General features: G+C 37.1%; 4 protein-coding genes, 1 long non-coding RNA gene and 1 pseudogene across 8 annotated transcripts; 3 read left to right on the top strand and 3 right to left on the bottom strand.

The window, feature by feature from the left end:
• Positions 1–312: 312 nt before the first annotated feature.
• LOC147563218 (uncharacterized) lies at positions 313–2,673 on the top strand. 2 transcript variants are annotated; one of them, XM_086635661.1, is made up of 2 exons: positions 313–1,443; positions 2,331–2,673. In XM_086635661.1, exon 1 carries the CDS (start codon positions 442–444, stop codon positions 1,429–1,431), a length of 990 nt encoding a protein of 329 aa, XP_086491787.1. In that variant the 5' UTR covers positions 313–441; the 3' UTR covers positions 1,432–1,443; positions 2,331–2,673. The 2 variants fall into 2 exon arrangements, with proteins under 2 accessions (XP_086491787.1, XP_086491781.1); XM_086635655.1 differs by having other exon boundaries at positions 316–1,435.
• Positions 2,674–2,872: 199 nt separating this feature from the next.
• Positions 2,873–8,725, bottom strand: LOC147563217 (hyperosmolality-gated Ca2+ permeable channel 2.3-like). The gene is made up of 11 exons (XM_086635651.1): positions 8,391–8,725; positions 7,262–7,664; positions 6,874–7,029; positions 6,292–6,355; positions 5,998–6,207; positions 5,214–5,405; positions 4,777–5,075; positions 4,359–4,635; positions 4,007–4,279; positions 3,651–3,884; positions 2,873–3,247 (listed from the first exon to the last, which is right to left on the bottom strand). Exons 2-11 carry the CDS (start codon positions 7,540–7,542, stop codon positions 3,086–3,088), a joined length of 2,148 nt encoding a protein of 715 aa, XP_086491777.1. The 5' UTR covers positions 7,543–7,664; positions 8,391–8,725; the 3' UTR covers positions 2,873–3,085.
• A 2,589-nt stretch (positions 8,726–11,314) lies between these two features.
• On the bottom strand, positions 11,315–14,340 carry LOC147563216 (putative receptor-like protein kinase At5g61350 pseudogene; annotated as a pseudogene). Its single transcript, XR_015223546.1, has one exon. The product of XR_015223546.1 is annotated as a putative receptor-like protein kinase At5g61350 pseudogene (transcript).
• A 4,975-nt stretch (positions 14,341–19,315) lies between these two features.
• Positions 19,316–52,684, bottom strand: LOC147563214 (two-component response regulator-like PRR1). 2 transcript variants are annotated; one of them, XM_086635636.1, is made up of 7 exons: positions 51,896–52,684; positions 51,201–51,362; positions 50,971–51,104; positions 50,691–50,858; positions 50,520–50,598; positions 49,684–50,320; positions 19,316–19,711 (listed from the first exon to the last, which is right to left on the bottom strand). In XM_086635636.1, the coding sequence occupies exons 1-7, from the start codon at positions 52,089–52,091 to the stop codon at positions 19,648–19,650; spliced, it is 1,440 nt and encodes a 479-aa protein (XP_086491762.1). In that variant the 5' UTR covers positions 52,092–52,684; the 3' UTR covers positions 19,316–19,647. The 2 variants fall into 2 exon arrangements, with proteins under 2 accessions (XP_086491762.1, XP_086491758.1); XM_086635632.1 differs by lacking the exon at positions 19,316–19,711 and having other exon boundaries at positions 49,184–50,320; positions 51,896–52,366; positions 52,453–52,574.
• On the top strand, positions 45,862–48,093 carry LOC147563215 (uncharacterized). The gene is made up of 3 exons (XR_015236375.1): positions 45,862–46,248; positions 47,284–47,360; positions 47,592–48,093. It is a non-coding gene; the product is annotated as an uncharacterized LOC147563215 (long non-coding RNA).
• Positions 52,685–54,186: 1,502 nt separating the features above from the next.
• On the top strand, positions 54,187–56,715 carry LOC147563213 (plant/protein). Its single transcript, XM_086635625.1, has 5 exons — positions 54,187–54,777; positions 55,388–55,487; positions 55,564–55,696; positions 56,040–56,135; positions 56,462–56,715. Exons 1-5 carry the CDS (start codon positions 54,351–54,353, stop codon positions 56,597–56,599), a joined length of 894 nt encoding a protein of 297 aa, XP_086491751.1. The 5' UTR covers positions 54,187–54,350; the 3' UTR covers positions 56,600–56,715.
• The last annotated feature ends 1,163 nt before the right edge of the window (positions 56,716–57,878 follow it).

Here is a 57,878-nt window from a genome sequence, read left to right as displayed (position 1 = left end):
GTTGTTGTTATTGTTAACTAACTACCACTCTTTGTGACGTTCCGTTGAAACTTTTGCGGGCACTTTCGAACCCTTTGTAACAGTAGGCCCCACCAATTTACTATGAGGCAACATCATATATTGAGCTATGGATCATTGCAATTTCCATGCCACGAATTGACTCCATGACCCCCATGAGTCATGACCTATGATCCATTAACCTTTTACGTACTAAAAGGGCAACATCATATTGACACTATACCCACTATTATTTGGGACGTCACCCTTGATTGCTTAACTCTAATCCAACAAATTCTTAATCTTTTTCTTTTTGTTAACAGACAAAATCTTAATCATCATTAACGTATTTCTTAATCTTCAACAATAATAATTGTACTTTTAAATTCCTCTCTCTCTCTCTCTCTCTCTCTAGTCTTTCTCTCTCCTCTTCAATTTTCAGCCATGGCGACACAAACTCCATTATCATTCTTTGGGGTTTTATCAGAATCGACTAAAATCATGAAAGCTCATTCCCGCCATTTCTTAGCTTTATCAGTTCTATTTCTTCTCCCCATTTCTTTCTCCATCGTTGCTTTCCGAACCCTTCAATTCACAATTACTGAACCTGATTCTACCACCCCAGAAACCCTCCTTCGTTCCACTTATCACGATCAACAACAAAATCGTAATCTAGGGTTTGAATTTCTATTCCCCTCTCTTCTTTACGCTTTCTCTCTACTCTTTCTCTCTCTTTGTGCCACTGGAACCATCACTTATAGTGTTTATCATGGATTCTTTGGTCGTCCTGTTAAATTGATTTCCGCCATTAAAACTTTATCAAATTCCTTTATAAGGCTCTTAGCAACTGTTCTTTCTGCTCAAATTATCATCTTCTCTATCTCTTCTTTCATGGGTATCTTCTTGTTTGTAGTAATTAAGGGGATTGGTATTCTAGGGTTTCAAATTTCTTATAATTCCCCTTTTTTTCAAGTTGCTTCTTTGATTGGTTCTGTTGTTTTAGGGTTAGGGTTATTTTATCTACAAGTGAATTGGTCTCTAGCTTATGTGATTGTAACAGTAGAATCGAGTTGGGGGTTTGATCCATTAATGAGAAGTACATATTTGATTAAAGGAATGAGAAGTGTTTCTGCTTCTCTTATTTTGTTTTTTGGTGGGATTTTGATTTTGATACTTGGGAGTATTTGGGATTTAGAAGTTGGATTAGGGTTTTGGAAAGGGGTTTTATTTGTTACTCAAACTGTTATTGCTTCTGCTTGTTTGATGGTTTTATTGCTTCATAGTATAGCAGCAAATACAGTTTTGTATATGTACTCTAAAGCTTTGCATGGAGAACTTGCTGTGGAAATTGCAGAGGAATTTGCTAGAGATTATGTGAGCTTGCCGTTCGACGAGGAGAAGATTCCTCATGTTGTTTCTGTTCATCAACCTTAAACAAGTATGAAGGTTCATTTCTTGATTCCTTTGTTCTCTATGTTTCATCATGTACTTCTCTTTTAGGTTTACTCTATATGCATGAATTTGTCAAGAAATTAGCAATGTAAGTAGTTTGAGTTTCATTTCTATGGTGATTGGATTTGATTTCATTATTCTAGTAAAAATTTGATAAAATTCGTAAAGGTTAGTCGTCGAAAAAGTCCACAAGCCAACTCCGTCGTGATGCTGGAATGGCTATAAGAAAATATGCAAGTGATGCTTGGTTTATTTCTTCCTTTTGTACCATTCGGCTTAAAATAGTGAAATGATGTTAACTTATTGGATGGAATGTCATTTCTTTGTTAGTACCGGATAAACTCATATACGTGTGACAAGATTGCCTTGGGGATCAATGAAGTTCGGGTTTTGGGGAAGATGGACATATTTGGACCTAAATTTTGATTGTGTTTCATTATGCATACATCTTGTGGTGGAGCATTATTTCCCACTACCACATTTCTCAGTCTATAGCATCAGTTTTAATCCTCTGTGAGCTCCATTGGCCCCTAACTGTAGTTCGAAGAGAGCGAGGTCCTATCGTTGGGGCAAGGTTTAGACAAGATTATAAATGGGAGTATGGGACTTTTCCGAAGAGCAGTTGGGTTTACAACCAAATCGGAAGGGACATAAGTTAGGATTTGATTTTCTTCGAGATACGTCACTAACTTAGTTGAGGTAGAACTGCAACTTAGGTGGTGATCATGGTTTCACATTGACTGAATCTGACTCGTCTGAAATGTTCAAGCTGATGGCATATTAACGGTTTTTGTTTCGTTCGCCCGAAATGCTAGTGTTATTTATTTTGAACGTATTTCTAATTTCTAAAAAAACCTATCGCCTTCTTTTGATGGTTGCAGTGTTTATAAGTTGCTTCGTTGTCAGAGAAGATCTGACGAACACCAGCGAGCCTCAGTTTTCGCAACACCCATACATTCTCTCAACAAGAAAGAAAAACAAATGGAATAAGAAATCTGATGGTTGATATCTATTGTAATTTACCCTTAGTTAGATCAAAAGGTAGTTTTCTTTGTACTTTATGACAGACATGATCATCAAACATAAACAACATGGTTTAAGCAGGTTGCATAGCTAAACTTTTTACTGTGAAACATCTGTTGTCTTTGAGGAGACGAAAAACGCGATAAAGTGTGTTGTAAATTTTACCTTGTTAAAAGATCAATTTAAAGTTTCTTTTTGATCCATTAAGAGTTACTTTTCCCTTTATATTTACATTTGATTTTGGTGCAATGCCTAATGCCCTAATCTCTCTGCTGCTTTCAACGCTATGAACAAGAATATGACTGTAAAAGAAGAAGAAGATGGCAGACCTGAAGTGGTCCAATATACTTGTTAATGACAAAATTCATGCTTGTGCTGTGTAAGGTAGTATCTGCATCGATTTCGAAAATCAATCATGAAATTATTTGATATTTGTGGTCTATACATAAGCTCAGAGCAGAAAACACAGAAAATGAAACATATAGAGTAGCTGATAACAACAAATCAATTCATCACGACCAAACAAAACCAAAGACAAATCAAAAGTGTTCGTTGGAAAAGCATTACTTGAATCGATTCTAGCAGCATAACTAACAACAGCACTACGTGATGCTCAAACTTCAGTCGCAGAGAGAAGGGGCGTGTTATGCTGGTCGTGATTATCCGAATACCTAATTGGCATTAGAGCTGGATCCTTGTAAGCAGTGACAAGTTTATCAAGAAAGTTCTGCAGTGCTGGATCCTTTTCATCCTCTCTGTCTTTCTTTATTAAAGTCTGTAGCATATGGAAGATCAAAAGTGTCAAGACAGAAGAAGCTTCAAATGTATGAACCACGGAAATGCAACAAGTAGAGAATGCTTTTTTTTTCTTATCAAAATTCAAATATGAAATCTGACTCTTGATCTATTCTACTGGGTTGATTTTAACCTATCTGAGTTGAACATAAAAATAAGTCTGATTAAGAGCCCATTGTCTGAAATGACAATTGTTACTTCGACCAAAAGTAGACAGACTGAAACACCAGTATGATAAGGTATCTAGGTATTTGAGGCTGGTACAAGGTAGGTATCAGACATGACTTGTCTCAATTTTTATATCGTATATGTTTCAATCGATAGAGCTAAACATCAAAGATCATTACAGTACACACATAATTAAAGAAGAATGATAAGTATACCTCAGCAGAGTAGGTCCTGAACATGGGTAGGAAACGCGTCCCACAGTACTGATTGAAGAGAAGGGTAAGAACTAAAAGAGGAATAGTCAAAGTTGAAGCAAGAGAGAGCTTCTTCAACCCAAATATTCCGATTGCAATTGCTTGCATTAATATTAAAGAAAATATCGTTGAGTTATGCACAATCGGCCAAAACTTCCCAGCTGTTTCATACTTTGGCTCGTATACATTTAATAGCTGCAATATCAATTTCATATATCAGTAAAAAGACGTGCTCCAAAATCCACCATTTCAACAAAAAGTTACGAAAACTAAGTGAGAAAATGCTTCTGAAGCGAGAATTAAAAAGTTCTTCTAACCTGGTTCCGGTAGATAATGTATCCGAGTGAGTAGTAAACCAAGAGAAAAGGCAGAATGAGTGGAGCTAAGATTACATATGAAAGGCCAAGAAGTCCAAAGAAGAGAACTCTTGGAATCTCACTGTAATAAGGAAGAGATGGCACGTTCAATTCACTATCATGGCATCCTGCAACTTTTTTAATTGTACTGAGAATAAGAGGTAACATCCGGAAGACTTCTGATGATAAACTTGTCCACCCAGAAGTGACAACATAAGCTATGAAAAAAGAAGCCTGCCAAAAATAATCAAATAATATTGGTGAACCTTGAAATAATCATTTAGAAAAATTAAGATCTTGAGAAAATGTTTACCTGTCCTGGAACTGCAATAGCTAGCTGTCTAGGAATGTTCTTGAGTTCAAGGAAAGTGTTAAGTTGATATAGTACTGATCCAGATAGTACATTGGCAAAGAAGATGTTCCATACGGTGAACCAAAGTACTTTACTACAAGCGCTTTTTTCTACTTCACTATGGGAAATATATCCTTGCATGGATGAAAAGATCATCATGATCGGAGGTATAATGTTTAAAAACATCTGAAGTATGAGACTCGGAAGATATCCTGTAATCACTGAACTCACAAATGTTCTGCATATTGTATATAACGTAGGTTAGCATTTGGTAATAAACTCGGTAATTAGTATTATATTTTACCCTGAAGTTCTTTATCATTTTAATTGGACAAAAAGGAAACTAAATTCTCGTAGAATTTCAAAATTGGCCACTTACATGGTGAGTATGCCTTTTAGAAACGGGAACCAAGTCTTCAGTTGATTCAGATTGGTAAGACCTTGCACAAATACGACAGGAATGAGGAATAGAAGTGTAAGAAGAAGTGATAACCAAACAACCACCACCCACGAAAACCACATCCGTATAAAAGATGTAGAAAAGAAGGTCCAATTAACATCACGAGGTTCAGGTGCTTCATCTGTGATCCACTCTGTTGGATTGTCTGACTGTGGGATAAGGGCAGCAGTTGCGGCACCATATGTAGACTTAAACGACACAAAGGCTGCCGGTACTTCCTGGAAAATTGGAAAAACAAAATAGAATGATAGAACGCGAAGTAACAAGCACCATAAGATCTCGGACACTAACAAAAAAGTGGGAGAGCGTAATTTGAAGTTTTAGAAATAGGAAATGGAGGGTGTCATGCTTCATACCCCCTCTGCAAATGAAACATCATGTTGGCCTTTCCTCACTTTTTCTTCTAAATCTCCCAACTTTTTTTCGTGGTGGTCTACTATATCAACCTTCCTCCCGAACAGTCCCATGAATCCATCACGCTTGATTTTCTGCTTGTCGCCACCAGATTTTAAGTGCATAAGCTTTCTGTATATCTTCTTTGCTTCGGTCTGAAAGAAGGAAATTACTTGCCAAAATTAAATATAGTGAAAGTAATAACATAGAATTCAATCTTCTTGCGTGACATGTTCAAGGCAACTGATACATACAGATAGAACAAAAGCTTGCTTCATTAATGAGGAAATACATGATCAACAAAACAGAAACCCTCTATTTATCAGGTTTCCTAATAATAATATATAGCAACGCTAACGGAAAAAAAAGAGGACAGAAAATGTATCGGAAGATTATGATGTGGCACATGGGCGACCATGGCTGGTTGTGATTACATATGGTCCCATTCCCACCAGTTTACGTCAAATGGATGATAGAAGAAGTAAGGAACGTCGTTAGAAAATGAAACTTTCTTCATACTTAAGCATGCATTTATATAATTATTTGTGTGTGGAGAAAAACAGAAATTCCGGGCTGGATGAAATTTTTGTCATCGCTAAATTACCTGCGTGTCATCTATTTACTGAAAACCTGACTCATCCAAATATACGATAATTATGGTTCTTAAACTACCCAAAAAAATTTAACATGATTTTAGGTTTATCTAACATTTACATCACAGTTGAAGAATATGAAAAACATTCTTACGATGAGATTGTGTAGTTCGCTTGTTCTGTGGACCATCAAATGTGACAGATAAGTAGAAGAGTGATACTCCGTAAAAAATTTCTCAACACTGTCACTAAAACTGCCACTAGTAGATGAAGGGATTCCGCGAACTAGAATGGTGAATTGATGTGGTTGAGGTTTAGATGTGGAAAAGAAAGCAACTCGCTTTGAAGTAATGTATTTGTATTCCTGTAAATCATACAACCCTAGTTTGGTGATAATAAAATAAGAAAATCTGAATGTAAATTTGAGATATCGTGGCAAATAACTTACAACAAAAAGAAGATAGCAAACCACTGCCGTGATAAAATATACAACAGAAAAGTGAACCCACAACCTGTAACATGGGTGACAAGAAAATAATGAAAATCTCTCTATTCGGTAAGTTAAAAGACTAACAGAAAAAATGAATATGATGAGCCAGTCACACGTCAAAACATGGGAAAAAAATTCTAGTCACGGATAGTATGTGGGATATGAAATACGAAAAATGAAGAACAGCCTTTAGGTTATATAAGTAAGCATGTAAAAGTTACAATAGCACCATGAGTGCTTCCTTATTGAAAACAAAATCTCAATGGCAATAACGGGAGGCCCAATCTCTCGCTCAGAAAAAGCGCAACAAAGTGTAGATTAGTGAAACCAGTATAAGTAGCCATGGAACAAAAGAGTATTTCCAAGAACCGTCGAAGTTAGCTAAACTTGTCGAGTCAAAGGTCTCAGCAATTAGAAAACTTAAAGTAACGCTCTGGGCCAATTAACGGAAATGTACCATAACGAAATCATGTAAATGACTCGCAGTTATGACCATAAGTAAGTCAAGTTATTTATTTCGAAGATCAGAACTTTAATTACCTTTTAGAACCATCGTCTACATTTGAAATGCTGAATAAGTCTAATGACTTATGTGGAAGATCAGAGAAGTTAATACCGTTGAGCTCATTCCCGGCGTAATTTATTGGAAGAAGAATGAAGATCCCAGCAATCCCAGCAACAACAAATACTTTTATACTACATAAACAAAATAATTGGTTCAGATAACATGGAAATATATAAGAAAATAAAGAGACTACGAAAAGAAACCAAACCATCGACAAACTAGTAAGGAAAAGAACAACTCTCAAATCTATAAGCATCCATATATGTTTTACAGACAAACAAGACGACCTAGTTCCCAATCTTAGAAAACCATTAATGATACTAATATACTACAACAACAAAGCTCCTAAGAATCAATTTTCACCTGAAGGTGAAAATTCGCATAAAGACCACGGCATCCAAGCCTGACTTCGACAACAAATCTTCTTCAGAAATCTGCCATGCCCTCCTTACCCAACCGATAGTTGGCAGTAACATCTCTATATCGAAATTAGTTCTTCGCTGAGCTTTTCCTTCGGCAACCAAGCGTGGTGCATAGATATTGACATTACCTGGTTGCTTCCTCAGTATGGAATACAATGTCAAATATAAACTACAGAGACCAAGATTGATTCCGACAGAAGTCAAAAGAGCAGAAACAAGCATAATTCCAGAATGTTACAATCTTAACAAACAATAAAACTTGTAAATACCCAACTGCATCAAGAAACAACAACGGCTGAAGTGTACACTTAGTAGTGCCAGAGTTTAACTCCCATGTAGAAAACCTGCGTATAAGAACAACCCTTGATGAAGAACAACAATGAGGTCACTGTTGTGACGAAATAAAGGAATCTAAGAAAAAGAAATAGAACAGTAAACAATCACACAAGAGATTTATGTGGTTCGGCTTGTTAAACTTTCAAGTTTTATAGATCGCCCAAGTACTTAGCTTTAATTACTAAACTATCATATAATTACTTAACTATCTTACATAATTTATCGCACGAATGGCGTGAAACCCTAAAGTAACTATAGTCCATGGCTAAGCCCTAAAATGGAGATAATCATATATACATATACAGTTTTCGCCCGAGTTCTTCCTGAATATGAACAAAATAGCTCCGGCTTAGTCACTTAATTTGAAGAACTAGGTCTTTCTCAAACCAAAACTCAAACTTGAAAACTAAAATGGATTGTTCAGGTGAAATGATTTTGCATTTGAACCAAAGAAGATCAGAAACAACCCTAGATGATTGAAATTGAGAATCACAGATTCCTTATTCACATATAAAATTTAAAAATAAACAAACTTAAGCTTCGAGAAACAATTTTTTCATCAAATCAAACAAAATAGAATCACTAAACTAGTAATTTTGGATCATATTACTGAATCCTAGCTTGAGAATCAAAATAATAACAATTCAAACAAAAGTACTTCAATCAGAAAGAGATTAAAATGAACAAACCCTAGAAAGAGAAACTAGAGAGAGAGGGAGAGAGTCCGGACTTACAGGAAGAGGTAGTGATGGATGAAGAGTGAGAGAATGGGAGTTTGTAATAGTGAAGAAGGAAAAGGGGGTTTAAGCTACTCAACTAACTTTCATCTTCCACGTGGGAATTCATGTATCAGATCTCAACCGTTCGTTTTCATAAAAAAATGAAATTTGTTCGACCAAAAGAAAAATGGTAGGGAACAAGAAAAACCTGACAGACCCTGGCACAAATCTTACATGGTTTGTCGTGATTTGCACTTTTAATGGTTCTGATTCTATCTGAAGTGTACTTGATTTTTCTTGTTTGGATTTCTGGGATTTCTTTTTTTTCGAATGATATATAATAACAACAAGAATTTTTGGGCTTATAGTCCAAAAAACGGGTCCTAATAGTAGATATAATCCTCTCTAATCCTATAAAGGGTTTTAAAACCAAAAAAATAATATAAATGGATATCTAGTCCATTTGGTCTCATCTAGAGAGAAAACACAAATTTCTAGAATAAATATTATTTCATAATCCCTAATCTAACCTTTCCATATTTTATAACTGATTTATCTTCGAAATCTATGCATATCTTTTTCCATATTTATCTCTCATATTTCTCTCCAATCATGTTTCTATTCAAAGTAAGAATATCTTCATTATTATTTCCCATATTTCTCTTCAATCATGTTTCTATTCAAAGTAAGGATATCTTCATTATTTTCAGTAACGGAAACTCTTTATTTGATCTCTCTAAAATCGATTTAGTTGACAAACCTCCATTAAACTCAGAAAATCTTCTTCTTCTACATTATATTGCTGTCCAAATTCATCATTTATCAGGTTTAATACTTTCGAAATCTTTATAAATACCATTGTTAATATCTAATATTTCTTCTTATAACTAAAACCCTAATTATTTCGCTCTATTATAAAACGTATCAGATTTATGATACATATCTATAAGATCTGTTTACAAATTCATTAACTTCGAATGTATGATGTTTATTTTCTCTCTCTAAAATTTTCATTATTGTTTAAGATTTTTATGTTTATTCCTTATTCAATGATTCCTTCAAAGTTAGTTTGTTATGTTTGCATCCAGTGATAATATCATATTTCTTTAGATTTATGTTTAATCTTCTGTTGTTTCCGATATTTCGTGAGATCAGATTATCAATCATCAATCGAATGTTTGATGTTTATTTTCTTTCTCTCTCTCTTAAAATTTAATTTATGTTTTTGATCTTGATGTTTAATCCTTCAACTCGAGTTTAACATTATTGCAATCAATCATCATAGCAGATATCTTTAGATTTGTAGTTTAAGCTTAATGATATTCTCATTTTTTTTTTCAGATCTGGTTTTCAATCCGTACGGATTTATGAAACATTTGTTCTTTCGTACGGTTACTCATAACAGAATTTACAGTACATGTACTGTATCGTAAATTACCACAATTTATAGTAAATTATGGGTAATTTATAGAACATTACCCGTGCTTTAACACCAAAACAGTACTCATTTCATTAGTAGAAATACTTCGCTTTACTATCAAATCTCGTGTATTTTGCAATAAAGTATATATAATTTACGTATATCTTCATGTTATTACCATTATGTATATAATTTACGTATAAGTGCACATAAATTATGTATTATTTATTTACCATTACGTGTACTTTTCACCCAAAACAGTAGCCTTGATAAGTTTACCAAACTACTCAAAACCTTCAAATGTTGTCAAAATTTGACAAACATTATATATAATTTACGAAACTGTACATGTAGTTTATAATACAATATATGATTTTTTTTTCTTTAATGTATGTGTATTTATGTGTGTAGATTTGATATACCAGATGAAATTTCAAAGAGAATCATCAAATCAAAGTGAGTCAACGAAACTAATGGAGAGTACATGGATGGGCACCATTTTTGAACCAAAGAAGATTTTGTACTTTTTTTTTGTAACAGAATGTAAAGGATGTGTAATGTAAAAGAAATTATATGTAATGTAAAAGAAATTATGTGTAATTTATTGAACAAGACCCACATACATTTGATAAATTATGTTGTATACTTGACAAATGATGGTTTCCTCGTCATAAATAATACATAATTTACGTATTTGTTTCATAATTTGTATTATATGTGTATTTATGTATGAGTAAAAACGAAAACATATGTTGCTTTAATGTTCCTAGAAAAATATACTATTTCCAAAACAAAAAGTTAAGTGAGAGAAAGTGATAGTATATGTTTTGTATATTAACCCCCAAATCACGCTAAATTGATTCTAGAAAATATATTCCAAATTTGAAAGTTAAGTGAGAGAAAATTGATTTGAATCGAAAAAAATTTACATAGTAAGAGAGAGAAAATTGATTTGGTTTCCAAATTCTGTAAAGAGAGAGAAAATTGATTTGGTTACGATTTTGTTTTGAATTGATTTGGAAATAGATTTGCTTTCCAAAACGGTTAGAAGATAGAGAAAAATCAATTTCGGATTTATACGTTAGTTGCTTTAAATCCCCTAAATCACGCCTACATTAGAAACATTCCAAATTCACCCTGGAAAATTAAAAATCCCGTGATTTTTGTAGGAGGGACATGGACGGTAGTTCTCTCATAAAGAATGGGTTATTATGTCCATAATGTAAAAGGACTAAACATCCATGTTTTGGGAAGATTGGATTATAAACCTTTTTTTAATATTATTTTGGTCTATATACCCACGGACTCTAACAACAATGTTATTTGGTCGGACAAAAAGTGACTCCAAGGGTCTAAGAAGACAAATTTTGCACACGACACCAGTAATTTACCTTTTCCGGGTTAGGTGGCACACTTTTTGTCCGCCCAAATAACATTTTCCTATCTATAATTTGTGTTCCTTTCCCATGGAAAAGAAAATTTAGGTCTGAACAAGTAAGAGGGAGATTAATGCCAGATATAAAGAAATTTGTTAAATACAATCTTGGAATGAAAGACCATTAACAAGTAAAGTTTAATGAATGAAAGAACAAAATGAAAACAATTAGTACAAAGAAATAAAGACAATGAGAAACGAAAAAAAAAAAACTAATACACAAACATCTACACCCACTCGAATACATGATAGATTATGTTCTAATGAAGGGTACTTCAGATTCATCTGAAAAACTTCGAATTTTTTTCGTGCATATATATAACTCTTCAACAAAGAACACATCAATTATGTACATTTGTTTTCGATTTATCTTCCTTCAAACCCACCATGTCGAGGAAACAAAGGAGATTCATCAATTCTTACTTCAGAGTCATCGTTAAGGACGATTATAGGAGTCTCCTCCTTGGTGTCTGTATCGGTCAAATGGGCCACCAAGTTGGGCTTGTCATCAACTTGTTCGGGTTGTGTCGATGCCTCTTGAAGTTGAAGTGCAGACTCCAAATTCCATAACACATCTCCCATGGAAGGCCTATCAACACCGTACTCGGCCAGACACTTCTCGGCGGCTTCTGCAAACTTCTTCAAGGAAGCAGGAGTTATAGTTCCTGAAATTACTGGGTCAATGATCTTCTCTAGTAAGCCCTTCTTGTGCCATTTCATTGCCCATTCAGCTAAGTTAACTTGCTCTCTTGGTAATGCTGGATTTAGAGCAGTTCTTGCACATAATACTTCGAAAAGAACGACTCCGAATGAGTAAACATCGGATTTCTCTGTTAGTTGTTGTCGTCTAAAGTACTCTGGATCGAGATACCCAAAGCTACCTTTAACTGCAGTACTTACTGCAGTTCCCATTTGTGCTGCTTTAGATAACCCAAAATCAGAAACTTTAGAAACAAAGTTCTCATCAAGAAGGATATTTGTTGTCTTAACGTCTCGGTGTATGATTCCTTGTGCAGAGCCTGTGTGAAGGTAATGAAGTCCACGGGCTGCACCAATACAGATTTGAAGTCGTTGTTTCCATGTTAAATGGGGAAGATTAGACCCGTATAGATGATCACGAAGTGGCCCGTTAGACATGTACTCGTACACTAAAATCATCTCGGAGTTTTCATCACAATAACCTATTAGAGAGACGAGATGCCTATGTCGAAGTTTTGAGAGCATTTGAATTTCGGTTTGGAATTCATTAATTCCTTGTTCGGAACTTGCATTTCCTCGTTTTATGGCAAGTTGAGTTCCATCTTCTAGTTCACCAAGGTATACTTTACCAAATCCACCAACACCAACGACAGCTTTCTCGTCGAAATTCTTTGTGGCTTCTTGGAGTTCGGCGAATGTGAAAAGTCTGCCTAGCCCAAGTGCAGAAGAGAAGAAGGTCGATATACCGCTCTTACTCTTGTGAGAACCGAACCCACGAGACCCATTTTTGCTTGACATGAAGCTAGAATGGCCTCCATGGAGAGGAAGAAGCCATGATGAGAAGCTATTACATTTCTTCCAATCATTCGGCCTCTTTCGCCACTTAATGAAAACTGAAGCGAAAAATAAAAACGCGGAAATTGCCATGATTAGACCCACAATTGCAGCAATCTTCATCGGATTAAACCGATTACTTGGACCTGCATAAGACCCATCAGCAGAGAAAAGCCCATCCAAGCTTCCAGCTTCATTACTCATTTTCATGACTTCAAGCCCATTTAGGATGGCATTCGGGGTGCCCGAGTCAAGATTTCCCGGGCCTACTTGTACCCGAATCGTTCCGTTAGAAATAGACGATGCATTTAACAAGAAATCCTTATAATAAGCGGTACTAAGGTCCGATGTAAGCGTCGAAAGATCGAAACTCGAAACACCCATGAATCCATTGACATAAATATTGAAGTATAAATCATTTAAACTCTTACTTACTATATCACAGAAATGCATTCTAATCAAGTAAGAAAAGCTTGGATCAACACTTAGTTCCCAAGTGAGATTAAAATTAGGTTTTGAAACATTCGAATTTTCCATCTCTTTCGCTGATGCATAAACCGAATTCGGTGCAATCAATGGGGTTGCACCATCTTGTGGATAGTTAACAACACTCGGCGAAACAGAAACGTTCTTCGCAGCTTGGGGAAACTTCATAAAATCGTTATCGGGTATCCATGTTCTTCTCAAAGTATCATTATATGGCATTATAATAGGACCACCAACATTCAATCTATAAGAAACTTCAAGTGCATAATTGTTCATACCCTTAAATTCACCAGCAGGAGAAACAGCAGAAGCAGTATCAGAAATCAAGAAATCAGGAGCAGTAACAAGTTCGATTGCGTTAATAAAAGCAAACGATTTCTTCTTCGGTGAGAATTTAAGTGAAAATTTATCAGAAGAAATGTTAATCAAATACTCTTTCAACACAAGTGAATCAGTATTTGTAACAGAGAAATCATGGAGGAGAGCAATATTATCAGATGTGACAGTAAATACAGCATTTTTAAGATTATATGAAGGATGTGTAATTGGGTAAAAGTATAATCGAAGCCAATGTCGACCCGGGCGAGAGATGAAGAAACTATAAGTCGATTCATCGGGAAAAATTCTAGCTGTAAGAAACAGAGGAAGAACAGAGGAGGAAGCAAAAGAAGAACTTTTTAATTTAATGGAAGAAACTGAAGCTTGAATATCTTCATCTGTAGAGAGAAGTGAGGAAGATTGAGAATCGGATTTGAACGTCCGACCGTCATCGATTTTCGTGGGTTGGGGAGCACCACAATCAATTAGATAACTATCTGTTGGTGTGAATGATGAAGAAGAAGAATCATGTTGAGCTATGGATGGATTAGTGAAGAGAAGTAATGGGAGGAGGAGGAGGATAAGGAGGAGAGAGATGGAAGGGATGGTGGTTTGAGGTGGCGCCACCAAGTTTTTCTCTCTCCCCATTGTTGGATTATGCTATGATCTATCAAATATGTTTTGATTCCATTGGAGATGGTATAATTCTCCTTAGAGAGAGAGAGAGAGAGAGAGAGAGAGAGGAAGTGAATTGGGGTGGTAGAGTTGTGGGATAAGTTAGAGAGAGAGAGAGAGAAAGAGAGGGAAACAAGTCTGTTAAGTTGATTTGACTTTAAAAGTTAGTTGGAAGCAAGTAAGGTTGAAGACGTGCCCTAATGTAATTTGGAAAAGGTAAGGTTTATTAAGAAACAAAGTCAACCCCAAAGAATTAGTACAATAAAGCTAAAGATAATACTCCACTAAGTATGACCATTAGTTAATACCCTCATATTTTGTTGAGAAAAATAAGCTAACTCCCAATAGGTGATGCAATAAAGCCAACATAATAGGGGTTTAGGATGAAATTGTGAACAAATACGACATGACCACAAAGCAAATAAAAGAATATTGACACACATGATTTATAGAGATTCAGAACAAGTCCTACGTCCTCTTTGAATCGCATCCAGCTAATTCACTATTACCGTACATAAAGTCTAATACACTGGATGGTTACAAAATTTTGCACAACTCTCTTATCCTCACATTTACAAATTTTGTTGATCTCACATTCTCTTTTTTCTCACTTGTACAAAGGAGAACACTCACTTGAGATGGGATGATGATATTGTTAACGAAAAAATTTATTTATAGGCCTTCATTCACCAATAAGAATTGAGATAATTTCTTGCATCCATTAAGTTCCCAAGACAAGTTTGATCTTTGCCCCAAAGATTCTTCCTTCACCCGACCTTAATCTAAAAAGTAATAGACTCGTTTGACAAACTAACATTTAGGTCATACATAGTCCTTAGGCTTGTGACTTTCACCCCTTTGCTTTCATTGCAATTTGAGTAATGGTTTATTGGCCCCACTGCAAAAAAAATAAAAACTAAGAATTGCCCAGACACAAATGCAGCAACAGATAGAAGGAAAAAATCAATTTCCAAACATTGTACCATTTCCATCCTGCTATTCTCTTCCTTCATTCACCTCACCTCGTTAATGACAATAACATAATTAAACTACTATACGACCGTGTACAATGAAACAGAGAAAATTAAAAAAAGATAGCGTACCATAAGCCTGTGATGGGGTTCATCTATATCGATTGACATCATTTGGTACGGGTATACAACCTCCATTATAAGAAGCGGTTAGACATGACATCTTGAGTTTTTCCAACTTTCGTGCTCCGATTTCCTTTCAGCATATTCCTTTGGAAAGTTCTTCTTTATGATGTTATCCAGTGCCAGACTGATAACCAACACGAGAACTTGAAAATGATTAAGGTTTCAATGGAATAATAATTTTACATTTAGAAGAAGAAAAACAAAAGTAAATTTGACACATAGGGCATGAAATGCACCAAAGTTTACCTTACTGAATTTATCATTGGAGGAAACAAAGGTTATTACCCCACGCCCATTCTATATTTTCTCCCTGGTTGACGATAGTAGGCACAATGCAAATAATCTATGCACTTTTAACATCTCACGGACAACGCAATTTGAAAAAGAGAATCGCCTATTCCTCGGTATCTCATATGGGTTTTACAATTATAGGAATTGCTTCCATAACCGATACGGGACTCAATGGAGCCATTTTACAAATGATTTCTCATGGATTAATTGGTGCGGCGCTTTTTTTCTTGGCAGGAACTAGTTACGATAGAATACGTCTTGTTTATCTCGACGAAATGGGAGGAATAGCTATCCCAATGCCCAAAATATTTACAATGTTCAGTAGCTTCTCGATGGCCTCTCTTGCATTGCCGGGAATGAGTGGTTTTGTTGTCGAATTGGTAGTATTTTTTGGCATAAGGTACTCTGAAGAGGAAAACTACATAATCCAACAAGAAAAGAAACAGAATTATGAAATGCTAATTGGGTTTTTAAACCATTGATGGTTAAGTTTTATACCTTAGAGGATGAACATGAAGACCTGAAATTAGTGCTTTATGAACCGCCTCATACCGCTCTAGCTGCAATAATTAGAAGTATTAGTGGATAATGAGGTAATCGAACATACTATGCTTTGGGTTAAACCGATTAAACAAATTAGTTAACACGATATACTAAAAAGTAGCAAAATCTTACCAATATAAGAGCATTGGCCTTCATAAAATATGGTTCTTGCATATTGCTTCTGACTTCAATCACCTTTTCAACATCCTTCAATGCAAGCTGAGGTGAGGGTAATAAACGAATATTAGGTCCAAAAAGAAGTAACGAAAAACAAGCATATTCGTATACGTACTTCAGCATAAGTTATATGATCCAACTGATTCATAGGTCGGTATTCAGAATGAGATAAAGATCTACCTTTGGTTAGTCGGCTCAGCCTGCAAATCTAGGATAAGTTAGAAAGCAAATGGATTAGTTTCAGCGACAATGTCATGATATATACATACTACGAGTAGAAGAAAGAAGGTATTGGCATAGTGAAGCTCACCAGGTGAAAGCAACGCTTCGGTTGCTGAGGATAATTGGATCACCTCGCTTAAGATTGTGAGCCCTCGAGTACCACCCGACAGCCTGAAATCAAATATTTAAACACAGCCTCAAATTCTCGAAGTACTTTTTATAAAAAAATAAACGAATAACACGTCATTTAGAATTTCGGTAAAAAAAAACACTGAATTTTGAAACTTGCATCTTCAAGACGAGACTGTCGAAAACATATGTTACCATTTTGCATGAAGAATATGATCTGATTGATCTGCTTCTGCGTAGTCATAACATCTTCATTGGCCTACATTTCAACAAATTTCTCTCCTCATTTAGATACCGAAAACCCATAACAAAATCGATAAAGCAATGAAAGTTTTACATTGAGAATTTACCAATACGAATTCCTCGACATCATCCAATCCATTATTTCTATCCCCAGCCACAAAATAAACCATGTTATTAGCCATGAGAGATGATTCAAATTGCAGAGAAATCAAAGGTAGTGAGGTAAAATACAAATTAGAGAATTGGATTGATCTAAATGGGGTGAGAAATAGAGAGAGCTATATGCTCTTATATAAGTTCTGTAATTTTGTGATATTTCTATCTTATGGTAAAAATCTAAGAAATTTTCTTATCTTACTTATATGATCCCAACTAACATGTGCACTTAAAAAAAAACATAAATTGTTTCAGTTCTTAACAATTTAAAGTAAGGTGAATATAGGTTTGTTTAGGGTTTATGGGAATCATGTTTTTATGTATACATGTTCAAATGTATATATACCTGGACAATAAAATTAATTTGGAATCGAACCCATGACCTTACAATTGTGAAACACTTCATGGACTTGAATATCTCAAGATCAAACTCCATTGTAATAATATTCGGCATGTTGAGTAACTAAGTATGTTAGATAAAACATAGAAATATCAACCTAGACTTATACATTGGAACACACAAACATAAAATGAAAGAATTTCGTTTGATCTTTGTTAGAGAAAGAGTTACCTGGTGCCCCCTTATATATAATAAAATATGCCTAAGGTCGGCCACCTAACCAAAATCTCAAAGATTCGTAAGTAATTGCTACGATTTTACACAATTGTTTTATTGGGAAGGCGAGATTTATTTGTTTTTCATCGGTGGCAACATTATAATAAAATATCCAATGAAGTATCTTTTAGATTCGAAATAAAGTATCTTGGTGATCCGAAACGTTAATATGCTAGATTGAATGCATATAATCACTAAGATATTAAAGCGATATGAGATATGATCTTTTTTTCCTTTTCTCTTCTTCAGGCACAGCGATATTATTAGAGACGTAGTTAGCAAGTACGGACGTCTAACATACTCTTTGATATGATATCAAATTATTATGATACTTCCTATCCATTGAGACCTCTTCATCTCATCCCAAACTTCTCTGATCCATCAAAAAAAACACTTCCTCTCTCTCTCCCCTTCCCTCCCTCCATCCTAACTCAACTCTCTTCCTCAAAATCTCTTCAGCAACTCAGAGACACTTCTTCTGAATCTCTCCATATCTTGGCCTTCTCGAAAAGACAAACCTTCTTTCATCAAACATTCCCAAATTCATCCTGTTTCAAACCCTTCTTCCTCTGAATCAAATCTTACCCATTTCATCTCTTCTCATGAATTTCATGATAATAATAACAATACCCTGTGAAAAGGTAACACCTCGATGAATAGAAGCACACAAGCTAAAATAAAGAACACAATGGTTTACGTGGTTCGGTCGGAGGATCACGACCTACATCCACGGAGAAAGCCATGAATGGCTGGATTATATTATTTCCACAACTGTGGGATTGATTGGTTACAGACTCGAAGACTCAATGCAACTCAATTCAATGTAAAATACATAGAGGTCACTTCTATTTATAGAGTGATTTGGGTATCTTATTTTCCTAGGACTCTATCTAGCTAGGATAAGTATAAATAATATCTTCATATATCTTGGACGGTTGATACGGATATCTATGAATCTCGATTCATCTCGATCTTTATACTCTAACATACCCAAACTCCCAATCTTGTTCTATTTGATGGTCACATTGTTAATTCTCTCTCTAAACTTTCTGAATACCTGAAAATGTTTATATTGGAAGCATTTCTAACATTCCTTCTGATGAAATTATGAAAAAGGTGCTTGCTTTTCAATCCAATTTTGAGAATGAAGATTTGTTTTGGTCTCTTAATGGAGTAGGATGTTATTATTGTGTTACTTCTCATGAGAGAGATTGGATTCTAAGTCAAATACTTACTTACCCATGTGGAATTCAAGAGTGTTGGTTTGGTGGAAAAAGGAGGAGAGATTAACTTAACTGACTTGTGTTCAATCTAAGTCAGATCTGAAAGCTGACTTGAGGTCTAAATTCGCTCGAGTGAGAAATCAGAATGTTTGTTTTTTGTCTGATTAGTCCTAATGAACTTGGACAGACGATACGGATTCAAACAATAAAAAACAGCTTAGGAATCTTAATTACCTAAATTTTAGAGTTTTCTTAGATGCTCTGCTTTGTCCTAGAAGCCAATGTTTCATATCAGAACTAGAAAGAAGTCAATTCAGACCTCGAATCAAATTTTATATCTGAGTTAAAAAAGAACAAATATTTTGACAGTATCATTCGATATAACGATAATGGTTCTCAGCATATACAAAAATATAGATACATGGTCGTCGGAGTCTTAATCATCTTCTACATCTTCATCAGAAACATCAACAAGTGGTGGGCTGGCCATTAAGATCAACTTCTACACCATTTACCTGCCTAACAAATTGGCCTCGGACTCTTTGTCTTGTCTCAGCAAGTTTCTTTCTATTAACATACCTGATCTTCTTATCGAAACACAAGTCTTTCCTCTTCTGTCTAAACTTAATAAGTGCAGCTTCTCTTCTTTCAACTTGAGCTGGTTTTACTACTTCTTTGGAAGATGATGAATTTCCTGCAATTGATGACCACCCTGTTAGAATATATATATTATAGTTAGGAGTTGTTTAGTAATTTGCCCTTCAAGGGCCTTTTAGTCTTTTATGTTACTATATATTTGTTCCTTGTAAAACCTAGTTTCACTAATGAAAACCCTTGCCTCCATTAGAGTGTTTCTTTCATCTTCTTCTCTTTGAATATTCTTATTGTCTTCAACATGGTATTAGAGCCTTTAAGATTTGAAGATCTAGGTTGGTAATATCAACTTCAAAGCGGTCATGGTAGGTTAGTGGTGATTATTGGCGATTTTGGATTTTGGTTTTAGAAAGGAACGATGTTGGTAGTTTGGAAATAATTGGCAGTTTCCACTATTGGGCGGTTTGGTTTGGAGGTTTGGAATTAAATTGGCACTTTTCGTTTGGAGGTTTGGAATTAAATTGGCACATGTGAATTGGCGATTTTGAATGGTGTTGTAGTGGTTTGGAATTAATTTGTTGGGGCCATTTATTTGGGAGATTTGGAAACTATTGGCGGGTTTGAAGGGTGATTTTCTCTTCGTTTTTGCTATTCTCGTTGCGGATCTGGTATTGCTATTTCACACTTCTTCTTCTTACTTGTATTTCTTTAGCTAATTTGTTTGGTGGTGTTATTTGCTTGGTTATATTTGGTATTGAATTAAATTGAAAAATGGAGGGTGGAAAAGATGATTCATTGCAAGCTATAGTGTAAGGTTGAATGGTAAAAATTACTCATATTGGAGTTTTTTGATGAAATTTTTTTTGAAAGGAAATTTTGCTGAGTTATCTAGGGTTTGGGAAGCAAACAATTCGAAAATCATTACTTGGATTAATAACTCAGTAGATAACACTATTGGATATCAGTTGGCGAAATTTCAAACTTGTCGTGAGATGTGGTTTTACTTAGGCGATATGTTCCAACAGTTGAACTTTGCAACACAGTATAAGTTAGAATAAGCTGATATTAGAAATATGGAACAAAGCGATAAGAGTATTCAAGAATTTCACGCTGCAATGACTGATCTTTGGGATCAGTTAACTCTTATAGAATCTGAAGAGTTGCAGGCTTGTCCTCCTTATATTGCTCGTAGGGAGGAAGGTCGTCTGGTTCAGTTTTTGATGGCTTTGCGTAGTGATTTTGAATCAATTCGTAGTACAATTTTGCATAGTAAACCACTTCCCTCCATTGCTAAAGTTGTTAATGAGCTTATGGCTGAAGATACACGTCTCAAGTACCAAACAAGGAAAGACATTATTCAAACACCTACTGAAACAGTGTTAGCTGTTCATTCGAAGCCAAATCAGAATCATCAGAACAAACCTCATACAAAAGTTGCTATGGATGAATGCAACTTTTGTAAGCAAAAGGGTCATTGGAAGGCTCAATGCCCCAAGTTAATGAACAAGTCGCAACATAATCAGAGACCTCAAAAGCCTTTTCAGTATAACATCGCAGCAGTTATACCGCCATCTGACTCGTCTGGTTCTAGTGGTTCATCTTCCTCTGTGCCCAAAACTGATAATGTGGTTGATCAATTTCAAATGTTTCAGAAATTTCTTGCTATGCAGCCACATGCTATGTCCACCTCTGCTCCGCAAGGCCCATTAGCTCCTAAGCCTTCTAGTATTCCATTAGACTCACTCTCAGATCAGTTTCAGAGATTCTTAGCCATGCAACCTCATGCCTTGTCCTCTCTGAAGGTTTGTCTTCTCTTATTTCTTCGTCAGGTATGCCTTCTTCAGTTTGGATTTTAGATTCTGGCGCCTCTCGTCATATGTCTTCTGAGTTATCATCTTTTGTTTCATTAAATCATATATCTGATCTTCCAGTCCGAACCGCTGATGGCACACCAATGTCATTAAGTGGTATTGGCTCTGTTGTCACACCTAATCTATCTCTTCAGAATGTTCTCCATGTTCCCAAATTTACTCTAAATCTTGCTTCTATTAGTCAGTTGTGTGATTCTGGATGTCTAGTTTTATTTTCTTCTACTGGTTGTTATGTACAGGATGTACAATCCCAGAAGCTGATTGGGACAGGCCATAGGCATGGGGCATTATATTTTGTAGAGGAGCTGAAAGTACCTGATGTTGCAGCTTCCACTTTTGACTTGTCATCCTTCCGTTTGAGTCCTTCATCTTCTAGTTTTTACTTATGGCATTCTCGTCTTGGTCATGTTTCAGCATCTAGGTTGAAATATTTAGTGTCTACCGGTGCATTAGGAGATTTGCAAGTTAAAAATATTTCTGATTGTAGTGGTTGCAAACTTGCAAAATTTTCCGCTTTACCTTTTGCTCCGAGTCTGTCTGTTTCAGTTAAACCTTTTGATCTAGTTCATTCTGATGTATGGGGTCCTTCTCCTGTTCCCACAAAAGGAGGTTCTCAATACTATGTTTCCTTTATTGATGATTACACTCGTTTTTGTTGGGTTTATCTTATGAAACATCGTTCTGAATTTTATGATATTTATCAACAGTTTCGAGCCTTAGTTAAAACACAATATTCCTCTATCATTAAGTGTTTTCGATGTGATTTAGGTGGGGAATATACTTCAAATAGGTTTCGTGAGTTGCATGTTATGGATGGAACTGTTCATCAATCTTCGTGTACAGATACTCCTCAACAAAATGGTGTTGCTGAAAGGAAGCATCGGCACATCGTTGAAACTGCTCGTTCTTTGTTATTGTCTGCCTTTGTTCCTAGTGAGTATTGGGGTGAAGCTGTTCTCACTGCAGTAAATTTAATTAACAGAATTTCAACTTCCCATTGTTCAGGTTTGTCTCCATTTCAAGCATTGACAGGGCATGCTCCTGACTACTCGTCCTTAAGAGTATTTGGGTGTACTTGTTTTGTTCTTCGTCCTCATGTTGAGCGTAGCAAGTTATCTTCTCGTTCTGTCATGTGTGTATTTCTTGGTTATGGTGAAGGTCAGAAGGGTTATCGGTGTTAGATCTAGTTGCTCGTAAATTTTATGTCTCTCGTCATGTTGTATTTTTAGAGCATATACCTTATTTTTCTATTCCTGCTAATGCTCATGATGTGACTCCCTCTAACCTAATCCATATTGATCCTTTTTCTGATGTTTGTGATACTCCTACTACTGATGTTGAACCTGCTGCACCTGATGTTACTGATGTTCCTCTCACTTGTGATGTACCTCCAATTCCTACGACTGACCAAGCTCTTAATGAGATTGCACATCCACCTTCTCGTTATCCTCATCGTGCTCGTAAGTCCACTCAGTTACCTGATTTTGTTTATTCTACCTTTTCTCCTTCTTTTACTTCTTTCTTAGCATCTATTCATTGTCACTCTGAGCCTTCTTCCTATAAGGAGGCAGTTGTTGATCCTCTTTGGCGAAAGGCAATGGCTGAAGAACTCTCTGCTTTGCATAAGACTGATACATGGGATTTGGTACCTTTGCCCTCTGGTAAACGTACTATTGGTTCTCATTGGGTATACAAAATTAAAACAAAGTCTGATGGGTCTATTGAGCGGTACAAAGCAAGACTAGTTGCTAAGGGGTTTTCGCAGGAGTATGGGATGGACTATGAGGAAATTTTTGCTCCGGTTGCAAAAATGACTACTGTTCGTATGCTTATTGCAGTTGCTTCGGTTCGTCAATGGCATATCTCTCAAATGGATGTTAAAAATGCTTTCTTAAATGGAGATCTTCAGGAAGAAGTTTATATGAATCCTCCTCCTGGTGTTCCACATAAATCTGGAGAAGTTTGTAAGCTTAAGAAAGCATTATATGGTCTCAAATATAGTGTTGCAGGTCGCATTCTTTTGTCGTTGTATGTTCATGACATGATTATTACTGGTGATGATATTGATGGTATTACATCTTTGAAGTTGCAGCTAGCACGCCAATTTGAAATGAAGGATCTAGGCACTCTCCGTTACTTTTTGGGGATTGAAGTAGCCTCTATCCCGCAAGGTTATCTTCTCTCTCAGTCCAAATACACTACGGATATTCTTGAGCGTGCTCGTATCAGTGATAACGGACAGTCGACTCTCCTATCGAGTCTAATGCTCGTTATTCTTCAACAGATGGTACTCCTTTAGCAGATCCTACACTATATCGTACTATTGTTGGCAGTTTGGTTTATCTCACTATTACTCGTCCAGATATTGCATATGCTGTGCATGTTGTTAGCCAGTTTGTGGGTTCACCTACTACAGTTCATTGGGCAGCTGTTCTTCGTATTCTGAGATATCTTCGAGGTACTTGCTTTCAAAGTCTCCTTCTTTCATCGACTTCTTCCTTGACTTTGCTAGCATATTCAGATGCAGACTGGGCGAGCGATCGCACAGATCGTAAGTCTATTACAGGTTATTATTTTTCTTGGGCGATTCTCTTATTTCTTGGAGGAGCAAGAAACAGACTGTTGTATCTAGATCATCTACTGAACCTGAGTATCGTGCTATGGCGTCTACGACAGCTGAGATAGTTTGGTTACGTGAGTTACTTGCAGACATGGGTGTTTCCATTCCAGAGGCTACTCCTATGTATTGTGACAATCAAAGTGCTATCTGAAGGATTTATCCGTTCGGTCTGAAGGAGATGTCCTTCCGAAGGAGTGTCCTTCGACCAAGGTGGCAATGCGATCAATTTGTCAGTTAGGATAACGATGACCACACGTAAAGATCATCCAGTCCGGTCCAATTAGGGGTCGTAATGCTTTGCTAGAAGCCAACTACGATCATCGGATCAAGGAGTTGATTCGAGGCTAACATAGACCGGATCCTACAACGGGTTACACATAAGAGTGGTAACTTGATCGGAGAGATTTGACTAGACGGGAACTGGCTAAAGTTGGATGGGATTCAACTGGAAAGGCCGAAAGGGTCCGAATGGAGATTCGGGACAAGATAGAGGAAGGCTCTTTTGGGCCGGCCATGAGATGGCCGACCAGAGTAAGTGGGCCGGCCATATAAGGCCCATAGTGGGCTGCCCTGGCCGGCCACACTTAAGGGGATTATCAAAATACCCCAAAAAGGGTATTTTGGTAATTATCTTTTCTGTGACCCAGAAAATAGAAAACCTAATCTGAATGAGATTCTAATTAGGGTTTGTCTATATATTGGGTCAGTTGAGAACAGAAAAGGTGTGGATTTTTCTCTAAGGAAAATTATACAGCTCTCTCTCTCTCTGAATATACAGCTATTGGAGAGAGAGGAATATAGAGAGAAAGTTCCCATTCTATCAATCTAGTCAAGAAGAAGAGTTCTTCTCAACCTTCTACTAAGTCCTAGCAGTCTGAAAGGAAGGGAGATCAAGTCTATTCACTCGGTGTCTCAAGTAGAGGAGCTACAGTTGGAGCTCTCGATCTTTGCATGCGATTGGAATGGTTCGAGGGAAAAACGCGTTAAGGTATTTATCCCTCTCTAGTTCATTGATTAGTTTATGCATATAGTTCCTGGGCAATCTAGTGTTAAACATGAGATGTTTGAGATTCCGCTTACAACACTAGGTAGTGTATGAGATACACCAAAACCCAACAGTGGCATCACGAGCCGGTTGCATGAAACTATCTCTGACTAGTCGAATTAGATTCGAGCTTGATTGATTAGATGATTTTATGTTTAAATAGGGATTTAGACATGAAATTGATTAGTTTAAATTAGATTTAGACTTAATCGGATAGAAAATTGAAAGAGTTTCAATGGAAATCTTTGAAATTTGGTGTTTTTGAAAAGAGTTTTCAAAATAAAATTTTAAAGTGGATGGTTTTTTGAAAAAGAGTTTTCAAATTGCTGAGTTTTGGATGAAGAATCATCAAAACAGCAGCAAAAAGTTGGAGTTTTTCGAAAATAGGGAGAAAACAGGGTGCTGTCCAGAGACCGGACTGACCAGGACGCGTCCCAGGACGCGTCTGGCCAGTCGCGGACGCTCAGGACGCGTCCCAGTCCTTCCCGGACTGGGAATCCGAGAGCGTCTCGGATTAGGACGCGTCCGAGCTTCTCGGACAGAAGACGCGTCCGAGAGCGTCTCGGACTGGGAGTCCGAGAGCGTCTCGGACAGGGATCCCGAAGGATCCGCGTCCAGCACCTGAGGTCGCGTCTTCCAGACGCGACCACAGAGACATGTCCGGACGCGTCTCGGATTGGGAATCCGGACGCGTCTCGGATTGGGAATCCGGACGCGTCTCGGATTGGGAATCCGGACGCGTCTCGGATTGGGAATCCGGACGCGTCTCGGATTGGGAATCCGGACGCGACCAGGACAGAACCTTCCAGAGCGCGTCTGGGACGCGTCTGGTGAGACCAGAAGCTGTCTCGGACTGGGAGTCCGAGAAGCTTAAGACTTGGGCAGAGCGTCTAGGACGCGTCTGCATGGTCAGGAAGCGTCTGGCCTAGGGCCAGGACGCGACCACCCGAGGGACTTGGCACGGTCTGGAACGTGCCAATCCGGGTCCGACCTTGGTTCGGACCTTGACCGAGACTTGACTAGGTCTAGTCAAAGGGTCCCTTGACCAAGTTTGACTTAAGTCTTTGGAGTTAGACTCGGGTCTTTTGGACCTTGACTTAAGTGGGAGGGTTCGGTTTTCTTCTTCCGACTTTGACCATATTTTTTCCGAAAGTGACCCGGGCCCACCAAAGCCCGAATCGGAGTTTTTCCAAAACGATTTCAAAATCTTTTAGGATAAAACCAGAACGAGCCGTTAGTCAGAATTATGAGATAATTAGACTTAAGGCACGTTAGACATAGAGATGTCGATAGTATCTCCCGAAAAGCTATCTAGAACATAGCAAACCTAGATTCGACCTAAGTAAGCGAATCTCATACATACTTGGGTGTTTTATGAATGTCATATTATTATGTGTGTATGGATGTGAATGCGGGTTCTAGTATGGCCATAGAATTGTTCTATCTTGTTTTTAAGCACGGATGGGTGCCCGTTGTAATTAATTTAATTTCAAGTTTTATACGATCTGCGAATCGTTGAGTCTTGTAATTAGAGTTTAAGGGTACAATTGAGTCCATCGAAGAGCCAAAGGATGAGATCGTGGTTCGAGTGGGAGAATTCAATGGATGTTCGAGGATGGAGATCCAGGCGAACGGAGGCTAAACAAGCAAAGAACCTGAGAAGATTAGATCTTTTTAGGTTAGGGGCCATACTAGGATCATATCTGCTTGATTTATTTTCTCGCGCGCATTTACTTATTTACGTTTTGTGTGGTGTATGATTATGTTAGAGTTCACAGTAATGCATGCAAACAAAAACGTAAGAGTCCCCAAAAAGAATTTTGAGTAATGCCTACCCAGATTAAGACACCTGTTGCGCCCTTGTTCATCGATGGTGGGTCATGCCAAAGCAGGGTGCCATCTTTTACCTCGGGACAATACGGGTAAACCTATGAAGAGGTCTACATGTCTAAATGGTTATTCTCAAACGAGTCAGCAAAAGAGTTTTGGATTTCGAGGCAAAAGGATGAATTTAACACATAAGTGTTGTTCATCAACCAAGAGTCATATGAGATATGATCAGTAAGGAGTTACTCACCCAGGAGGGTGAAGTTAAGGGCAGTGCCAAAGTACGCTTAGCTTCACAGGAATGGGGTCTTGGAATCGTATTATTCATAGGGGGACGGTTTTCATTGAATAATATGGCAAAAAGTGTTTTTGCGTAAAACATTGAATGTAGTACTTAGCAAAATCCTTATTTTGTTTCTGTAGAGTAGAGATGGCAAATAGGATTAGTTCACGTTTAGATAGAGATCTATACGACTTTCTAGATTGGGAGGAAGATCAGAGAAGAGTTCTCGATGCTTCAAAGAAAGAAAGCGTAATAGAGCTACCAGAAAGGGAAGTGGAAGTTGGTGCCTATGTTATAGAGGTCAATTTGGCAGATATGGCTGACTCTCCCTCATGGGTATATGATACCGGATGTGGAGCTCATATAATTTCAGAATTAGATGAGCTCAAGGAGGTCAGGTATCTGACAAAAAGCGAGATGGTTCTACGAGTCGCAAACAAGGCAAGAGTTGCTGCTGTGGCTGTAGGAACTTTCGAGCTCAGTTTAGAGACTGGGTTGATATTAGTGCTACGTAATTGCTATTACGTACCGACTATATCGAGGAACATCATCTCTGCGTCGGTGTTAGACAAAGAGGGATATCACGCTATAATAAAGGACAAGAGTTGTTCTTTATACAAGGGTGAGATGTTCTACACCAGTGCTAAGCTGCGTAATGGTCTTTATGTTGTGAACATAGAAGACGAAATCCTGAACATAGACACGAAACGGCTTCGTACTCATGATTCTAACCAAAGCTATCTCTGGCATTGTCGTTTGGGTCACATTAATATGAAACGCATGCAGAAGCTTCATGCAGATGGACTTCTGGGATCGTGTGATTTGGAATCGTACGATACATGTGAGCCATGCTTAGTGGGCAAGATGACAAGATCGTCCTTCAAGGGGAAAGGAGATCGGGTGAGTGAACCCTTAGGACTGATACATACGGATGTATGCGGACCTATGAGTACACTCGCGAGAGGTAACTATGGCTACTTCATAACGTTCACTGATGACTTCACTAGATATGGTTACGTATATCTAATGAGGCATAAGTCGGAATCGTTTGAAGTGTTCAAACAATTCCAGAATGAAGTAGAGAATCAGCTTGGCAAGAAAATAAAAGCCATTCGATCGGATCGAGGTGGTGAGTATTTGAGTCAAGAGTTTGAGGATCATCTTCGGAGTTGTGGAATAGTTTCACAACTCACTCCTCCAGGAACACCGCAGATGAACGGTGTGTCCGAGAGGAGGAATCGAACATTGATGGACATGGTTCGATCGATGATGAACTTAGCCGATCTTCCTAATACTTTCTGGGGGTATGCTCTAGAAACGGCTGCTTTCACACTTAACCGAGCTCCGTCAAAAGCTGTAGAAAAGACGCCACATGAGATGTGGACTGAAAAGGTTCCAAAGTTGTCTTTTCTCAAAGTCTGGGGTTGCGATGTTTATGTAAAGCGTTTACAAGGAGATAAACTAGCACCAAGATCAGACAAGTGTCTCTTCGTCGGTTATCCGAAAGAGACAAAGGGGTATTACTTCTACAACCCGTCAGAGAACAAAGTGTTTGTTGCTCGTGATGGTGTCTTCCTTGAAAAGGAGTTCCTTTCTAAGAAGACAAGTGGGAGAAATATAGAGATCGAAGAGGTTCGATCTGAGCAACAAACTGGCACCGTTGCACCGATGTCAGAAGTCGCGATTCCTAACTATTATGAGCCGATAGAAGAGGAAATAGGGGATGAGATGGTAGATCTCGGAGATCCTCCCGCGCAGAGCGAATGTGATTCGCAGGAGAACCCTCAAGGAGTTGAGAGTGTCTCAACTGTTGTTCAAGCCCCGCGTAGGTCCGCAAGGCTGATTGAGTTGTCTCAACGACAAGAGTTGTTGTTGGTAGAGGATAACGAACCCAGCACCTACGAAGAAGCTATGACGAGCCCAGACTCCGAAAAATGGCTGGGAGCCATGAAATCCGAAATGGAATCCATGTTTGAGAATCAAGTTTGGAACTTGGTTGATTTGCCCGATGGGGTAAAACCCATAGGATGCAAATGGATTTTCAAGATGAAAACAGACAAGGATGGAAACGTGAGCGTTTTCAAAGCTAGACTGGTGGCAAAAGGTTACAGACAAGTCCAGGGTATAGACTACGAAGAAACCTTTTCCCCTGTCGCGATGCTTAAATCCATTAGGATTATTCTAGCAATTGCAGCTCATTACGATTATGAGATTTGGCAAATGGATGTCAAAACCGCCTTCCTGAACGGTAAACTGGAAGAGGATGTGTACATGACACAGCCTAAGGGTTTTGAGGATTCCGGGAATGCTGGAAAGGTTTGCAAGCTTCAAAGGTCCATCTACGGGTTGAAGCAAGCAAGTCGGAGCTGGAACCTTCGATTCGACGAGAAAATCAAAGAGTTTGGTTTTCTGAAGAATGAAGAGGAATCTTGTGTATACAAGAAGGTTAGTGGGAGCAACCTAGTTTTCTTGGTCCTGTATGTGGATGACATACTGATCGTTGGAAATGACGTTCCTATGCTTGACTCTGTGAAAGAGTGGCTTAGGAAGTGTTTTTCAATGAAAGACCTAGGAGATGCAGAATATATATTGGGCATCAAGATCTATAGAGATAGATCGAGGAGGATGATTGGACTTAGTCAAGAGACTTATATAGATAAGGTTCTTGGGAGGTTCAAGATGGAAGACTCTAAGAGAGGATTCCTACCCATGACACATGGTATGACGCTTAGCAAGACTCAGTGTCCCCGAGATCCTGATGAGCTAGCACACATGAAGAAGGTGCCTTATGCTTCGGCAATAGGATCTATCATGTACGCCATGGTCTGCACTCGCCCAGACGTCTCATATGCTTTGAGTATGTGTAGTCGTTACCAATCTAATCCAGGGGAGAAACACTGGACCGCAGCCAAAAATATCCTGAAGTACTTGAGAAGGACTAAGGATCACTTCTTGGTGTATGGCGGGAAAGACGAACTAATCGTGGAGGGCCATGTGGATGCGAGCTTCCAAACGGACAGAGATGATTTCCGATCGCAGTCGGGTTATGTCTTTTGTCTAAACGGAGGAGCAGTAAGCTGGAAGAGCTCAAAGCAGACTACTGTAGCAGACTCTACTACGGAAGCAGAATACCTTGCTGCTTCGGAAGCAGCTAAGGAAGGAGTTTGGATAAAGAAGTTTATCTCCGAACTTGGTGTAGTTCCTAGCATAGAAAACGGGGTTGCTCTGTATTGTGACAACAATGGAGCTATCGCCCAGGCTAAGGAACCAAGGGCACACCAGAAATCCAAACATATCCTAAGGAAGTACCACGTGATTAGGGAAATCACTGAGCGAAAGGATGTGGTCATTTGCAAAGTCGATACGGACGACAACGTTTCCGATCCGTTAACTAAACCACTGCCTCAGCCCAAGTATGAGAGTCATAGAAGGGGCATAGGTATAAAGCGCATCGATGAATGGCTTTAGGTTGTAATTGGATTAATGAAAAGGGGTTTTCATGTAATCAATTAGCTACATTCAATAAAAAGAAATAAAGGAGTTTATTTCTGTCATTAAATAATGGTTTAGTGTTTAATGACGGTCCAAAAATAATGAGGAATTCCAGGTGGGTTTATCAGATACGTGATCTGGTAAATGGAACCCCACTAAGTGAACGTGGAATAGATTCATTATTGAGTCCCTAGTCCAGGTCATTGCATGGACAACAATGACTCAAGAAGACTAGCATGGGAATTGACTGATAGCGCAGTTCCATGGGCTATAGGAATATGGTATTTAAGTCAATTACATGGATGTAGATTGGGGAATCTACATTGGATTAACCCAAAGATGAGAGTTTTTTCAAGAAGTTGAAAAAGGCGTCACAAACTCTCATAGGCAAGATTGGAGAGATTCCGTAAACATGAGTGCTCCACTCATCTTATGTAAGGAATGTCGAACTTTGGTACTGTCAAACGCCGCGCCGTAAAAGGAGGTTATAAAGGCAGCATACTGGGGGAGACAGGATAGACATGAAGTTAAGTGGGAGTACAAGACTGGATGATGTCCTCCTATTAAGTTAGGAATAAGTATCTCCGGGCCACTTGAGGAGAAGCAACTGTGAAATGTGTGGCCGCACTCAAATGGATTAAGAGTTAATCATTTGAATTGACAGTTGTTCTCTGGATCAAGAAAGTCTGAAACGTGTGACGTATCAGATGGGATACTAAGCGACATGGGAATCGAGCATTGCACTTGTTCTAAGTACAAGTGGGAGACTGAAGGATTTATCCGTTCGGTCTGAAGGAGATGTCCTTCCGAAGGAGTGTCCTTCGACCAAGGTGGCAATGCGATCAATTTGTCAGTTAGGATAACGATGACCACACGTAAAGATCATCCAGTCCGGTCCAATTAGGGGTCGTAATGCTTTGCTAGAAGCCAACTACGATCATCGGATCAAGGAGTTGATTCGAGGCTAACATAGACCGGATCCTACAACGGGTTACACATAAGAGTGGTAACTTGATCGGAGAGATTTGACTAGACGGGAACTGGCTAAAGTTGGATGGGATTCAACTGGAAAGGCCGAAAGGGTCCGAATGGAGATTCGGGACAAGATAGAGGAAGGCTCTTTTGGGCCGGCCATGAGATGGCCGACCAGAGTAAGTGGGCCGGCCATATAAGGCCCATAGTGGGCTGCCCTGGCCGGCCACACTTAAGGGGATTATCAAAATACCCCAAAAAGGGTATTTTGGTAATTATCTTTTCTGTGACCCAGAAAATAGAAAACCTAATCTGAATGAGATTCTAATTAGGGTTTGTCTATATATTGGGTCAGTTGAGAACAGAAAAGGTGTGGATTTTTCTCTAAGGAAAATTATACAGCTCTCTCTCTCTCTGAATATACAGCTATTGGAGAGAGAGGAATATAGAGAGAAAGTTCCCATTCTATCAATCTAGTCAAGAAGAAGAGTTCTTCTCAACCTTCTACTAAGTCCTAGCAGTCTGAAAGGAAGGGAGATCAAGTCTATTCACTCGGTGTCTCAAGTAGAAGAGCTACAGTTGGAGCTCTCGATCTTTGCATGCGATTGGAATGGTTCGAGGGAAAAACGCGTTAAGGTATTTATCCCTCTCTAGTTCATTGATTAGTTTATGCATATAGTTCCTGGGCAATCTAGTGTTAAACATGAGATGTTTGAGATTCCGCTTACAACACTAGGTAGTGTATGAGATACACCAAAACCCAACACTATCCATATCGCTCATAATTCAGTCTTTCACGAACGCACCAAACACATTGAGATTGATTGTCACTTTACTCGGCATCATTTCACTCAAGGCACCATCAGTTTGCCGTTTGTCTCGTCCACTATGCAGATTGCTGACTTGTTCACCAAGTCACACTAGGTTTCACGCTTTCGTTTCTTAGCTAGCAAACTCTCGATGCTTTTCAACACCGCACCGTGAGTTTGAGGGAGGGTGTTAGAATATATATATATATATATATATATATATATATATTATAGTTAGGGGTTGTTTAGTAATTTGCCCTTCAAGGGCCTTTTAGTCTTTTATGTTACTATATATTTGTTCCTTGTAAAACCTAGTTTCACTAATGAAAACCCTTGCCTCCATTAGAGTGTTTCTTTCATCTTCTTCTCTTTGAATATTCTTATTGTCTTCAACACACCCATGTTGGGTTGTTGGAGGTATTTGCCCTTGCTGCATGAAATTCATTGGGTAATAAGGAAACGGTGTCATCATCGATACATGAAGAGGACAATGTTGCTGAAGTGGGTGGTATTGAGGAGGAGAGAGAGGGAAGAGATGATGGTTTGAGGTGGCGCCGCCAAGTTTTTCTCTCTCCCCATTTTTGAATTATACTGTGATCTATCGAATATGTTTTGATTCCATTGGAGATGGTATAATTCTCCTCAGAGAGAGAGAGGAAGTGAATTGGGGTGGTAGAGTTCTTTCTCGTTGTTATTATGTCATGTTTGTTCGTTATTACTGCACCAAATAAAAGCTTGTTGACCAACCAATACCATGATTGCCTTCAGGAGCCAAAGAATCGTCTCATCAAGTTATTTCCTAAATTGAACTTTCGGTTTGATCCTCCGTTCAATTTGCGGGAGGGTAAAAGTGGTAATCAAGTCAAATATTCCTACCCAAGATACAAATCAAAGAAATATTCTCATAAATATTTCCAAGATATGGATACACTAGAATAATGATTATTTCTATGTTTACGTTAATTATTTCCAACCATTGTATTACTCTTATATTATATTATAAATAAATGTTGAAGTATATGGTTTTCCTCATCCAAAACCTAAATCTTTCACCATTGGTGGTTAAGTTTTATACCTTAGATGATCAACATGAAGACCTGAAATTAGTGCTTCATGTGCCGCCTCATACCGCTCTAGCTGCAATATTTAGAAGTATTAGTGGATAACTAGAGGGTAATCGAACATACTACGCTTTGGGTTAAACCAATTAAACAAAGTTAACACGATATACTAAAAAATAACAAGATCTTACCAATATAAGAGCATTGGCCTTCATAAAATACGATTTTGGCGAATTGTTTCGAACCTCAATCACCTTTTCAGCATCCTTCCATCCAAGCTGAGGCGAGGGTAATAAACAAATATTAGGTCCGAAAAGAAGTAATGAAAAACAAGACATATTCGTATACGTACTTCAGCATAAGTTATATGATCCAGCTAATTCATAGGTCGGTATTCAGAATGAGGTAAAAGTCTATCTTTGGTTAGTCGGCTCAGCCTGCCAATCAAGGATAAGTAAGAAAGCAAATGGATTAGTTTCGGAAAAAATGTCATGATGTACACGTACTAAGAATAGAAGAAAGAAGGTGTTGGCGTAGTAAAGCTCACCAGGTGAAAGCAACGCTTCGGTTGCTGAGGATAATTGGATCACCTAGCTTAAGATTGTGAGCCCTCGAGTACCAAAATCAAATATTTAAACACAGCGAATAACACGTCATTCAGAATTTCGGTAAAAAAAACAATGAATTTTGAAACTTACATCTTCGAGAAGAGACTGTCCAAACATATGTTACTGCATGAAGAATATAATCTGATTGATCCGACTCTACATAGTCATAACATCTTCATTGGCCTACATTTCAACAAATTTCTCTCCTCATTTAGATACCGAAAACCCATAGCAAAATCGATAAAGAAATGAAAGTTTTACATTGAGAATTTACCAATACGAATTCTCCGACATCATCCTATCCATTAGGTCTATCCCCAGCCACAAAATAAACCATGTTATTAGCCACGAGAGATGATTCAAATTGCAGAGAAATCAAAGGTAGTAAGGTAAAACACAAATTAGAGAATTGGATTGATCTAAATGGGATGAGAAATAGTGAGAGCTAATGAGTAACAAAAATAACTACATTTATTATTGTCATATATTTAAAGTTGGTCATTGAGAAAGAAAATGTCAACAAAAATGTTGTTAATGTGAATGTCGACAAGAGAATCATTGTCGCGTGAAAATGGTTAAGAAGTGACCCAATGAGTGACAAAATAATTTTGTTTTGTTTGAAATCGACAAGAAATCATTATCGTAATGCCAAAAAGTATTTGAGAAGAAACAACCAAAACAATGGTCGACATGAAATTCATTGCCAAAAAAATGCAAGATAACGGATATAATTCCGGAATTAAAAATAGAGATATTCTATTCGTTAAAAAGATATTCTATTCGATGACGAAATATTCCAAAATGTAATTTGGTAGGAAAGACAAGTCATCATAGACAAAGTATGAGTTGGAAAATGTCACGGGAGAATTCGGAAATAAAGGTCAAAATAGATATATGGTGTGTTTGGATGGCGGAATCATGAATCCGCGGATTCATGAGTCCTTAGGATTCATGATTCCACGGATTCATGAATCCAAGTAATATTTTTTGGCTTGTTTGGCAACTAAGAATCCTATGATTTATTATTATTTGAGTATTTTTAAACGTCTTTAGAAAAAGGGGTATTTAGCGATACCCCCTCATCCCTAATGTCTAATTAGGGATGCCCCCTTTTTTAATTAGATATTAGGGATGCCCCCTTTTTTGCACTTAAAAGTACAAAATTACCCTTATTCTTATTATTCTTTCTTTTTTCTTCAATTTCTTATACCTCTTTGATGTTATCCTTACCAACTTATTTTCGTTTCTCATAGTTTTTTTTTTCTTTTATCCATCTTTTTATAATTTACAAACAACATTTATCGAAAAATTAAAATTAATAAATTAAACCAATTCGAAATAAAAATTGTAAATTTAAAGAAAAAAATTTAACTTCACATTTGTTTTCTCATTTAACGTTAAAATTGATATATGTAACTAATTTGAAGAAGACTTCTTGATATCTATCGTTCTTTTTATTAATTATAACTCGTATACATTAAAAAATTAGTAAGTTAAAAAAAATTTATTACAATTTACGATTTTTATTTCGAATTGTTGTGATTTATCAATTTTAAAATTTTCGATAAATGTTGTTGGGAAATTAGAAAAAGATGGATAAGAGAAAAATAAATATGAGAAACAAAAACTTGTTGGTAAGCATAACACCAAAAATATATAAGAAATTGAAGAAAACAAATGAAGATAAGGGTAAATAAGTACTTTTAAGTGTAAAAAAGGGGGCATCCCTGATATCCAATTAAAAAAGGGGGCATCCCTAATTGGACATTAGGGATGAGGGGGTATCGCTAAATACCCCTTAGAAAAAATACGATTTTTGAAAAAAATAATGATTTTGTAGAAGGAAATATTTTTTCGTTGATTTTAAGTTTGAAATTTAGATTTATTAATCCAAAATCCTATCAAATCCTAGGGGGTAGGGTGGGATTTTGGTCCAATACAAATTTTGGAATTAGGAATCCTTAGAATTCAAGAGTCTTAGGATTCTTGGTAGCCAAACAGACCAAGGATTCATGATTCCTACCAAATCCCACTTTTGATAGGAATCCTACTTGGGAATCCTGCAACCAAACACACCAATATTTTATTCGTGGCAAGAAAAGCCAAAATATAATTGGCAAGAAAGAAGATCATCATAAAAAATATGATTATGAAAATTTCGCGGGTTGAATTCTCGAATTAAAAACCAAAATATGAATTTTTTTCTCCGCTGAAGGGAAAGTCCAAAAATTTAGCAGAGAAATAAAATCGTCATAAAAAAAAGTATGACCTTTGGAAATCTCACGGGTATATCTGGAAAGAAAAATAGATGAAATCAATCTATTCTAGTGTCACAAATAAAAGAGAAAGTGACCGAAAAATTGTGTCACAACTAGAAAAAGTTGGATATAGGTGACATTAGAATTATATCACAAAATAAATTTCCGAGATGAATTGTGGCAAAAAAATCTGTCACAAAACAGTGGGATGAGAAACTGTCGCAAATACTGAATTTGGGGAAATGTAGAAACTTCTAAATTAAGGTTTTCTAAAAATTAGATTTTCTGAATCTTTAGAGTTAATGGAGTAAATAACAACCTAATTGATATTAGGTTGATATAATAGGTGAAATCCAACCAATTTGAGCCAATGGAAAGTACATCAATGACTATATTTGTAGAGAGAGAAAACTCCAAAAAATATGGTTTTCGGTCATAAAATGATTCTTTTTTTCACCAAATAAAAAAAGAATCGTTTGTTTTTAGTCCAAATCGATGGAAGTGATGAATTGGTAATGGAAATAGTCGCCGAGCTTGAACCCTAGGGTTTCTGCCGGGAAGAAGATGAAAGATGTCGGGTCAAAGTGTATTGACTGAGTCAATAATGACGTCAGCATTTGTAATAAAACACGGGTCAAAGTTCGTTGACTATGTCAGTGAAGTCAAACATGGCCATAAGAGTCTGTTTGGTTGCGGGTTAGTAAAATACCAGGTTTTCTTTATTCCGGAATGGGAAATCTAGTTAGTTGAAAGTGAACTAGATCCGTGATTTTGGTTCCAGAAATTTCTATTTTTAATTTCAGACCTATTTTAGGTCTAAAAAATTCGAAAAAATTGAAAAAAAAAATCTGAAAAAATTAAAATAAATGTAGAATCATACCTTTGTTGGAGAGGAAGTGCGTCTTCGATGAACTTAAATAATCCCATAAAATCATTGATAATCTGGGGTCTCCTATTCTTGGTTGAAAAAATTCTTCTACTTTTACTTGATTTCCTCGTCAAAATCACAAGACTAATCTTGGAAAAGTTAAAACAAATCGTATACACGATTGAACAATAATATAATCACAACTAAAAAAATAGTTGGAATTTTGCGGAAGCATAAAACACGAACAAATAACCTACTCATGATACCATGTTAAATTTATGATTGTATAATAATCAGAGATATGAACTTAAAATAAAGACACAATAATTTAACGTGGTTCGGTCGAATACTCAAGACCTACATCCACGGAGAAATAACTCTTTATGAGTAATCACAACATACAAATGTGGGTTGATCGGCTACATTGGTCAGACATAACTCGATGAGTTTGATTACTAGAACCCTCTCCTATTTATAGATAACTTAGGGTTTAGAGTTTTCTAGTTTCTGATTACTAAACTGTGGACGGTAGAAAATCACACAATTAATAGATCGTCGATTGGTGGGCCACCGACAACTTGAGATTTAGACCTCGAGACGGACGAAGTTCCGGTTAGACCTGTAGACTGACAAAAACGAGTAAAACCGTGAAGTCTTGAGGATACCGGGATGGTGTCTTGCCAAGGGCACTCCGACGGTCAAGTCAGCAAACTATAAAAGATAAATATTAATCGATTGAATGCTGAGGGTGTCACCGTGTTGTATCGTCGGAGGGTGGCTAGACTCGTAGAGTGGTCGGAGCTTCGACTCTACGGGATAGTTGGTCGGATTGATCTCCTGGAGCAGGTCGAGAGGTCGTCTCGGTCGGAGATTCTGGATAATAGAGAAGTGGGATGTAACAAGGACTTCAGAAGAACTTCGAGAGTGATGGAGCTTGAAGATATAATATCGTCATCTAGAGTGATCCCCTAAAAGATTACTTATGTAGATTGTTGCGGAAGCGAAATAACATTAGAATCCATTACTAGAATTAAGAAGAGAGAAGAAATAACTAAAGATAAACTAAAATAACTGTAAAGAAAGAAGATGCAATCAAGGGGTTTGTTTATAACTCAATTCAATGTCTTACAAGATAAACTGAACTTCTCTTATATAGAGATTATGCTTTCCTAATTAGACTCAAAGTGGGAAACAAGATAACTACTAATACTACTTTCCTTGATTGCTAATATTCCTAAACATAGAAACCCTAAATAATAAAATAGGAAACTTATAATAATATAACTTCTAGGCCGGTGGACCTATAGTTGGGCTAGCCGTGAGGCCCATAGGAGGATGGCCGCCATCATACTCCCCCTCCGTGGAACAACTTGCCCCCAAGTTGGTGTCTTCATATTGGTTCGTCCGGAAAAAATGGATAAATATCGGAAACATTAAAAGTGTTGGAAATATTGAAATCCGATGGAAGATCAATCACGAACGCATTATCATTGATTTTGTGGAGAATCTTGAAAGGACCAAATTTCTTTTGGCCTAACTTCTTGAAAGTACCCACGGGAGTACGCTGCTTCGAAATATAAATCATTACCAAATCACCTTCTTTGAAGTCTTTATGAACACGATGACGGTCGGCGGACGCCTTGTAGGACGAATTGGCCATAGAAATATTATGACGAACCTCATCATGTAAAGCTAAGATATGAGAAGCGAAAGTGTCGGCAAGAGGGTCGAACTCGGCAATAGAAGGGAGAGGGACGAGGTCGACCACATGGTTCGGCCGAGAGGTGTATACTATCTCAAAAGGTGTCTTTCGCGTAGTACGGTTAACGGTGTTATTATAAACGAACTCTGCATGAGGAATAGCGGTTTCCCAATTGACACCCTTATCTTTGATAATACAACGAAGTAGGTTACCAAGAGAACGGTTGACAACTTCCGTTTGACCGTCACTTTGAGGGTGACAAGTACTACTGAAATTAAGCTTAGTATTGAGTCTCTTCCATAAAAAGCGCCAAAAGTGGCTTTGAAATTTCACATCTCGATCAGAGACGATACTTTTAGGTAACCCGTGAAGACGAACAATCTCCCAAAGAATAAATTAGCAATATTAGAAGCATTGTCAGTTTTCCTGCATGGAATAAAGTGAGCCATCTTGCTAAAACGGTCAACGACTACCATAATTGAATCTCGTCCTTTCTGAGAACGGGGAAGACCAAGAACAAAATCCATCGATAAATCTTCCCAGATAGTTCCCGGAGTGGGTAACGGTAAGTAAAGGCCTGAATTTTGTGTTTTGCCTTTACTTGATTGACAAACATAGCAACGTTCTACAATTCGGGAGACATCTCTTTTGAGCTTAGGCCAATAAAATCTTTCCGAAACTAACATGAATGTTTTGTCACGTCCTACGTGGCCCTCGTTGTGTAATTCTCGAATAATATGTTCTCGAAGAGAAGAGATAGGAATACATAACTGATTACCACGAAATAAAAAACCGGAAGAGATAAAGAACTCACCTGAAGAACGATTTTGACTGCATGAATCCCAAATTGGACCAAAATCGGGGTCATCTTTATATTGATCTGGTAATAATTCAAACCCCGGAATGTGAACGGTCATGGTGGTTAACAGGCTAGCTCTCCGACTAAGGGCGTCGGCCACTATGTTAGAAGACCCGGATTTATGCTTGATAACGAAGTTAAAACGTTGAATAAACGAAATCCATCTCATATGCATAGGGTCCGCGGTTCTTTGATCGTTAAGTGTTTGTAACGCTTTATGGTCCGTATATAGGACAAACTCTACCCCGAGGAGAAAACGTTGCCAATGACGTAGTGCTTGGTATAGGGCATAAAATTCGGATTCATAGACCGTCCACTTTCGTCTTGCGTCCCCTAATTTTTCACTCATAAATTCAATAGGTCTTTTATGTTGAGATAGTACTGCTCCAATACCTAAGCCTGAAGCGTCACATTCCACTTCAAAAAGTTTGGAGAAATCTGGGAATGCCAAGACTGGAGCTGAACACAATCTTTGTTTAATTGTAGAGAAACTCTCATCCTATTGAGGTCCCCATAAAAACTTACCCTTCTTTAAGCAATCAGTAAGTGGTGCCATAACTGTACTGAAATCCCGAATAAAACGTCTGTAAAAAGAGGCCAAACCATTGAAGCTACGAACTTCTGACGGTGAGGATGGAATAGGCCACTCAGAAATAGCTCGGACTTTAACGGGATCAACTTTCATACCGCTCTTACTGATAATGAATCCTAAAAAATAAACTTCATCCAAGAAGAAAAAACTTTTGGGAATATTCATGAAAAGTGAGTTTTGTCTCATAACCTCAAAAACTGCTCGAATATGGTCTAAGTGATCGTTTCTTGATTTGCTAAAGATGAGGATATCATCGAAGTAAACGACCACAAATTTGTTCAAAAAAGGTTTAAGAATTTGATTCATGAAACGCATAAAAGTACTAGGAGCGTTAGAGAGGCCAAAAGGCATTACTAACCATTCATAAAGTCCTTCCTTTGTTTTGAAAGCGGTCTTCCATTCATCTCCTTCTCGAATCCTTATTTGGTGATAACCTGATTTTAGATCGATTTTGGAAAAAATTGTAACCCCAGTGAGGTGATCAAGCATGTCTTCTAAACGAGGGATTGGGAAACCATACTTGATGGTAATTTTGTTGATAGCTCTACTGTCAACACACATACGCCATGTACCGTCTTTCTTTGGAACCAAAAGTGTCGGGACTGCACATGGACTAAGGCTTTCCCGAATAAAGCCTTTAGATAATAAATCTTCTACCTGTTCCTGGAGTAACTTATGTTCCTGAGGGCTCATCTTGTGGTGAGGTAAATTTGGTAAATTAGCTCCCGGTATAAGGTCGATTTGGTGTTGAATATCCTGTAATGGTGGAAGAGAAGGTGGTGTGATGGATGGTATAAGATCATGGAATTCGTCAAGAAGGGGTTTAACGGATGGGTGTGGTGGTCGGTTGGTGGTTGAAGTATCTTTGGTTGCTAGCAAAAAGCCGCGAAGTGGGGCTGTTTCGGTAGGGGTAGGCTTCGATTGTGGTGTGACGGTGGTGGGTTTCGGTTGTTGTTGTAGGTGGCGATCGGTGATGGTGTGGTCTCGGTGTGGTGTAGTGGATGGGAGCTGTTGTGTTTCGGTGTGGTGAGGCTGGTTCGGGGTGATGGTGTGGTCTCGTTGTGGTGTAGTGGATGGAAGTTGTGGTGCTTCGGTGGTGGTCGTTTGCGGTTGTTTTTGTTGGTGATGATCGGTGATAGTTTTGTTGGCTTGCCGTGATGGTTCCGTGTTGGAAGTTTGAACCGAGAGATGGGTTTTCTCCGTTAACGGTAATAGTTTAAGGGTACGGTTTGACCAAGAAAACTCGAATATATTTGCCCGACAATAATATGTGGCGTCGACGTCAAAAATCCATGGTCTTCCGAAAATAAGATGACAATTATCCATATCGATGACGTCACAACAAATTGAATCACGATAATAAGAGCCAATGGAGAACGGGAATGTGCATTGGGTTCTTACCGATAATTCTTTTTGATTAGAAATCCAACCAACTTTGTAAGGATTTGGGTGTTCAGTTGTAGGTAGTTGAAGGGCATTAACAAGTCGTTGAGAAATCATGTTCTCTTCACTACCATTATCGATGATGAAATCACATACCTTTTTATTGATTGTAAGTCTTGATTTGAACACCTTATTCCTCTCTGGATGATTTGTTGGAAAAAAAATTTCAGGATTTTGAAGGCTCATGATACCAGCTGATGTAGATTGTTGCGGAAGCGAAATAACATTAGAATCCATTACTAGAATTAAGAAGAGAGAAGAAATAACTAAAGATAAACTAAAATAACTGTAAAGAAAGAAGATGCAATCAAGGGGTTTGTTTATAACTCAATTCAATGTCTTACAAGATAAACTGAACTTCTCTTATATAGAGATTATGCTTTCCTAATTAGACTCAAAGTGGGAAACAAGATAACTACTAATACTACTTTCCTTGATTGCTAATATTTCTAAACATAGAAACCCTAAATAATAAAATAGGAAACTTATAATAATATAACTTCTAGGCCGGTGGGCCTATAGTTGGGCTAGCCGTGAGGCCCATAGGAGGATGGCCGCCATCAATTACCCTTCAAGTCTTCTGGAATTTGAAGGTCGATTATCGTCGTCTAGAGCACTGATCAGAAGATACTAAAAATGAGAGAGAGAAAAGTGTTATGTAGTTTTCTAGTCGGTATTCGATGCCTTTGGAGTCCAAGTCTCCTTCTATTTATAGGCGGTTGATGGACTCGTGGAGTCTATTAGATCCGAAATACTTGGGGTTGAGGGTGACTCTGAACCCTAAGGGAGACTCGTTCTAGTCGTCAATCTGTCGCCTAGAGCAATTTGACCGTACGATTACGCCGCCTCGACTTTAGACTCTTCGTAGTCTGAGATCGCCTAAAGGTACTTAAGGCGACGTGGGGTTTTAGAGTGACTTCGTCAAATGAATACGTGGCGAGGACTCCGGAGTTGAGGTTGACTCGGCAACCGACAGACTCGGTTGAGGGCGATTAAGGGGTGCTTGGAGTATTGTTACTTTTAATGGGTTATTGTTCGTCTAGATGGACGCTCACAAGGGCTTAAAGCCGTTTAAATTTCTAATGGATCTAATTCCACGTTGGAGAGTGTCCAACCAGTAGGCAAGTGGGATGGACCCAAGTGATGTTAATGCAAATTAGGCTGGGCCTAGGCGACATTTAGGCGAACTGGGCCTAATACGATTTTTGGCCATTACATAAACTAGGAAATAATATAAAATCTGTCTAATTTTACCATTAGATAGTTACAAGAGATATTCTGAATATAAGAAACTAAATCTTCACATATCTTCAATATATCTTCAAATATCTTCAATATTCTGAATTCTTCTTGATCGTCGGATCTCGTCTTCTCGATCTGTTACGTACATACACGTGTTACACACGTATATTATTTCTGGAACTCATCTTGACCGTTGGATATCTTATTTATGATCCGTCTTTATATCACGTATCCTATTAGTGTTGGCGTAGTGAAGCTCACCAGGTGAAAGCAACGCTTCGGTTGCTATGGACCGCCCGTCGCCCAACAGTCTGAAATCAAATGTTTAAACACAGCCTCAAGTTTTCGAACTACTTATAAAAAACGAATAACACGTCATTCAGAATTTCGATAAAATAAACAATGAATTTTGAAACTTACATCTTCGAGAAGAGACTGTCCAAACATATGTTACCGCATGAAGAATATGATCTGATTGATCTGCTTCTGCGTAGTCATAACATCTTCATTGGCCTACATTTCAACAAATTTCTCTCCTCATTTAGATACCGAAAACCCATAACAAAATCGATAAAGAAATGAAAGTTTTACATTGAGAATTTACCAATACGAATTCCTCGACATCATCCAATCCATTATTTCTATCCCCAGCCACAAAATAAACCATGTTATTAGCCATGAGAGATGATTCAAATTGCAGAGAAATCAAAGGTAGTGAGGTAAAACACAAATTAGAGAATTGGATTGATCTAAATGGGGTGAGAAATAGTGAGAGCTATATGCTCTTATATAAATTCTGTAATTTTGTGATATTTCTTTCTTATGGTAAAAAATTAAGAAATTTTCTTATCTAAGTAAGTTCTTATTAATTAAAAGTCAAACTTTTTGATCTTTACAAGTTGAAGTCAAACTCTCTGATCTCCTTACATCAATTTTAAAGTTACTCCAATTGATTTTACTAATTTTTAATTTGGAAAAAAGTTTGTCATGTAAAAAAGTTCAAATAAGGTGATTTTACTATATTTTATATATACATACCTGGATAATAAAATTAATTTGGAATCGAACCCCTGACCTTACAATCGTGAAACACTTCATTGACTTGAATATCTCAAGATCAAACTCCATTGTGATAATATTCAGCATGTTGAGCAACTAAGTATGTTAGATAAAACATAGAAATATCAAGCTAGACTTATACATTGGAAAACACAAACTTATAACTGAAGAGTTTTGTTTGATCCTTGTTAGAAAAAGAGTTAACTGGTGCCCCCTTATATATAATAAAATATGCCTAAGATTGTCCAGCTAAGATTTTTAAGTAATCGCTACGATTTTACACAACTGTTTTATTGAGAAAGTGGGATTTATTTGTTTTTCATCGACGGCAACATTATAATAGAATATCCAATGAAGTATCTTTTAGATCCGAAATATTATATCTTGGGGATCCGAAACGTTAATATGCTAGATTGGCTGCATTTGGCAATGCATATAATTAATCACTAAGAAATCAAAGCGATAGGAGATATGATACTTTTTTTCTTTTTTCTTCCTCCGGTGCGGCGATATTATTAGACGCGTAGTTAGCAGTACGAAGGTCTAACATACTCTCTAATATGATATGAAATTATTATGATATATTTTCAAGTCCTAATTTCGAATTATCATAATCCCAAGATACGTAGAACTAGCAATATAGTAGCCTTTATTTTTTGCTGAATCACTTCAAACTTTTTTTTTTCTTTTGTGTTGAACACCTCAAACTTATTGTTTCAGAAAAAAATCTACCACTGATTGATCACAAATAGCAGTTTGTTTTTCGAGGAGAATCCAACGTTCGAGATCTCTTCATCTCATCCCAAACTTCTCTGATTCATCAACAACACTTCCTCTCTCTCTCTCTGTCTCTCTCCCTCCCTCCCAACTCAACTCTCTTCTTCAATTTCAAAAAAAAAACTCTCTTCTTCAAAACCTCTTCAGCAACTCAGAGACACTTCTTCTGAATCTCTCTATATTTGGCCTTCTCGAAAAGACAAACCTTCTGTCATCAAACATTTCCAAATTCATCCTGATTCAAACCCTTGTTCCTCTGAATCAAATCTTACCCATTTCATCTCTTCTCATGAATTTCATGATAATAATAACAATACCCTAACTCCCAATCTTGTTCTATTTGATGGTCACATTGTTCATTCTCTCTCTAAACTCTCTGAATTCCCTGAAAATGTTTATATTGGAAGCATTTCTAACATTCCTTCTGATGAAATTATGAAAAAAGGTGCTCGCTTTTCAATCCAATTTCGAGAATGAAGATTTGCTTTGGTCTCTTAATGGAATAGGATGTTATTATTGTGTTTGTTCCATCTGGTTGATAAACATTTTAGGTTTTACTCTCATCGGAGAGATTGGATTCTAAGTCAGATACTTACTTACCCATGTGGAATTCAATAGTGTTGGTTTGGTGGAGAAAGGAGGAGAGATTAACTTAACTGAGAGTATTGCCAACAACCCTTGGCTCAAGTGGGAAGAGGTAAGTCTTCCAACTTAGAGGTCAAGGGTTCGAGGCACACGCTTACCAATTCAAAAAAAAAAAAAACTTAACTGAGAGTATTTTGGTGCAGATGATGAGAAATGTTATTGCCCAAAGGGAAAATGGTTGTTTAGGTACAATTGTTTTTCATAATAACTAAAAAAGCAATTATCTTTTTCTATTATCTAAAAGCTGTCAAAATTTTATTGCTAATGACACATAAAGCTTATAATAATATAGATAATTAGTAAAAAGGTCATTTTATATTCTTCTCATTCCAAATCTGCCCTTACTCTTTACAACTCATTTTCTCTCTCTAGAAACCCCAAAATTTAGGATTTTGCTTCTTCTTCGTCTTCTCCTTCTCTGGTTCTTCTTCTTCGAATTCTGAAATCAACAAACTTGAACATCGGAGAATTATCTGCCTCTTTGATTGAAAAATGAAAACAAAACATGGAGAGAAAATAAAAGATATGGTTTAGGGTTTGTGTTGATGCAAGCTTGTAATTCTAGAAAGGCATAGATAGGTTTAGGGGATTTTTTTTTCCAGCTAAGTTCTGAAGAACAAAGGTAAATACTGAGTCCTCATAACTTATCTAATCTATCAAATAAGTATAAGAAAACTTTTTGATTGAACCAGTTTGTTAATTCATTGTTATTCATTGTTAATGGAAGTTTTTAATTCCAAAAGACATATATCGGTTTAGGGTTTTTTTTGTAGCTAATTCTGAAAAACAAAGGTAAATACTGAGTCCTCATAACTTATCTAATCAATCAAATAAGAACAAGAAAACCTTTTGATTGAATCAGTTTGTTAATTCATTGTTATTTTATTTGTAGTTAGAGAATGTGAAATTAGATGGAAAATTATTTTAGCTGCTTGGGAGTCCAGCGTTTGGATTGGGAATGAGAGCCTCAATTCTCTTCCAGTTGTTCAAATAGGTGAAAATTTCATTATTAGAATTGAACTTCATTAAGGGGAGAACAAAATTGGGCATGATTAAGAAACAAACCGTTTTTTTGGGATTTTTTTATAGACCAATTCTTATACTATGACATGTGAGCATGAATTCGACCATATTCATTGACCATCAAGGTTAAAATTTTTAGGGAATAATGGATCCTCAATGTTGTTTTAGAATTTGTGAGATGTTTATTCATTGTCTTGATTGGTGAGGTTGGTTTCAGCCTATCTTTCTTGTTCTGGTTTGGGTATATTAATGATAAGAGGTTTTAACTAAATGATCCGGCATAATAAAGTTATTTTTTCATCTAATTCTACATGTGAAGGACTTTCCTGCAGATATAGAAGTTGGTTATTAGTTTCTCTTCTATTATTCTTCACACAATTCCTATAAGCTACCACTAAATTGATTGCTACTTGTACACGGATGTATGAGATGGGTGGAGTTGCTAGATCCTAGTTTTGAAGTAACAGAAACTGACAGTCATAAAGCATGAATGTGTGATTTAGCTTATCTTGCTTAAAAAGTATAAGATGCAAATCATTCCACTGTTATGTTTGCTTTCCCCTCGCTATTTTGGAGTTTCTTACATCTCTTTCAATGTCTTATCTATTAATCTCATTTTTTGGTTGTTTTGTAGGAAGTATGCCGACAAATATAAAGCTCCAAGGAACTAACCTAGGAGCCTTCTCAAAATGGAACACGAACTTCAATCAAGTGAGTATTGAATCATTATTCAGTCTCATTGTTGATTTTTGTTATCGTTCATGAATACGCTAGTAATTGTAAATTGTATGATCAACTAAATATCCTATCTACTTCTCCAAAAATATTCTTTTATTATTGATGAGTGATGTCCAATATGACTACAAAGGTAATTGTTCATACGTCTGCCTTAGTCTTGTTCTAATACGGCAGTGTCTAAAGTCTTTGAGTATGTTGATGCAGAAATTCACAGTGCAAACCGAACAATGGAGGAAAGTTGTTGATGCAGCAACAACTACTATTCGGAGTAGATATGAATGGGAGAGTTGTTGGGAGATGTGGGTCAATGGACAAACAACTCTTTGATCGTGGATATTCTGGTTTCCGTCCTTCACCATTAACGCACGATGATTTTGAAAATGGATTTGACAGTGGAAAAAAGAAAGGCTATAGAATTCGAATGTTCGGCGACTTGTGGAAGAAAAAGGGTCACAAATAAACAACTTCAGTATCTTAGTGACTGCATTTTTCATTTGTTTCCTATCTCGATTACTTCTTTTTAAGGTTCCGAAAAAAAGAAAATATTATTGAGGACGTACTCGCCTTTTCTCGTAGATCCTCAGTTGCCCAAGTCGTATTCGAATAAGGACTTTAAGAGATTCATGGGTTGTAAATTAAGTTCTAAACTTGGCGTTCAATGTTATTTCGACAGAATTTTGTTTCGATTATACTAACTCTTTGACTGCATACTTTTGTTTTCCATTTTTCAGAGTTCGTGTGTAAACTGACTTTGTAATGTCGTAAATGCAAACTCAGTTTGCATTGTCGCACATGCAAACGCAGTTTGCAATATCGCAAATGCAAACACATGTTTGCAGAACTTGTTTGCAAACGTTTGTTTGCAGATCAGATTGCTGCAAACAGTTGTTTGCAGCACAGATTGTGCAAACACGTGTTTGCAGAAAAACGTTAGATCCTCAGTTCCCTAACTCATATTCGGATGAGGACTTTAAGAGATTCATGGGTTGTAAATTAAGTTCTAAACTTGGCATTCGATCAGATTTCGGCAGAATTTTGTTTCGATTATACTAACTCTTCTACTGCATAATTTTGTTTTCCATTTTTAAGAATTCGTTTGTAAACTGAATTTGTAATGTCGTAAATGCAAACTCAGTTTGCATTGTCGCACATGCAAACGCAGTTTGCAAAATCGCAAATGCAAACACATGTATCCAATATCGCAAATGCAAAGACATGTTTGCAGAACTTGTTTGCAAACGTTTGTTTGCAGAACAGATTGCTGCAAACAGTTATTTGCAGAACAGATTATGCAAACACGTATTTGCATAAAAACGTTAGCGTAAAAACACCATTTTTTCTGGGGTTTTTTTTGAGAAAAAAAGTATTGAAAATGGATCTTGTTAGAAAGCTAATGAAAAATCATTTCTAAATATATAAATTTTATTGAAATCCGACATCTCAAACGAAAGTTATAGCGATTTAAAGTTTAAAGAAAAATAATAGAATTTAGTTACACAAAAAGACAAAAAAGGTTAATTTAGTCTTTGTATACTTTTTGACCTGAATAATAATTTTCAAATGTTTTGTGTTTTTCTACTCATTTTCAATATTATTTTGACCTTTTTAGTTATTACCTCTTGCCCAAATTCAGTAATGTTTGTGTTCAATCTAAGTCAGATCTGAATCTGACTTGAGGTCTGAATTCGCTCGAGTGAGAAATCAGAATATTTGTTTTTTGTCTGATTCGTTCCAATCTACGATTCCGGTTGAACTTGGACAGACAAGACGGATTCAAATGAGTCAGATTCAGACAATAAAAAAACAGCTTAGGAATCTTAATTACCTAAATTTTAGAGTTTTCTTATCAGAATTAGAAAAAAAGGCAACTATTTTGAAATCTGACAGAAGTCAATTCAGACCTCGAATCAAATTTCATATCTAAGTTTAAAAAACAACAAACATTCTGACAGTATCTTTTCATATAACAATAATGGTTCTCAGCATTAAAAAAAAATATATAGATACATGGTCGTCGGAATCTTAATCATCTTCTAAATCTTCATCAGAATCATCAACAGTGGCGGGCTGGCCATTAAGATCAACTTCTACACCATTTACCTGCCTAACAAATTGGCCTCGAACTCTTTGTCTTCTCTCAGCAAGTTTCTTTCTATTGACATACCTGATCTTCTTATCGAAACATAAGTCTTTCCTCTTCTGTCTAAACTTAATAAGTGCAGCTTCTCTTCTTTCTACTTGAGCTGGTTTTACTACTTCTTTGGAAGATGATGAATTTCCTGCACTTGATGGCCACCCATGTTGGGTTGTTGGAGGTATTTGCCCTTGCTGCATGAAATTCATTGGATAACAAGGAAACGGTGTCATCATCGATACTTGAGGAGGACAATGTTGCTGAAGTGGGTAGTATTGAGGCAAAGGCAACACAGATGATGATGAATGATGATTCGGAAAATTGTGTGGGTTTCCATGATAGAGATGTATTGATGAATGCATCATCATTTGGTTCGTCATTCCCGGAAAATAATAGGGAAAAGGAGGAAATGCCGGAGCTTCAACTTTGGCGTTGTTGGATTGCTGTGATAATATCATAGAGTTTGAGTTCTCTTCTTTGTTAGTTCTTCTCTGAGACAACTCTAGAGAAGGAACAGATGTCACTTCATTAAAAATTGTAGTAGATCCACTGTTCCAGACACCATTGTTGGAGTAAATCTCCCCATGTTCTTCGGTACTTTGATGATAACTCTTGTGGGATTCGGTCGTAGATGGCAGTATATCTTCTGGTTTTGGTTGTTCTGATTCAATGAGATATTGATCCACACAACCGATCTTTTGAGGGTTGCTTGTGAGCAATTTAGATTTGACGTAGGTAAAGAAGGCCGAAGACTCGCCAATCCTTAGTTTGCTCTTCTTTGGCCAAGACAGTATTTGTCCTGAAAATTTCTTAGAGTACTTTCCATAAGTTCTCAAGCAGGATTTGACAACATGGTCTAAAAAGCAACTAGACATCGAACCGAAAAGAAATACAAATATGATAGATGTAAAAATGAAACCAAACTAGTCGTGAAAACAAATATAATATGATACAAGATTCCTTAAATCGTCTAAGCAGCAGAAAGATGAGCTACTTACCCATCATTTGATCACTACAACTTGGCGCAACGGGTTCCAATGAGTTCTGGAGAGGCAGAAGAGATGGAGAAGCTTTGGACTGAAAGGAAAAAATGAGCATTCAGAACCAAAATGATATGCAGCTCCTGTTAGCCACGAGGGGTTAAGTCGGAAAAGTTCAAACAATCTTACTTCCTCTTCCAGATGATTCGACACGCTTGTGTTAGGTATAGTGTTCATATGAGATTTGTCATCTGTATCATCTGAAAATATTGTTGTGCTGTTTGTATTTGCATCACTGTGGTCTGATCCTATGAGATCAAAGTCACAATTCAAGATTTTCTTCTCTGCTAGTCCGAGCTGCCATGAAAAACAAATTATGGGTTCTTAATTATACACTTACGAGTTACGGTCAATTAGGAAGATAAGATATATCGACAAATAACAATCATTCAGATAGAGATGCAGAAACCATGTTTCTTCTTCTCCACATATGAGTCCATAAATTCAATAGCTCATTGGTTCGAAGCGGCTTCACAAGATAGTCGGCTGCTCCAAGCTTCAAGCACTTGACAACGACTGAAACCTCATCTTTGGCAGACATCACTATGACAAATGAAGAAAAAATGTTAAAGAGAACGGGAATAATAAAATCACATTTCGCGGAAATGGGACTGAAGCTGAATCATAACACAAGCTTACTGATAATAGGGATTCGCTGTGATTCCTTATCTCGCATGATATACTTTAGCATTTTCAAGCCTTTGGCTATTGGTAAGTCAACTTCAGTAAGTATGATATCTATATCAGATCCTTCTGAATTAATCGTATCGATCACTTCTCTAGGTGTCCTTACTGCAGTCACTGTAAAGAAATAGATAAACGTTAAATTATACCGTCAATCAAATAAGTAAAACAGCGAATATTGTCGGAATGACGATATTAGAACGTAATGAAGAAAACCCGTTTCTTTAATGAACGAAAACTAGTGATAAGTAATCTCAAGACATCATGAAATTCATTTAGTTAGTACATATATAGTTATATACATCTTTGTTATCGGAAATTACACAAAAGAAACTCGTGCACTTAATCAAAGCGGAATTACGTCCGTTAAACCAAGTATTCCGGGAACTTCATTACTTCCTCCCTAATGCAGTCGCCAAAGATTCTCACTTAGTCACTTTAACAAGCAATTTTCAAGCTAAGAAACTCAAAAGAGCTTATGTTTAATAGAATCGAACCCGTCACGCGTCATAATGCTAATTGACCAAAACTAAACAAAAATGGTAATACTAACATCATTTTAAAACAAGATTTAACCTAACTTATAATCATTTTTCTAGCTCATGAAGCTCAAAATATAATATCAATGGCAAAAGTAAAGAAATTTATACCTTGATAAGAACATTTGCACAAAAGTGAGAAAACTTCCTCACAACTCTTAGTATCGTTATCACACAAAAGAATCCTCACTTTACTCCGATCCAAAAAGGGACCACCACCACCACCGCCGCCACCATAATCGCCGCCGCCGCCACCACCACCGCCGCACATTTCTTTGGCTTGGATATTCTCCACTCTATACTCCATCTTAAATCAATCGAATTCAAAACAAACAAAATCCCCTTTTCGCATCAATATCCCAATCCATAATCCCTCTTTCAACTCCAATTCTCTCTAATTACTACTTTACCCGCCAATACAAAAAACTCTAAATTGACTTAAACCTAGAAAACAAAAATCACCTCCTTTTAGTATAAAAAATGAATTAAGATCGATTAGGGTTTAGTTTTTCAGTAGTATCGTTCTCTAACAGATCTAAGTAAGAAACACGACTAATACTTCGACTCTTCGTCCTCAAATACCTAACAAGTTAAGATGAGATAAAAAAAAGTTAGAGAGAGAAAGTGATAGCTAACTACCTATACATATTAACTACAAACTCTTATACCGAATTAGGGTTTTCCGACTCTTCTTGACCGCCATTAGAGTCTCTCTCTCTCTCTCTCTCTCTCTCTCTCTCTCTCTCTAAAAATCTCTTTCTCTCTCTAGATTTTCTCTCTTTGGTTGCAGAATCAACATCCTTTCTTCTTCAAGTTCTAATCTTTCTTAAGATATTTCACTAACTTACGCTCCTTGAATCTAACGGTAGGTGCTCTATCACTGGTGATTAGAGTTAAGTCGACGAAGAAGATCTGACCGTCGAATTTGTTAGTAATGAAAAAGCGCACGTTAGTTAGTGGGAGAGACGCGTAAGTTAGATGAGATTTTTTTAAGTGAACACGTGGACATAGAAAGAGATAAAAAAGTGTTAGCTTACTGGTCTATAAGAAGATATTTTATGATGATTGTTTGCGACAGCAAATACCGTAGAGAAGCTTTGTCGTAGTAAATGTTAAGGTGAATTAGATGTGGGGTCCATGTTGATGTTTGTAGCTGTCTAGATTATGGTGGTGCGACGTCTTTTATGATGTCTTAAGGAAATGTGATAAATTGCTTATTGTGTTGAGCGATAGAGAGAGGAACACGTATCATGTGGAGAAGTCAATAATCAATCAAACCGCCCATATCCTCGGGTGTATATAAGGTGTTAGAATATGTAAAAGGGAAAAGTAAGAGAAGTGCCCCTCGTTTGTGTGAAGGGAGATTTTATAGGGTCCCTCATTTTTGTTAAAAGGGTCCCCTCAATAATAATTTACCAAGTGAAATGGTTCATGGGCAGGCCTTTTAACAAAATTGGGGAGGCCCTATAAAACTTCCCTTGTGTGAATCATCCGATTTGGATCATCTAAAATAGTGGGTGAGGCATAAAGATTTTATTGACTTTGAGCCCCTCTATGTGCAGATCGACTGGGTGTTGGCTGCTAAGTATTCGAATTTGAAAATGCATTCCTGTTATAGAGTCGTGGTTGACAATTTAGAAGTCCAGTGTCCTTCATACAAGCAAACTAGTAAGTCAATTCTAGTAGTGTATAAACAATATAAAGCAAACTAACAAGCTTAAACATGAACAATTGGTTGGGAATCTACTTGCAATATTTTTTCTGAGTCGGCCTTCATACAAGCAGGGCGTGTGTTGGTTGTCTAAGGTGATCTTTCGTTTAGCTCGAGATCTGAATTGCCTCGAACTAGATTTAAACATGTACTCCATACTTCTGTCTTCTTCATCTGAATGGGTTGTTTAAGACAAATTCTTTTTCCTAGTCAATCATAACATAAATTTGAAATAAGAATGCATTATTTTAAAGTAACTATTGTGGTTCTAAACCAAATAACTCGACGTTAAATAACTGAAATCCATAAATTAGTCTCAAGCAAATCAAATTTCTGTCATCCAAAAACAGAAACACCATCTCTAATCGTGTTTGTGTTTTTCTTGAAATTTGAATTGGCTTGAGTAAGACATACGCTTGTTCGTTTTTTAATTGACGATTGATGTCTTACTCGTCTAAATAGTTGAATCTAGTTGATTGTGATCCATTTAGCTCAACCAATTTAGATGGAGACATGCACTTGAGTCAGACCTGTCAAATTCAAACAATGAGAAAAATACAATCCAAGTAAAGTGGTAAGTAGGCCTGGGCCAATTCTATGGCCAGGCTTCTTGGTTCTATTGTTGGGCTTGGGCCTGGTATAGGTTGACAATTGTGTTGGTTAAAACTAACTTGTTGAGTAGGACCCAGTTGTGAAGAAAAATCAAACAATGGAAGAGGACACGTGGAGAATTCAACTTCCTTCCTACTTCACCGGTCCTTTTCTTCTTCTTCTTCTTCTTCCTATTTGTTCTTTCACTGGTTCAGATTTCAGATTTGGTGCGATTATTAATTCGTTAGATCATTAAACGTTAAGATGGAAACTACTATATCATCAATATCTACTTCAATCGTTCTCCCTCCAAACAGTCCTATTAGACTTCTTCTTCTTCAACAACCCCAAAACAGAGTTCTTTTCTCTTCATGCCCTAGAAACAAACCTATAATCACCACTACCACCACAATCAAGATCTGTAATTTTATCTCTCTACCCTTTTCTTCAGAACCTCCTTGGAGAAGAACCAGGAGTACCTCGTGCCGTGCGTCTAGTAGAAGCGGCGACGGCGGTGGAACTGGAGTTCCAGAGGAAGAAGAAGATAATGAAGGAGAAGAAGTAGAGAAGGCAATTAATTTGGATGGAAGTATTCCGGGAACTTCCGGTGAATTTGTTAAGAGGGTTTCTTCCCGCGCTTATGATATGCGCCGGCACCTTCATCAAACCTTCGACAGCAGCAGCTATGATGGTACTCTCTCTCTCTCTCTTCATTTTTTTTTGTTAATTTAAGCTCTGTTATATGTTCCTTAATCAATTGATTTTTTTTACCTTGATTAATTTTGTTAGATAGTGATCCTTGTGTGATTTATAATTAACAAATAAGTGATGGGTATGAGTTTAAATTAGGAAAACATCACTAGGGTTTCTAATAAAGAGATAATGGAATTTCAATTAGGGGAAGAATGATTTTTGTGAATCAGTTTAAGCTGTTTGCTTTTTTCTTCATTCTCTTGATCTGACTCTTCTGAATCAAATGTACTCAGAAACAGTCATTCAGACGAGTCAGACGAAATCAAATATTTTCACATTTGACCAGAGTCAATTCAGACCTCGTTTCGGATTTCAGACCTGACATAGAAACAAACAAAACTTACATAAACTCGTTGGCGGAAGCTTCATCTTCTTTGTTACATTCATCACTATGAGTACAGTTTCTCTTTCGGTATCTAGATGCCTTTGGTACTAATAACGAAATAAGAGCCCTCTCGATGTTTTTGAACATATTAAGATAGATATGGTCTTTGTTGACAATTTACATGTTTTCGAATATACCATGAATTCCTCTATGATGTCCTCAGTTTTGGAAGCAAATCCGTGGGGAGGAGCTCCAAAACCTGTTTATGTACTAACCCAGAGAGAAAACCAATTATGTACAATGAGAACACGAAGAAATCGCAGGTTTGATTTACTATCATGTATACATCTTTACACGTATATCTTCTAATCAACACGACTAATACTTCAAATTGCACAGTGAAGTGGAAAGGGAGCTTGGTGCATTGTTTTCCAAGATAAGAAAGAAACGATCTGAAAACAAGAGTAAGCAACAGTCAAAAAGTGATACAAATTTTCGAATGCTAGTTGAGGATCTCCGGGAAGGAGTGCTTGTAAGTTCATTTAGCTCTTTCATTTATATGATATAATTTGTGTCGTGTTTAGTGTTTACCCAATTCTCTGAATGCCTTTGTCGATGTTCGAAGTTGGAACTGCATGAAACTACAAAAAGCGTACCCGTAAAATCCCATGAATTGTCAAATAGGAACCTGTTTATCTAACTTCACTTGGAAAATTTGACCAAGCTAACCACCTAAATGGTGTACGGATATATATTTTTCATAGTCGAAGACTTGAAGGCTGCTTTGATCAGACTTCGTCCGTTCTTTTAGCATGTTGTCTATATCCTTCCTTTGATAAGTTGATGGCGAATTGTGATATATTTCTGTCATTTAGGTATTTGAAGATGAGAATGATGCTGCGAAATACTGCGACTTATTACAAGGCGGCGGTCAAGGTTGTGAAGGTGTTGCAGAAATTGATGCATCCTCGGTAAGACTCGTTAAACATTGTGGATGAGTCTGATTCATGTGGGCTAAGTAGTTAGGTTCGACCGATCTACCCGAGTGGCCAAGTAACTCGCGGATTGTTTCAGCATCGGATATAGCCCGAACCAATTCCTTGTCAACCCCCAAAGTTATTATGTATAAAAGAGTTAGTCATAGCACTGGCCTAGTTACTTGGCTTTGATCGTTGAGGTTCGGGGATCTGCCTCTGTGTAGTCCTGAGCTAATCCCGCCGCTGCGAGCAAATTATAGCGATATCTTAGATTGGAGTTAAGGTAGATGATATTATATCTTCTGAACTTTGGGTTGCAGGTGTTCGACATTTGCCAAAAGATGAGAGCTCTTGCAGTTCTTTTTCGCCAAGGAAGGACTCCTCCACCACCCGAAAGCCTTCAGCTCAATCTAAGGGCTAGGAAACGGTCGCTTGAAGATCAAAAGGACCTGATCTAATGGATCTTGATACTAAACAAAGAAATTGTAATTACTTACTGAAATGAAAAACCATTTTACTTGTAAACACAGACATTTGATCATCATTAATATCAATAATTGTTGGATATTGAAAATTTGCAAAAAAGAAATTTTTTGGAGAACTTCAAATATTTCTTTTAAGCTTCTTCTCCTTGTTGAACTCACTAAAATCAGCAAGCAAACTACCATTAACTTTTTCTTTCATATTCTCCACTAATCTGTTCAATACCTGTTCCATTCAATTCAAAAACACAACTCTTCAAGAAACTTAATCGAATTACCTATCATAGAAGGACTAGGATGGCCTCGGAGAGCACTGTGATTATTAAGGGACAAAAGACTTTATGAGAAAGTAGTAAAAAAGCTATCAGGGAGTAGTTGTGCAACTGAGGATGGGATTCCACTTATCTGTTCAATACCTGTTCCATTCAATTCAAAAGCACAACTCTTCAAGAAACTTAATCGAATTACCCATCATAGAAGGACTAGGATGGCCTCGGAGAGCACTGTGATTATTAAGGGACAAAAGACTATGAGAAAGTAGTAAAAAAGCTATCAGGGAGTAGTTGTGCAACTGAGGATGGGATTCCACTTACATCAACCTTTGTCCAGGTACTTTTCTTCCAATTGTAACAATAAATAGACATACATTCCGTACCCGAAGTAGATGATGATGTTACGAGAATCTTGTAGTCTGACCCGATGAAATTATGGAACTTGACATCATGATTGTTCATCATGTAGAAAGGCAAGGTAATACAACTCACTTCACTCCATTTTCCATTCTCAAGAGAAGAAGTACTAGACATTCCATTGAACTTGTCATCCTCGTCCTTGTAATAATTATCTTCGTAAATATACACGTTGAACGTATTATTGTTCAGTTTAACTATCATATAATCATAGTTAAATACCCATCCACTTCAAATAACTGAACAATGTCTTTGAAATTTATATCTTCACCAAGAACTCGAGGGTGATCAAGGATGAATTCAAGAATTGTGATTGTTCTAAATTTTTCTTTTCCTACGTCAAATGCCACAAAACATACAGGACGATAACTAGGTATCCACCCCCAATGTTCAAAAGTACGACTTGACTAGTAAATAACACCATTCACATGAACATGATCAGAATTTAGAAAATACGGTGAGATCTCTTCGACCCTTCTCAATCTATTGTTATTACATTGACCTCCAATGGTCAAAACCCCGCGTAGAATAGATTTAAAATCAAGAGGACCTAAGCATACGCTCAA

Source organism: Eschscholzia californica, unplaced genomic scaffold (assembly GCF_041429995.1).
Source record: "Eschscholzia californica isolate CP2 unplaced genomic scaffold, dmEscCali1.0.p SCAF_1, whole genome shotgun sequence".
Classification (NCBI taxonomy): Eukaryota; Viridiplantae; Streptophyta; class Magnoliopsida; order Ranunculales; family Papaveraceae; genus Eschscholzia; species Eschscholzia californica.
Note: the sequence above shows the minus strand (reverse complement) of the source record. Positions and strands in the feature narration are given on the sequence as shown.

Excerpts from the sequence above, each read along its gene's own strand:
- LOC147563218 (XM_086635661.1), top strand. The coding sequence starts at position 442 with ATGGCGACACAAACTCCATTATCATTCTTTGGGGTTTTATCAGAATCG.
- LOC147563217 (XM_086635651.1), bottom strand. The coding sequence starts at position 7,542 with ATGCTTGTTTCTGCTCTTTTGACTTCTGTCGGAATCAATCTTGGTCTC. Across the intron at positions 5,076-5,213 it reads ATGTTTCATTTGCAGAGGGG|GAAGTACCGGCAGCCTTTGT; the intron begins GTATGAAGCATG and ends CCAATTTTCCAG. Across the intron at positions 4,636-4,776 it reads CTAAAAGGCATACTCACCAT|AACATTTGTGAGTTCAGTGA; the intron begins GTAAGTGGCCAA and ends TACAATATGCAG.
- LOC147563214 (XM_086635632.1), bottom strand. The coding sequence starts at position 52,091 with ATGGAGTATAGAGTGGAGAATATCCAAGCCAAAGAAATGTGCGGCGGT. Across the intron at positions 51,363-51,895 it reads GTGCAAATGTTCTTATCAAG|TGACTGCAGTAAGGACACCT; the intron begins GTATAAATTTCT and ends ATTTCTTTACAG. Across the intron at positions 50,859-50,970 it reads TGTGGAGAAGAAGAAACATG|CTCGGACTAGCAGAGAAGAA; the intron begins GTTTCTGCATCT and ends TTTTCATGGCAG.
- LOC147563213 (XM_086635625.1), top strand. The coding sequence starts at position 54,351 with ATGGAAACTACTATATCATCAATATCTACTTCAATCGTTCTCCCTCCA. Across the intron at positions 54,778-55,387 it reads CGACAGCAGCAGCTATGATG|TTTTGGAAGCAAATCCGTGG; the intron begins GTACTCTCTCTC and ends TGATGTCCTCAG. Across the intron at positions 55,697-56,039 it reads ATCTCCGGGAAGGAGTGCTT|GTATTTGAAGATGAGAATGA; the intron begins GTAAGTTCATTT and ends TCTGTCATTTAG.